Source organism: Caretta caretta, chromosome 7 (genome assembly GCF_965140235.1).
Source record: "Caretta caretta isolate rCarCar2 chromosome 7, rCarCar1.hap1, whole genome shotgun sequence".
In the NCBI taxonomy this organism is placed as follows: Eukaryota; Metazoa; Chordata; order Testudines; family Cheloniidae; genus Caretta; species Caretta caretta.
In genome coordinates, this window is record NC_134212.1 from 58,408,513 (window position 1) to 58,480,601 (window position 72,089).

At 44.8% G+C, this 72,089-nt stretch overlaps 1 protein-coding gene across 1 annotated transcript; it reads right to left on the minus strand.

The window, feature by feature from the left end:
* Nucleotides 1–1,577: 1,577 nt before the first annotated feature.
* Nucleotides 1,578–29,085, minus strand: GDF10 (growth differentiation factor 10). Its single transcript, XM_048858937.2, has 3 exons — nucleotides 28,510–29,085; nucleotides 17,604–18,511; nucleotides 1,578–2,666 (listed from the first exon to the last, which is right to left on the minus strand). Exons 1-3 carry the CDS (start codon nucleotides 28,802–28,804, stop codon nucleotides 2,475–2,477), a joined length of 1,395 nt encoding a protein of 464 aa, XP_048714894.2. The 5' UTR covers nucleotides 28,805–29,085; the 3' UTR covers nucleotides 1,578–2,474.
* Between the last annotated feature and the right edge of the window lie 43,004 nt (nucleotides 29,086–72,089).

Here is a 72,089-nt window from a genome sequence, read left to right on the forward strand (position 1 = left end):
TGGGAGCTGACCTTGTTAGTGACTTCAGTGAAGTTATTCTTGATTTATAGCAAGATAAGTGGGAGGAGAATCAGGCCCTGTATTTTTAAGTAAGACTCTTATCAGCACCCTGGCCTAAGATGTAGATACTCACATCAAACAAAAGCCTTTGGATCTTACCCTTCTATCTAAGTTACTTACATTCTCCAACATCCGCAGTGTTCTCCACACAGGGACATTCAGCAGAGAGCGGTGAATTACAGTGTAATATTCACCCCACAGCGGGGAGGGACAGTACAAGTCTGGAATTAAATGGTGCATGAGCTTTTGACAGAGGAGTCAGTCTAGGGAGATTGTGCAGGGAGATCTCACCACTACGGGGCCACATCCTGCTCTCACTTACCCCCATGGACTTCAGTGGGTGGAGTTAACAACAACAACAACAAAACCTACAATCCTAGTCCTATAGTCTCACTATATAGCAAGTCAGTGGAAGTGGGAAACAAGATGGGGACAGTCTTCTGGAATGCAGTGATGCTAAAAAAGAGGCTTAGAGAGCCTTGGATGTAGGAGCTGGGGAATATCAAGTAGGAGTAGGGAGGTGGTATTACTTCTGCATAAGACATTAGTGAGACCGCTTCTGGATACCGTATCCTGTTCTGGTCTCCATTTGCCAAAGAATGATATTAAACTTGGGAGTTCGGAAAAGAGCCAGGTGAGAGATTTTTCCAGACCTCAAAACTACTTAGTGAGAGACTAAAGAAACTTTATTTAGTTTATCCAAGAGAATGGTAAGATGTGACCTGATCATGGTATATGAGTACGGTAGAACCTCAGAGTTACGAACACCACAGGAATAGCGGTTATTCCTAACTCTGAACATTGTGGTTGTTCTTTCAAAAATTTACAACTGAACATTGACTCAAACCCTAATACAGCTTTAAAGCTTTACTATGCATGCTGCTTTCCCTTTATTTATTTTTTTAGTAGTTTACATTTAACACAGTACTGTGCTGTATTTGGATTTTTTGTTTTGTCTCTCCTGCTGCCTGATTGCATACTTCCAGTTCCAAACAAGGTGTGTGGTTGACTGGTCAGTTCGTAACTCTGAGGTAACTACTGTACCTACATGGAAGAAACTTCTGATAGTAGACATCTTATATCTAGCAGAAAAAGGCATAAGAGCCAGTGATTTGAAGCTGGACAAATTCAGACTAGAAATGAGGCACAGTTTTAACGGGGGAGGGGGGGGGGAATAACCATTGGAACAACTTACCTAGGGAAAAGATAGATTCTTCATCACTTGAAGGCTTTAAATCAAGATTAGATCTCCTTCAAAGACCTGCTCTAGCTCCAAACAGAAGTTATGGGTTTGATGCAGAAGTTACTGGGGCATTTTTCTCTGGCCTGCATTATGAAGGAGGCCAGAAGAGATTATCATAACAGTCCCTTCTAGCTTAAGCTACTAAAAATTATTAATGACAAGCATAACTAGGCTTTTCCAAGTAAGATAACTTTGCTTTCCTTCTAATTAGCACAATGCAATAATCTATATTTAGAGACATGAAACATGCATGAGATTTAGAGAACCATTTTAACTAGTTTAGATACTACTGTACCTTTAATTTATTTAGCTTTTGTTAAAAGCATTTAACAATCGATCTAGAGGATATAAAGTATAACTTACAAAAATATAAATCTTGGTTATTTTTAGTATTTAAACATATTACTATATAGTTTGTGTTATTCAGAGAATATATATGTTTAACAATCTGAAATTAACCAGCAAACAAGTGACTGTGGAAAAGAGTTACATACAAATTTTGTAAAATATATATTAGGGAAAGGTAACCAAAAGTGGTTATATTAACATACTGTATATATAAAAGCTTATACAGTACACTACATTTTAATCCCAAAGAAAAATGTACATATTAAGCCTTTTATTACAGCATTCTTTTTCAGTATAAATATGTGGATTAAAAGGTATAAGTGAGTGTTTTAGGCACAAAAAAAACCTTACAATTTTTGTACAAAAAATATGATTCTAGAGTAAGCCTGCTTTTGCAGAGTCCATTTTTCACCTTCTTGGTTAGCTGAAGAGATAAAACAGTCAGGAAAATAGCACCTAAGAATGTATCTTAGTCTTCCGTTTATGGCAAATTGTTTAAGTAGAAGTGATTACGCTAAATGCCAGATTTCTTAGCTAGCCAGGTTAAGAAGAGGATTTTTGTTTGTTTGTTTGTTTTTGTTTTTTAAAGTGAGGGAATTCTGGCTGATGAATCCCTGTTAATTTGCAAGACACATGGTGACAATAAGGGAGATCTTTCGAGGGGAGCTTGTGTATTACTTTAGAGTCTCCTCATTCTTTCTGTGGATGGAGTTGTAGACTTGCATTCATTCATAAGCACAGGCCAATTGATTTCCCATTCACAACTTTCCCAGTGTAGCTGGGCAGGGGGCGCTGGTCTCCTTAAAGGAGCATTGGCGTAGACTTATCGGCAGGCACAGGTTTCCACAGACATATTGGGGTACACCTTTAAAACAACATTTTTGTTCTCGTCAAAGAACAAGACGCTGAGGGAGTTCATCTTGTCAGGAACGCAGCAGGGTTCGGGAATGCCTGGAATGATTCCCACGGCTTTTACAATGCTCTGGATTGTGGCATGATTCGATGGCCGCACAATCTGGAACAGAGAAGGAAATAAATTACCCCTTCATTTATGGGAAGTCACTTTCCCATGGGCTTGGAAAAGAACAGTAGGGTTTTTTTTTCTTTTTTGAACACATGAAAATATGAGCCCAGATCATGGCTTCTCTCAGGCCAGTGAGCCAGAGGGGTGCAAAGCACAGAGACACCCCCTGCCCCCTTACCTGGACGGGATTCTTAGCCAAGAGGCAGCTATCGGTCAGACTGCAGTGCTCACACTCCCTTTAGCTTGTGCATATAGGAGAGCACTGGCTAGCACTCCATGACCTAGGATGGGGGCATGGCGAGGCTACTGCAACTTGCAGCTGGAGTGAGGCGATTCCCTCTCCCTGCTATGTAGACAGGTCTCACTGCCTTCAGCCCCTGCCTGCTCACAATAGGTTCTCCCTTTTCCTCCACCTCAGCAGGTGTCTGGCACCCAGCGGCCTGTGATGTTTGGAGGAAACCATTGGCTCAAAAGCAAAAGGGGTATGAAGTGAGTTTGCAGTTCAACTGGTGCAATAGTGGTGCCTTAAACCACTTAAACCCAGCTTGTGTTACTTTTACTACTGGTTTTCTAATGGCAACAGACCAGTGATGTTCAGCAATGGGGAGACTTTAAAAAGGTATGACAGAATGGAAAGAGTTAAGTACAAGGTAATAAAATAAGCCAGGAATAAGTTCTTAGTATTTGGATCCAGGTACTGAAAGCACACTTCATCCAGTACTCTGCAATCCAAAAAACGCAGTTCAGCTCCGGCTTGTTGCTCAGCTACTTTATTAGGTACATAACAGCTCTTCGCCTATGCTGGCCAAGCCCAGCTGCAGGGAGGTTTACATACAAGGTGGTACCACAATTCCAATTCATGTCATACACTACCCAACTTACGTACAACTTTCTTAGCTACTAACATATGTACTTCTTCCATGTAAGGACCAATCGCTTTGCAGATTTAAGGCAAGCTCATCCTCTCAGGGTATTCCTTCCTACTTTGCTTACTATAAACATACCCACAACAGTTGCTTTCTATAAACATACCCACATTTGTTAGTTTCTGCCTCCCTTATTTACTAACAAGAGTGAATTGTTTCAGCAATTCCTTGTTCAGGCTTGTCTTAACTTGGGGATGCTCATATCTTAGTTAGCACTACATTTGATAGTCAAACCTTGATCTGGCCATATGGGGAAACATTTGCCATGAACAATTGTGTACCAAATCGGTGCACACAGTTTACGCAAACACATGCCTGCAGATCTGAAAATCCAGGGTTTCATATGAAGGAAGTCCCTTCACCCACTATTGAAATGCAGCAACCTCTAGGATGGAACATGGCAGCTGTTGAACAGCACACAGCAGCATTACACAGCTATTTAGGATAGAAACAATACCACATGCAGCTGAAACTGTAGGATGATTTAAGAAGGTAGAGTTAGTTTTTCCCTGCCATAACAAGAACATTGCTGCTTTCACTGAAATGAAAAACCTGGCATGCATTTGATTTTTTTTATATACAGGGAAGGGTTTTAGGAGAACAGGTTTGATCCTCTTACTTTAACAGTCATAACATAATATCTCTTGCTGCTTTTTAGCGACAGCTGCACATCAGTACAAACTCAGCCATGCTAAAATTTTCAAATGTTCTCAAACTAAACCAAGGAACTTGGCTCTACTATGAGGGTACGCTATGTGCTGGTCCTTCAGGTTCCAAGACAGTGTCCCTAGAACAAGTCTTGTCTAGCGCCTTATCCTTACTCAGTCCAGGCTTAGAATTTTGCCAGTCTTGCAGGAAGCCTGGCCCAAATTTTGAGCAACTGTGAGCTAGCTTTTGCTTTATCTTTGTGCCAGTGCGTGCTCTTAAAGGAAAGCTTGCAAGAGTCAGAGCTGAAGGCACAGCAGGGATGGTGCTGAGGCAGTGGTATAGTCATGGTCCAGATGTTACATGGTAGTGAGTTTAAGCTACACACTGCAGGCCAAATTCTGTCTTCATTTACTCCTTATCCAGTCCCACTTCAGGAGCAATTTGGTCCTAAAAGTACAGAAGGGTGGGGCTGACACAGGAAAAAAAAACAGCCAGGAGGTGTAAGATAAAGTAGCCACCCCACACCTTGTACCTTACACCTTCAGACCCTCATTAATTGCTTTCCTCTTCTACAATCCCACCAGGTAAGAAGTTATACCTACTATGCCAATTTCCTGACTCACGCCAGCCTAAGAACTGGGTGTTATCTTAGGGTTTTGACTTCCCCCTCTCCTGGAAAACAGAAAAACCAGGCAACACTTAACTAGTTTCAGGAAAGTTTCATTTTTGGCTTTGAGCCTTGGACAAAGTGAAACTCATGGGTTTGAAATCTCACAAAGGCTGAAAGTGAAAAAGCTCTCACTACCATAGATCTCACAGACAGGCACTTGTGGCATGATTATAAAGCTCCTGGTCCTCCACAGTTATCAGAAAGGACGAGGGTGTGTTGCAGCAGGGAGCTTAATAAATATGGGAACTTCCTGGCAGAGGGAGTTCTCTACTTGTTGCTGAAAGCATGATTCTTGTGTTTATGACTTCACCCTACATGGTGTCAGCAGTGGATCCATCTCCCTAAAGGAGTAGAGGAAAGAAAAGAGAATTGGAAAATCAGAGAGGAGACCTATGAAAGCAGGAGCAGGAAGAATGCAGAGCCTTATCTCAGCACAGCAATGGAACCCATAATGCAAATGGCTCCATCAGAGAAATTTGATTTTGTCAACTCAGGCAGCTGGCCTGGCTGGATCTGGAGATTTCAGCAATTCCAATAGATTTCTGTATTAATAGAAAAAACACAAGAGTAGCAGGTAAATGCCCTGATATTTGCCATGGGTGATGCTGATAAATTATGTGCCCTATCCGTCACTGATGAGGAAAAGAAAGACTACTCCAAAGTGAAAGAAGCTTTTGATGTCCATTTCATAGGCAGACAGAATATTATATATGAAAGGGCCAAATGTAATAGGTGGTGCCCAGAACAATGGGAAACAGCTAAGACTTATTACTGGAGTAATAGTAGTTCATAGCCTTGCAGAACATTGCAAATATGGAATGTTAGAGGAACTAATAAGACACAGGATAGTTGTTGGTATAAGCAAGACCAATTTATTACCACAGCTTCAGTTAGATCCTGATCTCACACTAGCAAAAGCTATAGCAAAAGTGAGAATGCAAGAAACCATAAAGAAATAGCAATGTGACTTACATGCTAGCAGCATAGGGGAGACTGCATTAGAAAACACTGACACAGCAAACAGAAAAGAATGTATGTGAATGGAGCAGTCAGACCAAATTTACAACATAAGAACAATGCACAACTGTGGTGGGGGAGGCCAAAGAACTGCTATAGTAGGGAAGCTTGGAAAAATTGTGGAAGTTGTGGAAAGACACCATGCCATGAATGGCAACAATGTTCAGCAAAAGAGGAAGAACATGGGAGAAGCGACAAAAGGGGGCATTTTGCAATAGTGTGCAGGTCACCAAGAATAGCGGAAACAATCCAAGAACGAGTGTTATCATCAGAGGACAATGAATCCTATCTTCTAGGGACTTCATCTCTGATAGAACAGACAACACCTTGGTACATAAGCATAAATAAACAGTCAAAATCTTAAAGTGAATATTGATATTGGGGCAACAGTCACTGCAATTCCAAATACAAATTGTAATTGATCCTGGGTTGGAGATCTTCAAAGACCAAATGAAATTGTATGTGGGGCTAGAACACTGGATGTTTTGTGGCTAGTTCCTTGGAAAACTGGAGATGGGACAGAAAGTTCTTCAACATATATACATGTAAAACAAAGACTGAAAACTCCCCTACTAGGGTTGCTAGCAATATAAGGATTACACATAGTGGAGAAACTGGAATGCCTTGATGGCAAAAACTATACAGGAGATGTTTCCACGTATCTTTACAGGGCCAGGAAAGCTGTCAAAAAGTACAAAATAAAACTGGTGCCATCAGTGACTCCTTTTGCTCTCTCAGACCCATGCTGCATCTCTATACCTTTATGAGGGAAAGTCAAAGAAGAATTAAAGAGAATGAAAGATATGGGGGTTATGTTCCAGACAGAAGAATCCACTGACTGGTGTGCAGGGATGGGTGTAGTACCAAAGCCCAATTTCAAAATCTGCATTAGTGTGGCTCTTACATAAGTGAATAAAAAGCCTGTGCAGAGAAAGACACATGCTTCCCACAGTTGATCAGACATTAACTCAGTTATCGGAATTGAAAGTCCTCTCAGAGTTATATGCTACAGCAGGCTTCTATCAAATAACCCTGGCTAAAGAATCTATACGGCTAACTACGTTCATCACTCCATTTGGAAGGTACTGTTTCAATCATCTTCCATTGTGCATATCTTCAGCACCAGAACATTTCTAAAGGAGAATCTCACAGATTCTGTCAGGTTAGCCTGGCAGCCTCTGCCATGCAGATGATGTGTTGGTATTTGGCAGAGATAAAAATGAATCCAGTGAGCGACTACATGCAGTTTTGAGATGCTTCCAACAAGCTGGCATCACTCTGAATGAGAAGTGTAAATTTGGAAAGGAGAAGATAAAATTTGTAGGACACATAATTAGAAAACAGGGAATTCATCTGGACTTAGACAAACTGAAGGCATTAAACTGAAATTAATAGGTAGCAGGTTTAAAACAAACACAAGAAAGTATTTTTTCACACAATGCACTGTCAACCTCTGGAACTCCTTGCCAGAGAGTGTTGTGACTGCCAGTACTATAACAGGGTTCAAAAGGGAGCTAGATAGATTAATGGAAGATAGGTCCATCAATGGCTATTAACCAGGATGGGCAGGAATGGTGTCCCTAGCCTCTGTTTGCCAGAAGCTGGGATTGGGTGACAGGGCATGGATTACTTGATGATAACCTGTCTGTTCATTCCCTTTGGGGCATCTGCCATTGGCCACTGTCAGAGGACAGGATACTGGGCTTGATGGACCTTTGGTCTGACCCAGTATGGCCGTTCTTATGTTCTTATGCATGGATCACTTATTACTCGCCTTACCTGAACCCAAATATGTTTCTGCTGCAAGAAGATTCCTGGGCATAATAAATCATTTGGGGAATTTGTTAGCAAATTTAGCTCCTCTGGATCTGGGGTAGCCCACAACAAAATGCATTTAATAAAATAAAAAAACCTACTGCTATCTCCACCTATTTTCACAAAATATTTGATAAACTATCCAACCCAGTAGCAGTGGCCGCATCTTCACGTGCTTCAGGAGCAGTGCTCTCAAAAAAGCAGCCAGAAAGAGACCACAGACCTATTGCATTCATATCAAGAAGGCTCACAGAAACCAAGCTCAAGTGGAAAAGGAAGCTCTAGCAATCACTTGTGCTTTTGAATAGCTCAGTTAATAACTGTTTGACTTGAATTTTAACATAGAAGCGGACCAAACACTCTTAGTCTCATCATTGGGTTCAAAACCACTGGATGATCATCCACCTAGGGTTCAAAGATTTTCACTATGGCTGATGCTATATTTTCTTTCAACATTAAACACATATCAAGGAAAGCGCGCCTAGCAGCAGGTGCTACCTAGAGCCCCAGCTGAGCAGCCACCAATGGAAGAAGAAAAGACTTTAAAGAAAGATGTCAAAGTCTCCATTGATCTGGTCCTGGCAGCAATTTCAACATCTGCTAGCTGACTTCAGCAAATTAGAGTTGAACAACTAAAGGAAGAGACTTGCAGGAAAATGACTCAGCTCTGCTAAAGAGGGTGCGATGGAAGGAGGCAACTCTAAAGAGACCTATCACCATATAGGCAGGAACAAAACAACCTTCACATGGCTGATCGCCTGCTTCTGAAAGGACAGCACATTCTTATCCCCATGGTACTTCAGAAAGAGGTGGTCTTCAAAATCCATAAGGGACACCAAGGTATAAACATATGTGGGGCATGAGCACAACAATTCATATGGTGGCCTGATCTGAGTAGGCAAATTCGGACCTTAGGGCTGCAAGATATGAAACAAGAAAAACAAAACAAAATAAAACAATTGATAGAACCATTCCTTTCTACAAAGCTACCTGACCAACCTTGGCAGCAGGTAGTCACAGATTCATTTTTCTGGAAAGGACATACATATATTATTACAGTTTATTACTTCTCCAGATATATTGACTTGGCTATAGTTTCACAGACTCCATCAGCACAGGTCATCCAGAAATGAAAGTCAATATTAGCTAGCATGGAGTTCCTGAAGGCCTTATAACAGATAATGGACCTTAATTTACCTCTGAAACATTCCTAGCACTTTCACAGGACTTTGAACAACATACTAGTAGTCCACAATAACCCAGAGCAACAGGGAAGAGGAGAGAGCGGTGCAGAGTTTCAAAAGACTTCTGCAAAATCAGTGGACCCATATAAAGCACTCTTGGCATTTTGGTCAACCACCACTTACATCCTGACTATCTCCAGCAGAAGTTCTGCTGGGAAGATGACTGAAGACGCTTTACCTGTGTCACTGATCAAGCTTAAACCTAAGTGGCCTGACCTTAAGGAATTTTGAAAATGGGATGCTGAAATAAAAATTCAGCAGCAACAAAACATCAGTGTTCAACACATAACAAAAGCACTACCTGAACAGAGACCAGGGAACAAAATGGAGATCAAAAGCATCCAGACATTTGAAACTTGGCAGAAACTCCTGGATCCTACCTAGAGGAGACTCCAAAAGGACTTCTTCAGAGGTTCATCTTCAGTATTTCCCAATGCCCTACACAGGGAACTCCACACTCTCACACTCTCTCTCTCCCTCAACAGAAGTGAGAAATGGTCTGGGAGATTCATCAGCTCACCTCCAAGGCTTAATCTTTAAAGTACTGTTCAGGACTATTTACATGGAATTGATAAGAGGACACAGTAGAGTAAATAAGCTTATTTTGAATGGTTGGGAGTACACATGTTGGTTTTATAATTTAAGTTTTAATCTTTCAGATGTGGCATGGTTGTAGAGTTCCTGGTTCTCCGGAAGGAACCAGGATGTGTTGTAGAAGGGAGCTTAATAAGCACAGGAACTTCTTGGCAGAGGGAGTTCTTGAGTTGCTGCTTAAAGCGTGGCTCTTTGTTCATACTCTCACACTACAGCACTGATTTTCCACAATGACTCAATGCTAGGTAGATGCTTATAGACACAGAGCCAGATCCACAGCTGGTGTAAGTCAGCATAGCGGCACTGAAGTCAATGCAGCAGTGATGATTTACATCACCAGAAGGGCTAGGTGGTTGACATTGACAAGGGTGCGGTCCTGGAGATGTTGTTAGCAATATGTCCTCCCTGACATAAACCATGCCTCTCTGGAGGGGACTGGATGGCCCAGGAGTTGGTAAGTGGCTACAGAGCTGCTCCCCTTAGTAAGTGGAGTAGAATCCAGAGTGACTGAAAGTCATGAGGCTCATTTGTGAAATTCTCACTGATGATGGTGAACACTTATGTAAGTAGTCCCACTGAGAGGTTGCTTGCCAGCATGAGGAAGGGTTCCAGTTGTGTGGGATAAGTCTCATGACTACAATACTGGTATAGAGGGCTACAGCTGGTGCAGGTGGGATAAAAAAGGAGGAGATGTTTGTTGCATTATACTTCAAAAATATATTCACTTGTGCTGAGGTCCAGAAGGAGGTGAGAGGAAAATCAGTTGATAGTCTCTGGGTAAAGATAAAAGGGGGAAAAATAGAGGTGATATCTTGATAGGGGTTTACTATAGCCCATCAAATCAGGAAGAGGAGGTGGATGAGGCCTTTTTAGAACAAATAACAGAAATACCCAAAACACAAGACCTGATAGTAATGGGGGACTTTAACTACCCAATGACAGGTTTCAGAGTAGCAGCCGTGTTAGTCTGTATTTGCAAAAAGAAAAGGAGTACTTGTGGCACCTTAGAGACTAACAAATTTATTTGAGCATAAGCTTTCGTGAGCTACTAGTGAGCTGTACTCCTTTTCTTTTAACTACCCAGACAGCTGTTGGAAAAGTATTATGGCAAAACACAAAATTTCCAGTAAGTTCTTGGAATTCACTGGGGACAACTTTTTGTTTCAGAAAGTGGAGGAAGTAACCAGGTGGACATCCATTTTAGACTTGATTCTGACCAACAGGGAGGAATTGGTAACAAATCTGAAGGCAGGGCCGCCAACAGGGGCAAAAGGGACAATTGCCCAGGGGCCTGGGAGATTTAAAAGGGCCTGGGGGCCCCCAGCTGCAGCTGCCAGCAGTACAATGGGGCTAAGGCAGGCTTCCAGCCTGCCCTTGCTCTGCACCGCTCCCGGAAGCAGCTGAAACGTCCCTGCAGCCCTGGGGAGGGGGTCTGCATGTGCTGCTCCTGCCCCGAGCGCCGACTCCACAGCTCCTATTGGCCAGGAACTGTGGCCAATGGGAGCTGTGGGGTTGGTGCCTGTGGGCAGCAGCGCACAGAGACCCCATGGCCCCCCTGCCTAGGAGCCGTTGCCAGAGGGGTGTGCCGGTCACTTTCGGGATCTGCCTGAGATAAGCACTGACCCCCTGGCCCCCTCCTGCACCCCAACCCCATGCCCCAGACTAGAGCCCGCGCTCCCTCCTGCACCCCAACCCCATGCCCCAGACTAGAGCCCGCACCCCCTCCTGCACCCAAACTCCCTCCCAGAGCCCGCACCCCCTCCCACATCCAAACTTCCTCCCAGGTCCTGCACCCCCCCACACACCCAAACTCCCTCCCAGGTCCCACACCCCCTCACACCCAAACTCCCTCCCAGAGCCTGCACTCCTCACCCCCTGCTGCACCCAAACTCCATCCCAGAGTCCGACCCTGCACTCAGTGTATTCAAATTGGAAGGGCCAGATGAAATTCATACTAGAGTACTTAAGGAACTAGCTGAAGCAATCTTAGAACCGTTAGCAATTACCTTAGAGAACTCATGGAGGATGGGCAAGGTCCCAGAGGACAGGAGAAGGGTAAACATAGTATCTATCTTTAAAAAGTGGAACAAAAAGGACCCTGGGAATTATTGACCAATCAGCCTAATTTTGATACCTGGAAAGATACTGGAACAAATTATTAAGCAATCAATTTGAAAGCACCTGCAGGATAATAGGGTTATCAGGGATAGCCTGCATGGATTTTTCAAGAACAAACCATGCCAAACCAACCTAAGTTCCTTCTTTGACAGGGTTACTGGCCTAGTGGATAGGATAGGTGGGAAGCAGTAGCTGTAATATATCTTTGTTTTAGTAAGGCTTTTGACAGAGTCCCACATGACATTCTCATAAGCAAACTAGGGAAATGTAATCTAGATGAATTTATTATAAAGTGGGTGCACAACTGGTTGAAAGACCGTACTCAATATCAATTGTTTATTGTCACACTGGGTGGGTATATCTAGTGGGGTCCTGCAGGATTCAGTCCTGGGTCTGGGTACTATTTAATATTTTCATTAATGACTTGGATAAGGGAGTGGAGAGGATGTTTATACAATCTGCAGATGATACCAAGCTGGGAGGGGCTGCAAACACTTTGGAGGACAGGATTAGAATTCAAAACGACCTTGACAAATTGGCGAATTAGTCTGAATTGGACAAGATGAAATTCAATAAAGACAAGTGCAAAGTACTTCAATTAGGAAGGAAAATCAAATGCACAACTGAAAAATGGGAAATAACTGGGTAGGTGGTCGTACTGCTTAAAAGGATGGGGCCGGGGAGGGGTGGTTATAGTGGATCATAACTTGAATATGAGTCAACAATGTGATGCCTTTGAGAAAAAGGCTAATATAATTCTGGGGTGTATTAAAAAGAGTGTCGTATGTAAGACATGGGAGCTAATTGTCTTGCTCTACTTGGCACGGTTGAGGCCTCAGCTGGAGTATTCTGTCCAGTTCTGGTGCCACACTTTAGAAAACATGTGGAGAAAATGGAAAGAGTCCAGAGGAGAGTGACAAAAATTATAAAAGCTTTAGGAAACCCGAGCTATGAGGAAAGGTTAAAAAAACTGGGCATGTTTACTCTTGAGAAAAGACTGAGGCGGGACCTGATAGTCTTTCGATATCTTAAGGGCTGTTATAAAGAGAATGATGATCAATCGTTCTCCAGGTCCACTGAAGTTAGGACGAGAAGTAATGGGCTTAATCTGCAGCAAGGGAGATTTAGACTTGATATTAGGAAAAACCTTCTAACTCTAAGGATAGTCAAACTCTGAAATTGGCTTCCAAGGGAGGTTGTGGAATCCCCGTCACTGGAAGTTTTTAAGAACAGGCTGGACAAACATCTGTCTGGGATGATCTAGGTTTACTTGGTTCTGCCTCCGCACAGGGGGCTGGACTTGATGGCCTCTCGAGGTCCCTTCCAGCCCAACATTTCTATGATTCTTTTGTTGGGGAGATCAAAGTGAACTGGTTAGTGAGACTCAATTCCCAGCAGACAGGCGTCCACACAATCAAAACTGGCCACCATCAGAAGTGGCAATTGTTTGGCAATCCCAGGATAGTGATTGACAGGCCATGGAAAAGGGACTTATCCCTTACCTCACAGGAAGCCTCTCCAGGGCAGGGGAGAGGCACTTGGGCAAGGTGTGTCAGTGTGCAGTGCTGATTCCTGTGTTTTGGGCATAGATTGAGGACTTCACTCTCTAGTTAGGTTTCAGAGTAACAGCCGTGTTAGTCTGTATTCGCAAAAAGAAAAGGAGTACTTGTGGCACCTTAGAGACTAACCAATTTATTTGAGCATGAGCTTTCGTGAGCTGTAGCTCACGAAAGCTCATGCTCAAATAAATTGGTTAGTCTCTAAGGTGCCACAAGTACTCCTTTTCTTTTTACTCTCTAGTCAGTTCATTATTAAGATCCCAGCAGAAAGGAAAACACTTCTCTTCTGATTTGTTGATGCTCAGCATCCCAGATGTACCACATGGCTCCAGTACTGTATCCCACAAATAGAGCACTTAGTTCTTTAGTTACAGCATATCAATCTCCCATTCCTGTGTTGGCTGGTCTAGGACAAGTTTTCAGAGCAGCCTGAACCTGACCTCTAACTTTTATGATATCCAAAATCACATCCCCACATTTTTGACCACCTCGTTTTGGGTGACCACGTTTTTACATGTCCCAACATTTGTATTTGCCCTTAGAAATAGTATTCCTCCCCCGCCCCCCAAACTCCTGGAAATTAGTTTGCCTGCTTGGAAGTGGATAGCTGAAGACTGTATCCAAAAAATTAGTTTCCCTTCTCTGTGCTCAAATTGTGGGTGCTCAAACTTAGAAGCAATGACAGAAAATTTGGCTTTATATCTCAGTATTGTATTTATTTTCTCTGAAATACAAGTTGTGAGCAGCCAGCAAGCAGACTTTCCAGAACAGTGGGATATAACAAGAGACGGGCCCAAACCAAAACCACAGATCTGAACCCACACAAATTTTGGATCTGCATCTATCAGAATTTCAACTCTGTGGCTCAGATACATCTACATGCCTAATACTTCTGAAGGCCAAGTAGTGACAGCATGAAAACTGGATTTGTTTTGACACCTGAATAACTAGAGGGACCTACGTCTATAGTTTGCTGTTCCTTACCTTAGAAACAACTTAGCCTATTTATGATATATTTCAGATTTAAGATTTTTTTGTATTCCGACTAAGAATTCTTCACTTACTTTTGGCCTGGAACAGCAGGTTTAATACAGAAAAACTGACAATCAATTTGTTCACAAGAACCCAGATTTTTTGATGCAAAGGGACTTATGGCTGAAGCACAGGATTGGGAGTCTGATGTACATTCTATGCCAGAGACTTCACAGGTGGCCTCTGTGCCTTGGTTTCCCCATCTGTAAAAAGGGATGACACCTATTTCAGTTTTTGGAGATTCTCTGATGTAAAGCATTATCCATTATTTGTGTGATTCATAGGCTAAGGCCGGAAGGGTCCACTGTGATCATTTAGCCTGACCCACTGCTTAACACCGGCCATAGGACTCCCTCAATTAATTCCTTTTCAAACTAGAGAAGATCTTTTCAGAAAAATATCTAATCTTGATTTTAAAATTGCCAGTGATGGAGAATTCACCACAACTCTTGGTAATTTTTTTCCCAATGGTTAATTACTCTCATGGTTAAAATATTGTGCCTTAGTTCTAGTATGAATTTGTCTAGCCTTTGGATCTTGTTTGTTTGCTGGATTGAGAGCCCTTTATCATCAAATTTTTGTTCCTCATAAAGGTACTTATAGGCTGTGATTAAGCCACCCCTTAACCGTCTCTTTGTAAACTAAATAGATTGAGCTCCTTCAGTCTCTCACTATAAGGCATGTTTTCCAAGCCTTTAATTATTCTCGTGGCTCTTCTCTGAACCCTCTCCAATCTATCAACATCCTTGTTGAACTGTTGACATCTGAACCGGACACAGTATTGCAGAAGTGGTCGCCAAATACAGAGGTAATACAACCTTGCTACTCAAAAGTCCTCAGTATGTGCATTATGCTTAACTGCTCATCTAAGCAGTTTGCATGTACACAAGCATTTTCTATGTAAGAACATAAGAATGGCCATACTGCGTCAGACCAATGGTCCATTTAGCCCAGTATCCTGTCTTCCCAAGAGTGGCCAATGCCAGGTGCTACAAGGGGAATGAAAAGAAAAGATAATCATGAAGTGATCTATCCCATGTTGACCATTCACAGCTTCTGGCAAACAGAGGCTAAGGACACCATCCCTGCTCATCTTGGTTAATAGCCACTGATGGACCTATCCTCCACAAACTTATCTAGTTCCTTTTTGAACCCTGTTATAGTCTTGGCCTTCACAACATCCTCTAGCAAGGAGTTCCAGAGGTTGACTGTGTGTTGTGTTAAGAAATACTTTCTTTTGTTTGTTTTAAACCTGCTGCCTATTAATTTCATTTGGTGACCTCTAGTTCTTGTGTTATGAGAAGGAGTAAATAACACTTCCTGATTTACTTTCTCCACACCAGTCATGATTTTATAGACCTCTATCATGTCCCCCTTAGTCGTCTCTTTTCCAAGCTGAAGAGTCCCAGTCTTTTTCATCTCTCCTCATATGGAAGCTGTTCCATACCACTAATCATTTTTTTGCCCTTTTCTGTACCTTTTCCAATTCAAATATATCTTTTTTGAGATGGGGTGACCAGATCTGCATGCAATATTCAATATGTTGGTGTACCATTGATTTATATAGAGGCAATACGATATTTCCTGTCTTATTATCTATCCCTTTCCTGATGATTCTCAAATTCTGTTCTCTTTTCTGATTGCCACTGAGTGGATGTTTTCAAAGAACTATCCACAATGACTCCAAGATCTCTTTCTTGAGTGGTAACAGCTAATTTAGACCCCATCATTTTATAAGTATAATTGGGATTATGTTTTCCAATGTGCATTACTTTACATTTATCCACATTGAATTTCATCTGCCATTTTGTTGCCCAGTCACCCAGTTCTGTGAGATCCCTTTGGAACTCTTTGCAGTCTGCTTTCGATTTAACTATCTTGAGTAGTTTTGTATCATCTGCAAATTTTGTGACCTCACTGTTTACCCCTTTTTCCAGATCACTTATGAATATATTGAATAGGACTGGTCCTAGTACAGAACCCTGGGGGACACCAATATTTACCACTCTCCATTCTGAAAACTGGCCATTTATTCCTATCCTTTGTTTCCTATCTTTTAACTAGTTACTGATCCAGGAGATGACCTTTCCTCTTATCCCATGACAGCTTACTTTGCTTAAGAGCCTTTGGTGAAGGACCTTGTGAAAGGCATTCTGAAAATCTAAGTACGCTATATCCACTGGATCACCCTTGTTGACCCCCTCAAAGAATTCTAGTGGATTGGGGAGGCATGATTTCCCTTTACAAAAACCATGTGGACTCTTCCCCAACAAATGTACATTTGTCAGGTTTCTGAAGTTGTATAAGTTGTGCCCTGCTTTGAAAGTGTGTTATTTAAAAATCCAAGTCTCTACAAAATTAATTCTCTCCATATCTCATAAGAATTCCATAGATTATCCTTTCCAGTATTTTCAAGTATTATGGTGCCCTGTTGAGAGAACAAATGATATCTACACATTTGGATGTTGAAGGACATCTCTAGTGAGTGTAGAAAACTCATTTGTCTGGTACTGCTGAATGAGGAGTTAGATAGATGATTGTTTTGACATATGTGGGTTCTAGCAGCGAAGAGGAAAAGCAGGAAATCATAATAACCACAATGTACATCTTGGGTCAAATTTAGAAGGCAAAGCTCCCACAGGACTTCAGCTTGGAACTTTATTAATAAGTTTCATCTACTTCTATAGAAGTAATTCAGAACACTGCAGTAACATTATTATAAGATGTATTCTTGAGCCCCATTAATGTAGAATCTTCCCTCCCATCCAAAAGCAAGTTGAAGATTTGGTGATAATAGTTTAATTCATTGCGTATGCCTGTGGTTTGAGGTCATAAAACTAGAAATACTGGGATGAAGTGTAAGTTGCAGATTCATATTAAGAAAAATGCCTTAATGGCTATATCTGTTAGGTTTCAGAATAGGCTCTGAATAATTTGGTGGAAACCCTATAGTGGACAGAGCACTGGACTGGAACTCAGGAGACTTGGGTTTATTTCCTGGCTTCAGCACTAGCCTGCTGGGTGACCTTGGGCAAGTCACATCACCTCTCTGTGCCTCAGTTTCTCCAACTGTAAAATGGGTATAGTGATACTGACCTACTTTAAAAAGGGCTTTGAGATCTGTGAATGAAAAGCACCATTTAAGAGCTAGTTATTTGCATTAAACTAGATTGGGCGGCGCATTTCAGCATTGTGAAGAAGGGAAAAATCCCACTGTAGAAGGAGCAGTTAGATGGACTAAGTAATCTTAAAATCAACTTATTGCAAATAAAGACAAGTGCATCAGCACTAGAGACTCATACTACCTTGGGCATTGGAAACTCGCAAGCCCCAGCACAGTAATATGCATCGAATGACTTGGGAGATATGATCCATTCATTCCAGCCAATGTCGGCAAAGTCCACTTTCATGTATCTTCTAGAGCAAATCCTGGGCTCGTTCCACTGTTTTCGTCTGGCTTTCTTCATGGTTTTCTCATCAAAATGTAGCATCTGAGATTTTGAGAGCAGCTCTGTGTTTTCTTGCCCTTTCCTCCTTCGGTCCTTGCGTGAGGTTTTGGGTTTTAGGGACTTGTAGGCACTTTCCCATATGTCATGTTTGTTGTATTTGTTGTTGTTATACTCCACCTCTGGCAGCTCGTTGTTCTGGATAGAGCTGGAAAGAAATATGTCCCTCCTCACCCGGGTGTCTGTGGAAGCATTGGGGGATAGGCTGGTTTCCCCATCGCTGGAAGGGAATGGATCATATCGCTGTAGAGTCACGGCCACACTGTTGGGTTCTGATATGGCCAGGTCATTAGCATAAACCAGTATGTATGGTAAGTGATTGGTTTGCTGTTTGGGGAAGCCCTGGTATTTCTCTCCAGAGTCAAGCTCCGCACAAAGGACGAGCTCACCATCCCGTTTGGATTCCTTTATGATGTGGGAGATGTCCTTCATCTGCCAAGCCCCCCGCCTGTGGAGGAACACTGTGACATTCCCTTTCACCAGCCCATAGGCGGAGTTCTGGAGAATGCTTCGGAAAACGAGGCTGAGCCGTGGGATCTGGGGCAAGTGGAGGAGGCGGCAGGATGAGTTCTTGGAGCGCTTGCAGAACGCTTCCCGGTGCCGGGGGCGCTTGTCTGAGTAAAAGTGGAATGTGGCAGTGAGGATCAACTCTGAGTCCTGCATGGACGTTAGATTGAAGCAGTACAGGGGCTTCTGGTCCAATAGCTCTGCAAGAGAGTGAAGAGAGACCAACAGATCAACATTCAGGGGACAATATATAATTAACCATGAATGCGAAGTGTCGCTAAATAGTTGGGCTTACAGACCCAATGCTCTTCTCATGTACCCCACTGTAGGCCAAGAGTGACTGGGCTCAATGGAGTTACACCAGCTTAAAACCAAGCTAAGTGAGAGGAGACTCAAAGCACCTAGAGACCCCAACAAGGTCAGTGCCCCAGTGTGCTAGCCTCTGTGTAAACACACAGGACTCCCTGCTCCAAAAGAGTTTATAGTCTAGGCAGAGAAAAGAAAGATGATCATCCCTGCTATATAGATGGAGAACAGAGACATAGGGAAATTAAGTGACTTGCCCAAGGTCACACAGGGAGTGTGTGGCAAAGATGGGAACTGAATCCAGACCTTTTGTATTCCGGCCTACTGCCTTAACCAAAAGACTAGCCTTCCTCCCAGTTCCTTCTGCGCTTCCTCATTCCTATTCCTTCCCTACCTTGCTCTCTTTGCTACATCCCTCCCACAGGTCCTCTCCCCCATCCTGAGAGAAGGAACAGCCTTGAATCCAACAAGCCCAGAGCTCAGGAAGCCAGCACCCAGGATTTGCTTTCAGCCTATATACACATATGCACGCCCAAAGGTCATTCTGCTGCTGTGTAACCATCTTCCCATTGGCTGGGACAAAGCAGCCACGCCCCCATGACAGTTACCCCTCCCCTTGTGCATTGTGCTGGAGCCAAGCAGGTTCCTCCCAGTCACCAGGGACTCTGATGCTGGCACTGACAGCAGCGAGACAGTATCTCCTGTGCTCATAATGCATCCTCTATGAGTGCCCAGCTAGCACGGAGAAGGAGGAACTGACCTGACTGTTGCGTGCAGAGTGGCATAGTGCAGAGGTTCTCAAAGTGGGTGGCATGCCCCCCCAGTGGGTATGGAATGTATTCTGGTGGAAACGCGAAAAGCGTTACGAAAAAAATTTACTGTGCACATTCAGAGCTGGGCGGCTGGAGAGCAGCGGCTGCTAGCCAGGCCCTCAGCTCTGAAGGCAACGCTGCCATCAGCAGCAGCAGAGAAGTAAGGGTTCCAATGCCATACCAGAGCTTGGTGCCCAGCTAACAGCCGACGCTCTCCACTCTGCCTTCAGAGCTGGGCGAACAGAGAGTGGTGGGTGCTGGCTGGGCATCCAAGGAGGGCACAAGATACTACAGACACAAAGAAGGGGGCACGATCAAATAAGTTTGAGAACCACTGGCATAGTGGACAGAGCAGTGGCCTGGGACTCAGGTAACCTGGGTTCTACTCCTAGCTCTGCCACTGTCCTGCTGGGTGACCATGGACAAGTCACTTCATCTCTCTGTGCCTCAGTTTAACCACCTGTTAAATGAGAACAAGGATCCTGCTCTGCTTTGCAAAGTGCTTTGAGATCTATGTGTGAAGAATGCTAGGTAGAGCTGGGTATTAATGCAGTGAGGACAGGGCAGACTAACAGGATGGGGCACAAGGGAGGGGAAGTGCAAAGCAGAGACAGGATGGGGTGGCTGCTTCAAGCTCTCCCATCCCACCCTTTGACCTTCCTCATGCTCTCCTGCTCCTTCCCACATCTGGCCTAGAGGCCCTCTGGTTCCCAATAGCTGCCCTCAGCCATCCCTGGCTTTGTCACCACTGCTTCTGCTAGGTGAAAGGTTCCAGTCTCCCTGGACGCCCTTCCCTCTGCTCTGGGTACCGGTGCAAAGAAGAAGGGACTATTTGTCTCGGATGAGGAAAGTCCCATGGAGCTCTGAGACTGAGGTAATAGAGATGCTTCTAACTGGAGATGGGCCAGAACCAGCCTGAGTGAGATTTGGGGATACTTAGGTTGGGAGCCAGTTCCAAGCTTTGGGGCTTGCCCATGGCTACTAGTTGGGTAGTTCATAGGCCATGTGTACCTTAGAGGATCTCCAGTTATGTGGCACTAAGGAGGAGCCACCAGAGAGTCAACCCAACAGGGAGGGAGGGTTTCTGGCTGCTAGGAAGTGGGGCTAGCTGGGATTTTTGCCCTATGTGAGTTCTAGCAACTCTGCCTCCCCTTACCAGGCAACTCGTCTGCCTGTCTGCTTCCCCCTTGCCCCAGTGCCAGTTCCCAACAGGAAACAAGCAGAGCCCTCCTTAGGAGGAATAGGTATAGCTCAGTGGGGCAGGGCTGTGGCGGCCACAACAGGTGGGGCAGCAGCACAAGGCTACCAGCTTCATTGCAGGAGAGGCCTGTCTGTACTCCAGCTTCTTTGCAGATGAGGGCCAAGGCAGCAAGAAGGAGTCAGAGGTGAGAGATGCAAGGGGGAAAAGAGGCCAGTGAGAACAGATCGGAGGTGTGTAACCCTAGAACACTCAGTCCTAGGGGTATAAGGATGTGGAGGTTCTAACCCTCCCCCCCATTCCCACCCTCCCACTTCTGCAGAGAAAGTAATCTACTGATCCAGAGTGTAGGACTGGGAATCAGGAGATATGGGTTCTACTCCAACACAGGGTTCAGGCAGGTTTGTACTCGACGTGGCTAAGCTGTGCTTCCCCAGCGACACTATTTATACACATACTAGCTCTCATTGGGCTAGCACGGGTATGTGTACGTGGGCTGGGGAATCACACTCCTAACTTGTAGCCTAAGTCACTTATATTCCTTGCCTTAGCTTCCCTATCTCTGTAATAGAGATGAGTGCTTACCTACTTCCCAGGACTTAATACTTAGCTCTTATATAGCTCTTCTCATTCACTGATCGGAAGGCACTTTACACAAGTGATGGGTAAAACTACTCCTGTTTGACAGAGGGGAGAATAGAGGCAGAGAGAAGGGAAGTGAGTTGGTCACAGTCACACAGTAGCTCAAGAGCTGAGACTAGTAGCCAGGTTCTACTCACAGTCCAGTTCGATATCTGCTAGACTCTGCTGCAACTGTTTACAAAATGCCTTCATAGCTGCAGGTACACACACAGAACTTCAGTGCAATATAGTTTCATACCCCATCACCCCCTTTCTCCACCCCCCAACTACTAGGGATATGGACATGAAACCAGGGCTCTGCTAATTCTTCCCCACCAGAAACTAATTCATAATCACACCAATCAAGCACACAGCTGGTGCTGAAGAGATGTTGGACGTCCTTCTGCAGTGGCCAAGTAGTAGCAAGAGACCCAGGTGAAATGGATTGGGGAGGTAAAGGCCCCTCAACAGCTTTAGCTAGTGTGGAATGAAGCTGCTAGACTGTTAACCAGGCCAGACTGATCACAGTGTTGGCTGCCAGTTCATTTCCTATTGAAGTTATCTGGGACCCAGTTATTTTCTGAGGCTACCTTTCCCCTTCTGCCCCATCCTAGCAGTTATGGTCAATGGGGAACATCAGTTGCTGATTCCCAGCGGAACTCACTATCGGGGGTAAGGTGCCATCGGCCACATGCACACACCGTAGTGCTTATGTCTGCTTTACATGCACAAGGTTCTGGATTTGAGTCCCAGTGGGACCAGCTGATCCAAAGAGCCACCAGTTGCAGTACAGAATGGAAGATACACCTTCATCCAGGCCTTCTTGTAAGTATGCAAATCAACTGGTAATTAATATGACTATTTCCAGGGACTAATCAGACAGGAGATTAAGGAAGATGCAATGTAGAATATGGGAGGGTGTGGAATATTGCTCACTGTTTTGGGAGGGCAGTTGACAACAGAAAACACATCTGAGGTTTCCAGAGTATTTTAGATAGGAACTAAGACTAATATTCCTATAAGTCAGGTAGTATGTTTCCCTATTTTACAAATACATTCTCTCATTTCTATTTCTCTATTTAAGACCAATGTTTTCAAACTTGGGTGTTTGATTTTCAGAGGTGCTGAGTACCCACAGCTCCTGTTGTCTTCACCTGGGACAGTGGGAACTCATCATATCTGTAAATGAGGTACTTCTACATTTAGGAACCTAAAATAGATGTAAATCTCTAACCTTTGAAGATTTTCACCTATAAAGCTTGTCTGAGGTCACCCACCAAACCTATGGCACAGTGGGACTTCTAATCCTATACTTTAGCCAGTAGACCATGCTTCCTCCCTGTATGCAGCATTTGGGGGTCTAGTTTAATGCACAGGGGAAAATATACTTTGTTTTGGCACATATGTCCAAGTTCTGGTCCTACTGTAGTCAGTGGCAAGACTCCTATTACACAGGATTTGATCCTTAGGATTCAAACCTGACTCTTAACCTCTAAGCATTGCAATATTCTGCATGCAAAATACCTGTGTAATTAGCACTTGTACCGTGTGCTGTTATTCCGTGGAGCAAGTAGCTATTCAAACCATCCCCTGAATTGTCCCATAAGGTACAGTTTATTCAAGTTTTAGAGGGCCGTTTGAAAACGGCACCAGAATCAGCAGACCGTGCCCTCAATCTGTTATATATCAAAACAAAATCTTGGTGTTTTTATTTCTGTGACACAGCCGTAAGGGCATTCCAGGCTCAAAAGAGTGGTAGCTTCCCTTCTAATTTATCCATAGCCCTAGGTGTAAAGCATTTACATATTTCAAGAGCTGCATGGATCTGAAAGGTATAAACACCACAGGGAAAGTCTGTCCTTGGAGTCCCATAGCATAGGGTTCCCACTGATGACAATGGAAACCAAGGACACAGCTAGCTGACAACAGAATATAGCACGCCAAGGAGGGCAAGAATTAGGATGATCTAGGGTAATATAAATAAAAGTAGCAGGATGAAAACAAGCACAGGAAAGCTTAGATTGGTTGTTAATCGTTAGATCCGTTAGGCTATGGAATAGCCTCAAGCAGTCCAGCTTCTACTCTGTTCTCCTGGAAAAATTTAAGACTGGGCATTACACTGGAGAATGTCTTGTAGGGTACAATGCCATATGTCTTGGGGTAGGGTTGATGGAGTAAACTCCCTAATCGGTTTATTTCCATCTGATGTCTCTGGTGCTATGTACAGCAAAATGAATACTTTTACCTGCTAAACTCAACTTTTTACTTGCTCCAAGAACACATGGCATCCCCTAAAAACACCATCATCAGTCTTACAATAGTCTCTGAAGTAGTGGGTCATTTGCCCCCTTATCATATTGACATCTACCTTGACATCAGTTGGCCGGGCTGAAAAACAGGCCTTCAATTGATATTGTTGATGTTAGCTAGCCAAAGCATCTCCGCTGTTCTTCACACTTTAATATAGGCATCTAATCAGCAGTAGCATCTGGATGCCTAAACCAACCTCAGAGCCCCATTGTGCTGAGTGTGGTGCACACACAGTAAAAAACAGTCTCTGCCCCAAAGAACTTACAGTTGAAAGAGACCAAGGAAGAAGTATTAGCCCTATTGTATAGAAGGGGGATGGAGGCATGGAGAAGCTAAGTGACTTGCTTAAGGTTACACAGGAAATCTGTGGCAGAGCCAGGAACTGAACCTGGACCTCCCAAGTTTCAGCCCAGTGCCTTAAAGAAGTCCAAAGGCTACAGTGCTTCAAGCAGAGATGGCTGGAAAAGGGAATTTCCATTTAGCTGGAAATTCCACAGTTGTGACACTTCGTTCCAAGGCAACACAAGACACTGACATTGTGGAATTTCCATTGAAATGGGATGATCCAATGACATGAGACAATCCACTTTTGTGTTGGCTTACCAGGTGACATACCTGCAGCCAGCCAGCTTACCTGCCCTGCCCATCTGCCAGGCTGGAAATGAGGCTGGCTGGTTTCTTTTGAACCTGTTGACAGAATTGACACATTCCCACAGAACATTTCAATTCTGTTTGTGACCCTAAGAATCTGTCAAAATGCCACCTGACAAAAGGGTTCATTGTTCTGTAACAGTAGCTCCTGAGAGGCCTGATGAACTCACTACACCCAACACATTGCTTTTATAGTATTTATCCAAAGATCCCCGAGAAAGTGTCATGCTGTTGAATCAGCATTTATCCAAAGATCCCCGAGAAAGTGTCACGCTGTTGAATCAGCATTTTCCGAAAGAGCAGTTTTCCCACTGGAAAATTTTCAGCCAGCTCCAGTCTCAAGGGTTAAGTCTAGTCATACAATCACAAGGTGAAGTCTAGTGACAGGTAGCCCTCCAAAGGGTCAGCATTCAGGTTTGATTTGGGTAGCCCCAGTTTATTCAAGCCTCTGGAGACTGGGAAAGTGGGGCTAGACATATCAACAAGCTTTCCCATACCAACTACCATGAGCAGAAGCAGAAACAGCCTCTTAGCACTTCCATGTCCTGCTGGACACCAGGCGTGGCCACTGCTCCAGTCAGGAAAGCATGGAAAAAAGTGTCTCTCTGTGATGACATAGCCATTGTTTTGGCAATATAGAGGTCCATGGTCCAGATGAAGGAGTCCGGCTGTTCAGCAGACACTCCACTAGGGGACTCCAAAGCAGTTGCATGACTTCAGACTAGAGCTAGGCTGCATTTTGAGGAGGATTTCAACATTTCAAAATTTGGTTTCATTCCAATTCAGAACAAAAAGTCCAAAATTTTGATGTTCTCCACAAAATGGAATGGGACCCTGGAAGAGCCATGTGGGCAAAGTGGCAGGAGACCAAGTTGCCTGTGCCTTTATTAAGCTCTCTTTGTGCATGTGCATTATGATGCAATCTTTAAGTACATGATTGCATTGCTATTCCCACATCTGCATGACCCCTGTCTTATTCAGTGCATAAGATGGAGGTATTCAGGGAGTGAGTCGGGGTTGTGTAGCAAAGGAGGCTGGTCTGTGTTGGAGCCCTGCTTTGTTTGTTCACGAAGTTGGGAAGCGTGTAGTAATGAGACATGAATGGAAAGGACAGTCTCGTGGTTTAGACACGCTTGAATACTGCCCAGGAGAACTGAATTCTGTCTGCTGCAAAAGCATAGGTGATTCTCAGCGAGTCACAGGTGGTCATAAATTGTGCGTCCGGCTTTCTGGATGCCTAGTGGGAAACATCTGGGGCCAGATTTGCAGAACTGCTGAGCACTCACGACTGCAGCTGAAGCCGTTTGGCGCTGTGCTTTGAACATATGGAGTTCTGAGTGCTTGGAAACAAAAATCAAGCCTGGGGAGTCTCAGATTGGGAGCCCGAAGTGAGCAGATACTTTTGCCAATTTGGGCCTTAATATGTTTGCCTCACATCCCCATTTGGAACATAGGGTTGGTGCCTCCCGGTTGTCCAACACCCCTGTGTGGTAATGCCATTGCTCTTTGTGCAGCACTCTTATTACAGCAAGGAGCACTACAGATGAGCCCACGAGGAAGTTAACTTGGTATTCGGTGCAAAGTTTAGATGGTGTGTAGCAAATAGGGCACAGAGCTACATTTGAATGAGGAAGATGAGAAATATTGAATCACTACTCAGTCAGTGAGCACCATCCATGCTATGCAGTGAATGAGGCAGGGATCCGGTGGAGGAAAACATTAGTAAGTGATCTTGTCATTAAAGACAGTCTCATAATGTATATGTACGAGGGGGACAAATTAAGATCACATGGGCAACCCTAATTCTGGCATTTCTTAACTTCAGAGTGCTTGATCCAACTGTCTTTTAAATATGTAATATGATATATCCTAATGCAAACAGCCTTATGTTACAGCGGACCATATGAATCTTAGGAAGGGTGTACCCAAGAATTTTTTTTTAACCTAGAGCTATCACTGGAAGAGGGAAATGAACAGATTTTATAGCTGCCACATTGTTTTGCCTATCACAGTAAAGGGCTGCCATAGATGTGATCTGAACAGAAATTTCATGTATGTTGCTAAAAGAAAGTGATGCTTCCCTGCCCCACAAATTTCCCCTCTTCCAAGAACTCTGGAATAGCATGAGGGAAAGGAAGGGAAAATCAGATCATTTCTCCCATATTGGTCTTGGGCACCCTTATAGTTAATCTCAAAAAATAGTAATCCATATTTTGTAAATTACCAGGGACAATAATGAGAAAAGAATGTTATTTCCTTAATAACTCAGCCACAAGGGGCCTGGTGGAGGGGCTTTCCTCTTTCAGGCTGCTGAAGAAAGGAGATCTAGTAAAGAAGACACTAGGTTGGGAGTCAGAACACTGGTTTCAGACTTGGCATTGCAGTTTACTCACTGTATGAGTCTGGGCAAGTTACTTCCAATGTTCTGTACCTCAGCTGGACTATCAATAAGATGGATATAAAAATACCCGCCTTTGTGAAGTTATGTTGATCTGTGAGACTGTGGGTAAGAAATGTTCCTACTTAAATGCTAAGTACTATTACATTTCAATAAATGGTATGTGTGTGTGTTTTAAAATAAACTCAGCCACCCAAGTCTATTAGAGTTACTTTAAAAACAAGATTAACCAGAGTATGAGTAAGATTACATCATAGGAAAGAAGGAATTGGCTTAACAGATCAGACCAGTGGTCCAGGACCCTGTCTCAGGCAGTAGCCAGTATTAACTGCTTCACTGGAAAGTGCAAGAAATGCTGTAGTAGGACGCTAGGGAATCATCTGCCATTGGGGAAGTTTCTTCCTAGGCCCTGTCAGTAAATGGTTGGCTAATGCTCTGATACAGGAGGGTTCATCTCCCTTCCAAATGTCTGGGGTTTTTAATAAAACTCTAGAAGTGCACATTTAACCTTACATGAATTCAGCTGAGCATCAGCTCTGTGCAGAAAATGTTGTTCATTTTAAATGACATTTTACAGATACTTACAATGCTGAAAAGTAAGTTAACATGCATTTTTATAGCGATGACTTGCTAATAACTGCTTACTATAAAATCTTACATACTGCATTGCACTTCACAGAATGCAAATGTCTTTAAAAACCTAAGAAATCCTGACACAGATTCAAGTTTTGAATGTGCTTATCTAAAACATCCTGAATGCACTAAAATGAAAAGCCTCTTTTGAAGCGAGAAAAATGATACATGTATTGGAATTCCAAAAGGGAGGGTTTTTTTTTATTTTGCTGATCTTTCCTAATTAGTCTAAACAATATCTTAACCCTGTGCTGGAAAAGGTTTCCTAAAGATGCCATTTGCTCAGGCACTAATGTCAGTGATGTAATTTTTTTTTTAACAAAGTGCCAAATAAGCATCAGTCTAAATATTGAACATGGCTTTTCTTCAGTTAAGTGACGGACAGTTTCCTAGATTTATTTATCAAACGCGTTTCAGAATAAAGCGTTTTGGATGCAGCCGGTCTCCTATTGCTACCCTACATCAAAGGAAGACAGATTCCCCCACCCGCTCTGTATCTTTTTAGAGCTAATACTAGGTACCACAGGAAGAGAGTGAGCCGTTAGAGAAAGTCCCATAGGTGGCGCTGTTTCTAACAGCAGCTTCTGGGAGTCTTTGAAAGACTTGGATGCAAAAAAAAAAAAAAAAATCGGTGAAGTTTGCACAGTTGTCATCCTAGTTGGGGACTATTTAATGATCTTAGGAGCGAGGAGACCCCTCTGAACTAGCGGGAGGGCCTCTGGGCAACCGCTTCCCCTGGCTGATAGCTTTCTGCCACGCCAAGGGCTGCTCTCAAAAAGGCGGACAGTAGTTTTTTGGTAAACAAATGCGTACTCTGCCGGCTTCTGGGCACGCAGGAAGACTGGACGTGGCTCCCGGAGCAAAGCGACGGGGCAGCGTAGGTGTTACTGCAGGGAAACGTCCAGCATTGCTTAGGGATAGCTCAATGGTTTGAGCATGGGCCTGCTGAACCCAGGGTTCTGAGTTCAATCCGTGAGGCGGCCATTTAGGGATCTGGGGCAAAAATTGGGGCTTGGTCCTGCTTTGAGCAGGGGGTTGGACTAGATGACCTCCTGAGGTCCCTTCCAACCCTGCCAGTCCAGGATTCAATGATCTAGGCAAGGAAGCCCCCGTCACCGACACTCCGCACAGCTAGGGACAGCTTCGCAGGGGTCCGCCTGCGCCGGAGGGCCGGAGCTCTGCCCACGATCCCGGTGCCCCCCAACCCCGCAGTGCCTCTGACCCCCCTCCCCCCCTCCCAGCACACGCGGATCTCCCCAAGGGGCTTACCCAGCCTGGCTTTGAAGCTGCGCACCGTGTTGCCGTCCCCAGGCCGGCTGCCTTCCCGGCTGTACTTCTCGTAGAGTTTAAGCATGTGGACAGCTACCGCGTCCTGAGCGAGGCTGCCCAGCGCCGGGGAGGGCGAAGAGCCCCCCGGGGGGTCCCTGCTGGGGGAGGCGATGGCCAGGGGAGCCGCTGGGGGCCTGGGCTTCCGGCTGGCACCTTCCTCCTCCGCGGGGAGCGTGTGGCAGCCCCCCTGCCCCAGCGCCCAGAGCAGCAGCCAGCACGCCAGGCGGCCGGCCATCGGGGGGATCCTGCTGCACCGAGACCCGCGGGGAGCTGCGGAGCCGCGCGCCGGCTCGGGGATGCTGCAGCCTGGCTAGCGGCGCCCGCTGGCTGGGGCTCCAGGTTCCCCCTGCTGCAGCCGCTCTCCTGGTGCCCCGGGATGCGGGCTGGGGTGGGGAGGTGGGAGCGACCCCTCCGCGCTGCTGATGCCGAGCCCGCTCGGCCAATCCCCTGGCCCGCGAGGTGAGCAGCGCTGGCACCGGGGCTGGGGGAGGTCGGGCTGGGCTGGGGGCACGGGGGGAGGGACACACACCCGGCCATGCGCGGCTCCGAAATTGACTCGCCGGGGGGCGAGGGTTTCCGGGGGCTGGGAAAGTTTGCAGGGAGCGCTACAGTTCGTTCCCTCTGCTTCCAATACAGCGTCTGCGTTAATTCGAGCTCAGCCACTGATGGGAGACACATGTCACAGCCAGGGCTGGGGCCCCAACCTGAACAGGGGAGCACTTTGGGTTCCAGAAAGCCAGGGGAAGGAGGGAGCAGAGATTAGAACAGAATCATCGGAAGACAGCTAGGAGGAAGTCGCCCTAGTAAGCAAGTAGTAGAGAGGGATAGGTAGATAGGAGCAGAAACACACACAAAGCAAGAGGGATACATTGATAGATGACGAAAGAAACAGAGGGATTGTTAGGTTGGATTAAAGCAAAACCGAGCGTGCAATCTCAAAAGGCATTACCCCTTTCTGTTTGCTGCAAGAATGTAGGAGAGGTGAATCAATCAGCTAGCAACTGTTATGTATTCTTGGGAGAGCTAACCTGAGCTGTCCTGCCATGAAACAAGGCTCATTGCTAATTCTGAAGCAGGTATTTAAGTTGCAAGGGTTGAAGGGGGAGGAAAGGCTTGGAGTTCGAGCACTGGAAGCATTTCTGAGTGTGATCTGAAGGGGGAAGAGGCTGGAGGGATTTCTGAAGGGTTTACTTGGGCTGGGAATTCAGTTAGGTGTATGTTGCATCATGGCCAATTCGTCATGTGATGCAGGTTTTTCTGAACTACAGGTCATAGCTGCCCAGTGGATATAAATGTAGTTACAGTGAACTGCAGTTTTCAAGTCGATCTGTGAGGGAGAGGGGGTGTATTTGAACTGAATTAGTTCATTCTGCCTCTCTTTTTAAAGCTGTTCCTCCCAAAGCCAAGACAAGTTACTTTTCTTGGAGAGTACACAATGCAATAATTGAAAAAAAATGTTGGAAAAAGCTCCTGTTGCTGTGTATAACACAACCTTTTTGTGATTTTCTAACCTTGGAGTGTCAGATCGGAGCAGATACCATTGAAAGCCTCTGAACCACAAGTTTGTCGTTTTTGGACCGGGGCAAAGAAAGGTTTGATTCATTTTTAAAATTAGCACCAGGCTACAGTTGCTCTACTCCTCTTCCATGTCTGAAGTGAACAATTTGCAAATACAAATTTGCCCAGAGTAAGTTGCTAAAGTATCAAACCTCCCATTAATTAATCGTTGCTTATAAATAATCCAGACCATCCTTTGATGCTTTTTCTGTTTCTCCATGGTAGCATGCTCATGACCTCCACTGGGGGCATGAGCAAACCTTTTGTTGTTTGTAGTTTTTGTCTGTAGTGTTTCTATACAATCAAGGTCCTGTGAAAAGGAGGAAGAGGCAGCAGGAGGTAGGAACAAGCTGGGCTATTTTGGACCAATGTCCTATTAAAATGTTCTCTCTCCCCTTAACTCACTCCAAACTCCTATTCAAGCCTACGCTTTGTATCAGTCTTTAACCTGCACTAAAACCTGTAGGACACTGATACTTTGACATTGTTGGGAAAGAATTAAAGAATCAACCAGGGATGGCTAATATTTCTTGCCTTATTTTATTGCAGAACAGCAGGAATTCAAAGGCTTTAAAGCTCTAGTACTTTGACTCTTTTATGCAGCTGAGATGATGAAATAAAAATGTGTTTGGTAAAGGAATTCAAATTAGCACTGGGTCACATAATTCCCCTGTTCTGAATATGGCCAATCAATGGCATCTCTAAGGCATCTACAGGCAAGAGCTATGCAATTTCTGCTCATGCAGAATAATATTCCTAGCGTGGAAATTTCTGCTAATTAAAGCCCTTGCCAAGTAAAGAGCCTTTTTTTTTAAATAGCTCAAGTCAAAGCTTTGTGAGCAAGGACTTGGGGAAATCTCACAATAGTTAGAACACACATTCAAGATTTTAAACGCAGATCTCTTCCTGTGACAACGAACATGCTGTAAATAATGTTCCACACCATTTAATAACATTCACATATGAAACAGAAAGCAATATTTCTTATGGAACCAGAGACACCTGTACAAAGGAACTGTTATGACCTGGACATGTGCTTTCTTACAGAACATAAATGCAGGAAATATAGGGTGAATCTCCTTTTTGTGGTTCTGAAATAAAGCAGCTTATTAAAGTCTTTTTTTTGTTTTTAAGAGTCGAAAATCTGTTTTGAAATTCTTTCTTTCAATAATAATGCCAGTAGCCAGGCTAATGAAGGTTAAAACTCCAGGGAAGCTGTTAAAACATGAATCATTACCAAGTTTGGGCTTTAGCCCAAATTTCTGGTTATGACCTAGCCTAGGTCATTCTTTTCTCATGTGCAAAAATATCTTGCTCTGTGTAATGCTGCGTGGTTAGCCAGGATTACCCAGGACCATTCCTTACATCCACAAAATGGTAACTGCAAATTGATTGACTGAAACACTGTGGGCTACGAGTGCTGGTTAGAATGAGTGCTGGTTCTCAGAGATGTGAACAGTGAAACTTCTACAAAGCTTTTTGCATGCAATCCAATGTCAAGAGGGGCAACAAACAGAGCGATGTATAGTGAACAAGAGGGATTTTTTGTTTCTTTGTTTTTTCTGGACAAGAGTTAAAGTATTTTGATACTTGCATATGAAGCAGACAAAGCAGCGGCAGAGTGTTCTAGTGTTCTAGCCCCTAGCAGAATGTGGCCCAGTTTGATTGTGCTCACTAGCTGCTACCATAATATTAGTGTTGTTTAATAACAATAGGGGACTGGGAGGCAGGATTGCTGGTTCTGTTCCCATCTGCTGCTGATTTGCTGTGTGGCCTTGGTAAAGTGTTAGGTTATGCATGAGGACAGACTAGATGGTCAGAGTGGTCCCTTCTGGCTTGTGAATGAAAAATGTTCTGTGCCTTTATCACACCCAGCTGTAACAGGGTGGACTGGCCCCTTAAGGCCAGAGGAGGAAAGCTGAGAGGCCAGGCTGTCCTGTTCCAGGAATTCAGGAGTAGACATGAGCTTAGAAAATGACAGAGGCAGGTGCTAGGAGAGAGGAAGTGGTCCTGGGGTGATATTAGCATCTGGGAAAATCCAAGCTACTGTTTCTTTAAGCAGGTGGGACCCTTTGTAGCGTAGGGTGGGACAAGGCTCCCCTTTTAGCCAATCAGGATAAGCTCTGGTAAAGTGGGCTGCATATAACAGGCCTCCTCCCATATAGGGAAGGACGGCTTCTGTTGATCAGCCCTAGCCCAGGAGAGAAAGGGCTGACGTGGTGAGATCAGGGCTCCAAGTCAGGGAGGAAGGCTAAAGGCTGAGCCCCAGCACAGACAGATGGCAGGAAGGGGCTTCAGTTGGGAAGGTTTTGTTCTGTTCTGTTTGGTTTTGAAAGACTTTGTTGCCAGCCTGGGTGGAAGTGACTGAGGGTAGTTTAAAGCGTCCAGCTGGGAGAAGGGCTGCAGCCTGCTACACCAACTATAAAATGGCTCTGATGGTCCCTGCCTACCTGCAGCTTAATTAACGTGTTTGCAGTGCTGTGATATCCACAAAGGAAGGCACTATGGAGCTGTGGATTGTTTGTTTAGTGTGATTTTAAAGGACCTGTCCCAAGTCCTAGGTGCTCACATGTTAAAACAGACAGCACTACAAATCAGTGGTACAATCAATGTGTGTGTCCTCTCTTAGAGCACTCCCAGGAAACCACCCATCCTAAAATAATAACCAGCTCTCCCTCTTCCAGAGAGAATCAGTGGGCCTTGTAGCATACACCCAGCACCTGACTGATTGAGGTACTGAGCACCTTCAACTCTCATCAGTTTCAATGGAGAGGAGGGCACTTGGCACCATTCATCTCAGTGTCTCGGAGGACTGGGCTCCAAATATGGCCTCCATCAGATCAATGTAATGTCAAGGGTATGGCCCAGGTCATGGGAGGGGAGGAGGTTCCTTTGAAGGAAATGTCCACCAAGATCTCACTGCAGAGCTTTCCCACACTGTCTCACGGTGGGGGCAGAGTTTGCTCCTCCTCACAGGAAAGGCCAAAGGGTCTGCCTCAAACGCGGATGGCCTGGATCTGTGTGTCTGCCCTGCGGTCCTCTCTTTATGCACAGGCAGTGATTCCCTCATGCTGCCACCACCCACAAGCCTCCATCTTCTTCTGGTGGAACTTATCCATGAGTTTGGGCACCAGGTTCCTTCAGTCCCTGGCTTCTCAGCTATGCTCTCTAGCAGGGATCCCAATTAGTGCCCGCTGTAGTAGTGGTTCTGTGATCTAGACCAGCGGCCTCAAAAGTGGGGTGCACGCACCCCAGGGGGTGCACAAGACGATCCATTGTGGGGTGCGGCAGGAGGAGCACCGCTGGAGGGAAAAAAAAGGGGGGGCAACCGGAGGAGAGCCACCCAGAGATTGGCCGGAATGCCGCCCCTTACAGTGTGCCGCCCCAGGCACGTGCTTCCTGCACTGGTGCCTGGATCCGGCCCTGCGAGGTATCCTGAGGGAAGAGTGGGAGTTCCACAATGTGGAGGGGTTGACAGTGGCGCCCTCACTCGTTTGTTTGCTTTCAGCGTATTGCGATGAATTGCAGTTTACGTGTGCCCGGTTAAGTGGATTTACGGATTATATTATCTAGTTTTAACTAAACTAACCCTCACAAAATGGACAAGTGGCTTAAAAAGATTCCTGCAAAGAAACCGCTGATTGAAGATAATACTAATAATGCGAGCACAAGCGAACAACAAGAAAATGGCAGAGCTGACAGTTCTCCTGCTCCTAGTACGAGCACTTCGTCAGCCACATTACGAGGTAAAAAACAATGACGATCTAATCAGATCTGACAAGAAGTCGGCCCAAAAAATTCGAAATGATCAAGAAGACTATTTGAAATATGGATTTACATCCACTATCTTTAACGATGAACCTCGCCCAAAGTGTATATTGTGCCTTGAGATATTAGCTAATGATAGTATGAAGCCATCTCGATTAGCAAGACATTTAAAAACTAAGCATCCAGAACATGAAGACAAACCTCTTCAATTTTTTCAGCGATGTTTAAAGTCATGCAATACTCAATCCAGTACTTTACAAAATTTCACTAAACTTAATGATAAATGTTTAGAAGCCTCTTTTGAGGTTTCTTACTTAAGAGCGAAAGACAAAAAGCCACATACCATTGGGGAAACACTTGTTTTTCCTGCTGTGGTAAAAATGGATGAAATAATACATGGAAAACAATATTGCGGCAAACTAAAATGCATTCCTTTGTCAGCAAATACGGTTGGAAGACACATAGAAAACATTGCTGAAGATTTGAAGAAACAAGTATTAGAACAAATTACTCAGTGTGGGAGGTTTGCTATACATTTGGATGAAAGTACAGATGTTTCTAACATGTCTCAGCTTATGGTCTTTGTGTATTTCATTATTGAAACAGAATCTAGCAAATAACTACTTTTTTCAGAGTAACAGCCATGTTAGTCTGTATTCTCAAAAAGAAAAGGAGTACTTGTAGCACCTTAGAGACTAACCAATTTATTTGAGCATGAGCTTTCGTGAGCTACAGCTCACTTCATCAGATGTATACCGTGGAAACTGCAGCAGACTTTATATATACACAGAGAATATGAAACAATACCTCCTCCCATCCCACTGTCCTGCTGGTCCCACTTTAGATAAGCTATTACCAGCAGGACAGTGGGATGGGAGGAGGTATTGTTTCATATTCTCTGTGTATATATAAAGTCTGCTGCAGTTTCCACGGTATACATCTGATGAAGTGAGCTGTAGCTCACGAAAGCTCATGCTCAAATAAATTGGTTAGTCTCTAAGGTGCTACAAGTCCTCCTTTTCTTTTTGCGAACTACTTTTTTGTGAGCCACTAAAGGAAAGATGTACCGGAGAAGATATATTCTCAACAGTAAATGACTTCTTTAATAAAAACAATGTTTTATGGAAAAACTGCGTAAGTGTAACCACTGATGGAGTGGCTGCTTTGACTGGAAAAAAGAAAGGATTCTGGATTAAGGTTACACAGATAGCACCACACGTGAAATTCATTCCCTGCATCATTCATAGGCAAGCTACTTCAGCAAAGAAGTTGGAGCCAGAAGTGCACAAAGTGCTACAGGATGTCATCGATGTGGTTAATTTTATAAAAACAAGACCTTTAAACAGTAGAATCTTTACAATACTTTGTTATGAGATGGGGAGTGACCATGAAAATCTTTTGTACCACACAGAGGTTCGCTGGTTATCTTGTGGCAAAGTGCTTAAAAGAGTTGTCGAACTTAAAGATGAGTTATGCATTTTTCTTTTATAAAAAGACAAGGGTTCCAAATTTGCTGACCTTTTCTGTGATGACAAGTGGCTGTCAGTAGTATGCTACCTAGCAGATATTTTCGAAAAAATAAACACACTTAATCTGTCCCTTCAAGGTAAAGGTGACGCTTTAACAATGAGTGAGAAAGTAACTGCTTTTCAAAAGGAACTCATGCTGTGGAGAGAGCATTTTGAAAACGGATGTTTGGAAATGTTTCCATCATTATGTGATTTTGTTGCCAAAAATTATGTAAGTGTGTCACCTATAAAAACTCTCATATCTGCACACTTAAAAAACTTGGAAACAGAATTTTCTAACCTGTTTAAAAATCTTCCAAATGAAGAGTTTCAGTGGGTTTTGAACCCATTTGTTAAAAATATAAAAATGCAACACCTTCCAATTAGTTTGCAAGAACAACTGATTGACATCAGGGAAGATGGAAATTTACTAGCCGAATTTCAACAAAAACCTTTGCGTAATTGGTGGATGGGATTGAAAAATGAGTATCATGATTTAGTAAGCGCAGCAAACGATGCACTTCTTCCATTTGGCTCTACGTATCTTCGTGAGGCATCTTTTTCAGCTACGACAACCATTAAAACCAAGGTGCGAAATGAACTGAACTTAGAACCAGACCTTCGAATCGCTGTATCACAAAGTGTTAAACCAAGATTTTCAAAAATAAGGAAGCATATTCAATCACATTGCTCTCACTAAAAATATTATTATTAACAATAATATTTTTTTAGTGAGACCAAAAAGGTTTTTTGTACCTTTAATAAATAAAATAATTTTTTTAGAAAATATTGTTTATTTCATCTTTCTCACCTTTTTAATTTCTATTTTTGTGTATGTTTTATAATGTACATAATATATTAGTACAGTAGTACATATATCTAATTTATACATAAATATACATATATTGGGGGTGCATGCTCAAATTTTTTACTGATAGGGGTGCGCAATCAAAAAAGTTTGGAGATCACTGATCTAGACAACTCTTTGCTGGGAGCTGGACTGAAATGCAAACTCAGTACACTTAGGACAACAAATAGCCATCAGATTGCAACAGTCACATCACCACCAACTAGAGCTTGTTAAAAAATATTATTGTGCTCTGTGGAAAATATTGATTCCCCCCCCCACCCCCAGTGGAAATTCAAATACTGAAAAATGTTGGCCAAACTCCAAAATCCTGTGCTATGGAAATGCTGTCATAGTCCTCATGGGAATTGTAGTTCACTGGGTGCCTCATGGTTCCATTCTCTGCGGGCCAGAAGTGGTAAATCATGGAAGTCCCTGGGCATGGTGCATGATGGGGGATGTAGTCCAGCTCAGGAGCTCAGCCCATAAAGGAAAATGGGGACATGAGGCAACTGAACTATTGTGGTTTTGGCTGAAATATTTTGATTTTCAGACATTTGGGTTTTTTGATGAAAAATCAACCTGGAAAACACGCGTTTTTTGTGAAACATTGTTTAGCTGAAGACCCAACTTTCTGTTGAAAAACAGTTTTGACGGAAAGATTGCAGCCAGCCCTACCACCCAATCTGGCTCGATACCAGCCAGCAGTCTATTGGAGAAAGGCCCTACATCCCATTGCCAGTCCCTTGAGTCATCTAGTTCTCTAGTCAGCAAAGACTTTGCTGAGGTCAGTGTTCAGTGTAAGTTCAGAGCACAGCCTGATGCAGTTAAGAGGCAAGATCAATACCTGCTGAGCAACAGTCGCCAATATAAACACTGGTGCTTTTCATGAGAGCAAGCAGGGCTGGGGGTGAATGCTTTGGCTTGGTCTGAGGCATTATGTACTTAATGGCCAGCTGCAATATGCATCTTCTGACTCCTGCTCAGAAGTGAAATGACAAGGGGAAAAAAACTACATAGCAGCAACTGGGAACCCCAGTCCCATTGCAGACAGGCCTGGGGTCTCTGCAGCCATTTGCTGCGTTCTGGTCTGTACCAAAGATGAAAGGGACAAGTTCCACTTGTATAGGGATGGTGCACTCATTGGTGACTGGAATAGAAAAAGCACATGGGAGCATCTAGAGACATGGCGAGTGCTAAGGCCCAGATCCTCAAAGGGATCTAGGTGCCTAACTCCCACTGGTTTCAATGGGAGCTAGGTGCCTAAATACCTTTGAGGATGCGCGTGACGCTCTTGTCTCTGAGTCAATAACGACTCAATGCTCTATCAGCGTGTTTCAGGGCCCCATGCTGTGGTTAAGGATGAGGGTTGTGATCATTCAAATAGATTCCATAGTACTTCTCCCCGACCCCGAAAGAGCAGCTCTATTATGGAAGCCTGATCAGTCTCCATTTGGGGCTATTCATAGATTTTTAAAGCCAGAAGGAACTATTATGATCATCTATTTGACTTCCTGCCAGAGAACTTCACCCACTAACTTCTGAATAAAGGCTATAACTTCTGCCTGATCACTAGCAGATTTCTTAGAAAGCACATCCAGTCTTGGCTTAAAGACTGCAGGGGATGGAGAACCCACCCCATTTCTTTGTAAATTGTTCCAGGAGGTTAATTATTCTCACTGTTCATCATTTGCACCTTAATTCTGGTCTGAATTTGTCTATTTTCAGTCCAGTTCCATTACTGTCTACATCCCTAATTTCCCCCTGCAGTTTCAGTTCTAGTCCTTTACTTCCTGTCCTACACTGCTGCACAGGGTTTCCTTGCAGTATTAAGCTGCTGTTTGTGTTCTATCCAGAGGTGACTGCATCATAGCAGGGAGTGAAGGGAATGTATGTATAAAGGGCCTGATTAAAGTCCCTGTTGAAGTCAATGGCAATCTTTCCATTGAATTCAATGAGTTTGGGATCAAATTAAAGATGTGTAAACTACTATGGGATTAAAGGTGCTATATTAATGGAAGGGATTACAATCTATTCATACAAAAAAAACATTTTTACCTTAGGCGGGCTTGGGTCCATATGGGTATTTTGCTTGTTGCCAAACATTTCTATGGGGATTTGTGAGTTTTCTTTCTTACTATGACTTTTGTGGGCCAAACTAATTCCCCATCTTACACCACTGATATTGGTGGAGTTACACGTGGGAAAAATCTGGCCCTGCGACTTTACACATTTCTGCTAGATTGATCACAGCCTTTCCCGAAAATAGATCATGCCAGAATGACAACCACAGAAATAATCATTTGAAACTCCGCAATAGTCCTCATTCCCTGCAAACGGAAAAATGAGGGTTTGAAATAGAATGTTTTGTTCTCCAACCTCACACTAACACTCCATTAACATTATATAACTCTCAGGCTATTAGGAAGGCACCTATTACAAAACAGAGTGGATGGGATTATTTGACTAGAGAAAACCAAAGCATCACACTAGATGAAGGACCAAACTGATCTTCCCCTGGTACCCATTGTCTGCCACTGAAGCCTTGGTTCGTAAATTTCAGCAATCACTTATGTTAAACTCAACTTCACCTTTAGCCCCACACAAACCTGCTGTTATCACAGGTCTGTTGTAGATTGGGAAAGGCAGTTCCTCCATAAGAATGACACTCAAACATTCACACCCAAAAAAAACCCTGGTACCCTAACCCCCCTCCCCCCAATCAACTCTGGAACCAATCAACCTTAAAAAACAAAAACAACCCCCAACCCCCGCCACAACACAATAAAATAAAATTTAGAAACAAACAAAAATCTCCTATGCTATGCAGAAGGGTTTGCCCCAAAAGGGAGATTCCCTGAAGTTCACTAGAGTTCACATAAAAATCAATAGTTATTATGTAGAGTCCGATATGCTGATGGGTAGGGTGACCAGACAGCAAGTGTGAAAAATCAGGACAGGGGGTGGGGGGTAATAGGAGCCTATATAAGAAAAAGACCCAAAAATCGGGACTGTCCCTATAAAATCGGGACATCTGGTCACCCTACTGGTGGGTGGTAGTATAACCCTAAAAGTATAGAGGGCAGAAATGCAGAATCATGAAAATGAGGTTATAGGTGCTAAAGAATTGAATCCCGTGTGATTTAAAATGAGCATCTACTCCAAAAAATCCCTTTACTACGGTTCCTCTTAGAGCATAGAAACAAAACAATGGATAAAAGGGAACCAGTGTTATTGGAAGCATCTGCAACTGGCCATTGTCAGAGATCAGATCCTGGATTAAATGTGCCACTTGTGTGGCAATTACTCTGTTCTCTCAAAATGGCATTGAGTGGTGCAACGTTTATTGTCGGACAAAGATTTCCAGATCCAACGTTTTCACTTTGCGATGGTTTTATTTAGCGCCCGACTCTGAAAACTCACTCTGGGATCTGAGAATCAAGCTGGGCTGTTTCCTCCTTGTGCATCAGCACCGGTGATAGAAGTTCTGCAGGCTGCGCTGGCCCTTGGGGAAAACCTGTGCCGCCCCATTGGTGTCTGTGGGTTTTCAAAGAAGTTTCTGATCACTCTTACAATTGGAACCTGGTAAACCATTTTATTGACTCCTTAGCAGGAATAGAGTCCAGCTTGCTCTCGTGGCTCTTCAGGGCAAACAGGAGACAAAAGCAGGGCACGCTTATTTTTGTCACTAAAGTCAGAAGATAGTAAAGGCAGGGAACAAGGGCCTGATCCAAAGCTCACTGCCTTCAGTGGAAAGACTCCTGTTGACTTCAGTAAACATTGGACCAGGTCAGAAGAAAACACCATTTTATATAGCCACTTTTCATAGTGGAACTCTAGTTTGATGCCTTTCTCCTGCGTTAATAATTTTCTCTTTCCTTCACTTTGATTTTGTTTTGGGGCCTACCCTGGGACTAGGTTTAGCTGCAGCACTGGGGAAGAGCATCCTCAAACTTGCCATGTGATAAATACTTAGAAATGAACCCTGTCTGCACTTGTAGGCAAAGTGGAAGTCAGTGATAAGAATCAACTTGGGCAGTGTGTCCTCTGGTTCTTATTAAAATGATCCCAGTACCCTGTTTTAGTCAATAAAATGGGCATCTGTTAGCATATGCCAGCAGACTCTTTTCAAGGCTGTACTTTATTCAATAATTGTTCGTGTGGTTTAAAAGCAGTGTCACAAAGAAGGTGAGAATTCACCCTTTGCTGCTTCATGTTGTTCCAGTTCCATGCTGTATTAGCATGTGAAGACTGTGTTGAGTGTGTGCAATAAGTGTGGAATAGTACAATATGGCCCAGCAAACTTCCCTTGAGCTATAGGTAAGCAAGGCTTCCGCTACTGTAAACTCTGATGACCCACGTCTTTTGCAATACTGTTGCTTTTCTGGGTCAACACTGGCCTGGAAAGTCGCATGGAACAAGTGGAATGCTGGGCATCCAGCATCACGGTGCCAATTCCTATCTGGCTTCTTCCCCTCCCTCTTCTGTCTGTGATCTGAACTCTCGCTGGGCAGCCGGCAACTTGAATGATTTATTTGCCTCTTTGGGGGTAGACTGAGGGATTCTGAAGATCTGTGCCAGATTCTGGCTTGTATTGGGCGAGGGGCCTCAAAATTATTAACACTGTGGACCACTTCTTTCCCTAGTGATCCTCTCAGGGATGCCTGCCTCCCACCTTCCCATCACCAACCAGCCCATGATTACATGGGACAGTGTAGAGCAGAGAAGGTGAAAATAAATTCTTTAATGAATAGAATGCAGCTGTTTGCTCCCTCCCCCTTTAGTATTTGTGCTCTTTATTTCTCCTCCATGACTACAGGACTCAACACTGGGTAAGACCAAACATCCCCTTGTTGCCTGCAGCCCATGTTGTCCCTTGGGATCACTTTGCATTTTGGTTTGGGTGGTCTTTGCATTTGCTGCCCTTTCCATTTTGGTGGCATCTGCAAATCTGATTATGGTTCTGTTTATACCCCAGGAAGGCCTGAAGCAGCCACTTAGCGTATGCCAGAGAGTTGCTTGTTTATTTGAGTTGAGTTAGCCCTGAGCACACAGAAGTGGCCATTGTTCTGAATGAGATGCACAGCCCCACAGTGCTGCTTGATCCTCCTAAACCCGCAGCCAGTGGTTCTTAAAAGGAAAGCCATGTAGGCACGGACAATTGAGCAGCCAGTTTGGGTTTGCTAAAATCGATCATGGTGACTGACTGGTCCTCGTAAGAAGGTATTCGCTAGAACCACCTCTAGACTCTTCTAGTTTGGCAGAAATAAGACAAAGCTGTCAGTGAGAGAAGTGTAACAGGCAACTTTCTGAGGATGCCCTGAGTAGCGCTGACTGGGAATTTTCAAATGGAGTGACTTTCTAACACAAAATGCTATCTTTCCAAAATCAACATTTTCTGTGAGAAAAATTTGAATTATGCCCCCAATTTTTTTTCCATTAGGAAAAATCAGAATAAAATATTTCATTTTAAGGCAATTTGACCAGAATAAAATATTTCACTTTTTTAAGAAACCCAGAATATTGTTTTGAATCAATTTAACAAAACATTAAACTGCATTTCTCTCAGTGCATCACCTTATGGGTATTCAGGCCCGCATTCTCTCCTATGGGTCGGGCTCCCTGGAGGATTACCTCTCCCATAGTACAATGTGTATAGCTCTCTGACTGAGCTGTGTGGTGCATCATGGGAGTCATACAATCATAGAAATGTAGGTCAAGGGACCTCTAAAGGTCATCAAGTCCAGCACCCTGCGCTGAGGCAGGACAAAGTAAACCTAGACCATCCCTGGCACATGGTTGTTTAACCTGTTCTTAAAACCCTCCAGTGACAGGGATTCCACAACCTCCCTTGGAAGTCTGTTCCAGAGCTTAACTACCCTTAGAGTTAGAAAGTTTTTTCTAATAACTAACCTAAATCTCCCTTGCTGCAGATTAAGCCCATTACATGTCCTATCTTCAGTGGACATGGAGAACAACTGATCACCATCCCCTTCGTAAATAACCTTTAACATATTTGAAGACTATCCTCAGGTCTCCCCTCAGTCATCCGTTCTCAAGACTAAATATGCCCAGGTTTTTTTTAACCTTTCCTCATAGGTCAGGTTTTCTAAACCCTTCATCACTTTAGTTGCTCTCCTCTGAGCTCTCTCCAGTTTGTCCATGTCTTTCCTAAAGTGTGGTGCCCAGAAGTGAACACAGTATTCCCGCTAAGGCCTCACCAGTACCAAGTCAAGTGGCACTGTTACCTCCGGTGTCTTACATACAACACTCCTGTTAATATGCCCCTTTGCAACTGCATCACATTGTTGACTCTCATTTAATTTGTGAGCCAATGTGAATCAACAATGTGATACAGTCACATGACTTTGGGTGCATTATGGGAAATGAAGTCTAATCAGGGAGCATGGCCCATATACTCTGGGGGCCTGAACTATAACTCCCATAAGCAAGGGTGAAAGTCGGCCGGTACGGCGTAGTGGTAAGAAGTGGCTGGTACCAGCCCCTGTGCAGCCAACATTAAAGCGCTGCTGCTTTAACATCACTGCCCCTTTTGCCCACCCCCTCCCCCCATCGGCAGCCTGCTGCCAACCTGGCGGGGGTGGGGGGGAGAAGGAAAGGGCAGCTGCCCCAGGAGCTGGTGATTTAAAAGGGCCCGGGGCTCCCAGCGGCCACTGTGGCTACCGTGGCAGCGGCTGGAACCCCGGGCCCTTTTAAATCGCTGTTGGAGCCTCGCGCAGCATGGGTCAGGCAGTGTGGATGGGCTGGCTGGGGGAGGCTGACCCCCCCCCCCAGTCCCGTCTCTTCTGCCCAAGCCCCCCCCCCCCTACTTCCGGGGGCCCGGAGCCAGGCCCCCATACCAGTAAGTTACTTTCACCCCTGCCCATAAGGCAATGCCCGACTGTAGCAAAATGCAGTTTAATATTGAACTGGCTCAAAATGAAGTGTTTAGAGAAAATCCAATAAACCAAAACAAAATATTTTTATTTTGGGCAAGTAGAAATGGTTTGTTTCCATTAAGAATGTCAAAATATTTTGCTATTTCATAATAAAAAAAATTAAGCATTTTTGGTCTGCACAAATATTTGTAATATAAACTTTTGTCCCAATTTGGGACAAATTTGAAACAATGGTAATTCTGAATTTCACTCTAACCAAAATTAAGCTCTAACCATGAGATGAATATGTTCTCGAGTGCTGGCTCAGAGATTTTCGAAATCTGGGGGGGAGAAATCCCCTCACAGTTGGAATGTGATCCTGATTCCTTATATCTGGAGTCATCTGTTCAGAACTCTAAACTACTGTTTTTTTAAAAGATGCCTTTACATACACAATGCAACAGAGATTACATGTCTATAGCTTCTTTCACACAAGTTCTTCCCCTCTTAGAAGAGCAGTGGTTCCTAAAAGTGAGCCTTACCCGCTCCCACAATACCAGCAGCTCCTTGGGTTATAGGTGGATCTCCTAAGGACAGTAATAATTCCATAGGGGACGCCCTGCCACTTATGGGATAGCAACAGCTTGTTGTCCTTTGTGGACACCACCATGCATTGTAGAAACGCGGAATGGCCTAGCTAAGGTATTTACATGACCCCAATTCCAAACTATCTTTTATTGTATTTATCCTCACACCATTCTGCGAAGCAAGGCAGTGCTATTATCTTCATTTTAGAGTGGGAGTTGAGGTACAGAGAAGCTAAGTGACTTTCCCAAGATGAGGCAGGAAATCTATGTCAGAGCAGAGAATTGAACCCTATTCCAAGCTAGTGTCCTCACCAATGGGCCCTCCAGCTTCTCTTCCAGGGCCTGTTTACAATGGTTCTTTGGTGGAAGGATAGGAGATATTGGCGTGGACCCAATGAAACGGTGATAGAGAGAGCCATGCGCGGTTCTATGATCTTGCCATTATATCATACCTTTCATGCTGAAGCTCTTTGCAAACTATGCAGAGGGATTGCTTCACCTAGCTGTTTAGCAGCACACAGCAACTCTGCACGTCAGGTAAGGAAGTAAAGAGGAACACTCTGTCCAAATAAAACCACAGAGGGCTTAAGAAGGCAGAACATAATTAGCTGAGTTGGAATTTGGGTAGTGCACTAATTCTAATACCCCTAGTATAAAAAGTCACCTGGGAAACTCACTGACCACAAGTGGACAGGACTAGAGCAGATGGGAGAAACCATTTCTATTGGAACGTGTGGTCCAGTTAAAATTGAAATACTTCACAGATCAATTTTGCTTTGGAAGAAAACTAAGGAAAAATGTTCCAACCAGGCTGAAACATCTTGGTTTGACATTTTCAGAATGAAATGTTTTTAGTTTTATTTTGTTTTGACTTTTTAAAAACTGCATCTTTTACATTATCATACAAAATAAGAATGGTTTTGACTGGCCTGAACGGACATTTTTTTTTTCAGAATTTTCTTTTGCCAAGATCTTTGACGTTTTTGTTCTGATTCAGAGCAAAGACAGATCTCAAAATTGTTCGCAAAACGGAACTTCTGCACTCAGCACAGCTCTAGAGAGGACTGCAGTTTTACATCGTATTCAGCACATGGCTTCTCCAGGAGTTCAGTGCTGTTCACCCCAGGCTGGGAGCAGTCTCAGAGGGAAGAGTGCCGACTCCTCAGTTACCAATCTTGCCAGATGGAGGCCTCTGAAGGACACCTACCAGCCAACTTGCGTCCAGCCCATCTTGAGCTGACTAGTTAGATCAGAGAAATCTGTGGCCCATGGCCAGAGGGCCATCTGCAGAGGTTCTCCACACACACCAGGTTTTTGTAGCCTGCACCTCAATAACCCCCAGTATCCTACTAGAGAAGCAAGCCTGTCCTAGTAAAATGATCCAAGTGAGCTGGCAAAGGCCATCTACCTTCTAGTGCTCCGGCTCCTGTGAAGCCTGTAGCCCCAGCGGTTCTGCGGAGGGAGGTGGCAGCAGGGGGCATGAAACAAGGTGTTCTGCAATTGGAAAGGGCTGCAGAGCTCTGCAGCAAACAGTAAAACATTCAATCAAACAAGGCTCCGAAGCTTTCCCTTTTTGTATCCTTCGGTGGGGCAGGCTCCTTCTCCGGGAGCCGAGAGCAGCCGTGGTGCCGCCGCGTCCTGGAGTCAGCGAGCTAGTAAAGCAGCCCGGTGAGGCCGTGCGAGAGCAAAAGCAACTTCCAGCCGCCCCGTCGTTAGCGAGCAGTGTTGGATTTTTATGGGCATCGTTATGTTTTTATGGTTTAATGGGTTTGACTATTAAAGCAGAACAAAGCACGTTAAAATCTTGCCAGGGCTCATTTCCGCACTCGGTAGCAGTGCTTTGCTATGTGCAGTGTGAGTCCCTAGAAAATACTAAAGAACAAAGGCCAGCTCCGTACGGTGCTTCTCATGTTTTCCCTGTCAACTTTTCTCTTTTGGGGATCTTTCTGTTTTAAAAACAATCTCGGGCCGGGTGTGCGAGTTACTTGGCTTCAAAGCTCTTGGAACGAGCTGGTTTGGAATTCACACCCCCTCGTTAACCCCTTCAGGGAGTGAGATGGTCCCTCTGGATAAGTGCTGCAGAGAAGGAGGAAGATCAGTGGGGACATGTTTGAAAGACATGGCATGTAATAGACCAAGTGTTGCTGGTTTCAGGCAGTCGGACTGAGAGCCTCAGGCCAGGGACTCAAGTGAGGAGCAGTGGTTCTGATCAGCAGCACCAGGAAGGTCAGGTGCTAATAATAGGTAATAAATGGTCTAGATAGCTGCCCTGGGGTCTTTAGTCATAAGAACATGCTACTGGATCCAGGCAACAGCCTAAGGGAACTCGAGAGTGATAGGAATTCAGGATTCATTCAGGCTCGGGGCCTTGAGGTCCTCAGGTCACTAGTGAAGTGGGGTTGGACAGCAGCCCCAGGGCAATGGAGAAGTGGGTGTCAGTCTGATCAGTGTCACTGGGTGATAGATTTGTGGCACTGGGACTCTGAGGGAATGGATAATGTGGCGTTGGGCCTGGATAGTGGTAGATCTAGGACAGCACTGGCTCCTGGACTCCAGTGTGCCTGGGAGAGTGCCCTGAAGGCCTGTTTACAATGGCTTTTTGGTGGGAGTATATAAGCTATTGAAACTATCATAAATTGGTCCAATAAACGATATTTCCTGACACACCTTGTCTCTCTAATATCCTGGGACCAACACGGCTACAACAACACTGCATACTATTAGGGCATGGTCATCTTACCCATCCTCCTTGTCCTAGGCCTGGTCTGCACTAGGAAATTAGGAGGGTGTAACTGCGTTTCTAATCAACTTGACAGCACTAGGTTGATGGGAGAATTCTCCTGTCAATGCAGCTACCATCTCATGGGGAAGTGGAGAACCTACATGAATGGGAGAACCTCGTCCTGTCGGTGTAGGTAGCATCTTAATGGAAGCACTACAGCGGTGCCGTTGTATCGGTTTATGTGTAGACAAGCCCTGGGTCTTCTCATCTAATCCATTTATCTAGCTAGCTATGCTCCAGGGCCCAGATCCCTAAAGGGAGTTAAGCTTCCATTGTAGAAGTTAGGAGCCTATATGCTTTTGAGGATCTGGCCCTAGATACTAAATACAGATATGGGCTCTCAATCTGAGCTGCAGCTTTACCAAGATGTTTTAGGGGATCAGCCATGTTGCCTGGGACTGAGTCTCTTTACTAATTGTGATTTTATTAGATAGTTTGGGAAGAGCATGAGGTTAGCCCATCACCAGGGCGTGGGGACTGAGTGAGAGGAGGGTAGATGTTGAGGAGAGACTTGATCTATCAGTGCAAGCAGGCTAAAGGAGCGGGGGGGGGGGGGAAGGGTAGAAAAGGGCAAAGGAAGGATGGGGAGGGTGTGGGGGTGGAGGTCTGAAGGACCTTTAAGGGGATGGTGATTTAGTGAAAGGCAGTGCAGCAGTCACGTGATGAGAGTTTATTGGAAGTCTGTGTGGTAATTCAGTGAAGTAAGTAAGTCAAAGGACCCGTGAGGGGATGGGAGTGGGAGCCTGCTCTGATGTCCCAAATAAAGCAAGAGGGGGAAAATGGGCATGATTTCTCAGTAGTATGAAGCTATGGCAGTCCTGGGTGTGGCCACTGGCAGCTGCATTTCTAATCGGCTCTCAGCAGCATGCTCTTCTCCAGAAGCTTCTCATTTTCTCTTCCAGGGAAAAGGCATGGGTTTTCCTAGAGGAATCAGCCTGCTCTGAGTTCCATGCATCCCCCTGAAGAGTCCACTCTAGATTTTTCACAAACTGTGGTGCCTTCTGGGAGCCTTGCAGAGGAGATGTTGGGACTTCCGTTTGTGTCAGGTATGGGACTGGTCTGCCAGCGGGATCTAATGCTCCTGCTTATGTATGAAACAAACTCTTTGCATCTTTCCCCTTGGCTCCCCCAGCCCATGCAGAGTGTGTTCTCCAGGGGCTTTTCAGTTCAGCTTTCAAGGACTCATGCCATGGGACTTGGGTTACTTTCCTGAGGAGGCTGTTTTATCCTATCTCACCCTGCTTCCTCCTGGGATGATCTTGTCTGATCGCTCTAGCAGTGCTTGGCTGGCTCCACACTTGGGCGGGAGGTTTCTCATGTACTGCAGGAAGGGATGCTGCCGATTTGGAAAGAGGTGCTCTTCTCTGGAGGCTGTATTGAACCCGATGAAACTGTGGCCCACGCAACATGTGGCCTTTAAAGGGGTACTTTATTACACTTTCTATAAGACCTAGTGGTCCTGGCCAGATTCCAATATGGGTTATTTTATTCCGCTTATCTAAATTCCCTCTATCCTTAGCACTGAACGAGAGTGTCTTCACTTCCTGTCCTAAATTGTTGGTTAGTGGTGTTACATTTCACTGTAGAGGTGGCAGCTCTGCAGCAGTTGGTCAAGTGATTCTTACGTGTGATCGATTAGTAAAGTAATTAGAGAACCATGTGATTGGAAGGTGCTTTATAAATGCAATTTCTCATCAGTTGACCGCACTGGTAGGAATATTGTCCTGAGGGGGGGAGGGATAGCTCAGTGGTTTGAGCATTGGCCTGCTAAACCCAGGGTTGTGAGTTCAATCCTTGAGGGGGCCATTTAGGGAACTGGGGCAAAAATTGGGGATTGGTCCTGCTTTGAGGAGGGGGTTGGACTAGATGACCTCCTGAGGTCCCTTCCAACCCTGATATTCTATGATTCTATGATCCCCAGCCTAAATTCTCCTTTGCTCAGTTTTATCACATTATACCTAGGTTCACTCCAGAAAGTTCTTCTCTCTCTCTCCCTTTGTCTCAAGTTGTGTTTACAGCTTTGAAATACCTGTACATTGATAGCCTAGTTCAGGGGAGATGATAAGTTAAGTTGCACAGGTGCACGCTGATCTGATCAGCATGGTGACTGGAGAATGTAGGCAGCCACAGGAACTAACTGAGTTCATTTTGGCTATACTGATTGAGGAACTGTTATGCTCATTTGATCATCATGATTTTTCTTATCTGAGAAATCCCCTGAAATGTGCCTGCAGTATGGAAACATATGCCTCTGCAAGCTTTGGGTGCTACTCTGTATATGCAGCCAAGGGTGGGTACGGTCTGTCTTAGACTGAATTACAGAGATTCCTTGATGCTCTGTTCCTTTTAAAATCATACCCATAATTCTCTCTCTCTCTCTCTCTCCCTCCTCCTAGAATTCTCTTCCTGCTATTTAATCATCAGCAGGGCCTTCCTTTTGTCTTTCTGTGTCTTAGTTTATTTCCTTAATCAAATGCAAAAGAGGTTGAAGTCCTAAAAATGTTAGAACCCTCATGTTTAAAATAAAGTGAAAGAAAAAGCATGAAGGGTAAAACTTTCAAAGGCTCCTAAGTCCCATTTTCAAAAGTGACTTGGCCACTTAGAGGGCTCATTGAAAGCCAATAGGACATAGGCTCCCAAAGGCCAGATTTGTAAAGGTTTTGAAATGAATGGGAGTTAGACACTTTTGAAAATTCCACTAGGCACTAATCTGCATCTTTATGAGCCTAAAGACCTCTACAAACCTGGGCCTTAGTGCTTGGTCACTTTTGAAAATAGGGCGTAGGCTCCTAAATCACTTAGGGTAACATTTCAGAGATGCCTAAGTGCTGAGACCTCTGCCCAGTAAAGGCCTCTGCCTTATCTGCAGGACATGAGTAGCATGGGCAGCATAGACCTGATGACCAGAGTTTTGTCACAGTTCTAGGATTGGGCCAGGACTTTGAGATTCACAAAGGATTCTGTATCTCAACTCCTGGTAGGAAAGGAAGATGGACTGCAATCTTTGGGGAAACCTACTTATTATAACCCATCCCTGGAAGGTTTGGGTGTTCTCCACAGGGAAGATTCCCAAAGAGTAGATGGCGCTCTCCAAAACAGAAGCAATGTTTTCCCAGGGAAAAGAGATGGAGGGGGTTCAGATTTGAAGGAGTAGTTAACTTCTCGTCACAAATACAGATCTGCCTAGGCTAATGTTACAACAATGTCAACAATCAATGACAGCCTACAAGCAACCCCCTAGGGCTGTTACGCGGTCTGCAGGATATTTGTGGGTGTCATGGTAGTGAGAGATGTGATGGCCTACACCATCTCAACTGAGTGGCCAAATTAATGGCCATTCTATAGAGTAGTTCAGGAAGGATTCAGTCCCATTACATAAAATAAGAACATAAGAACGGCCATACTGGGTCAGACCAAAGGTCCATCTAGCCCCTTATTCTGCCTTCCGATAGTGGCCAATGCCAGGTGCCCCAGGGGGAATGAACAGAACAGGTATTCACCCAGTGATCCATCCCCTATTGCCCATTCTCAGCTTCTGGCAAACAGAGGCTAGAGACACCATCCCTACTCATCCTGGCTAATAGCCGTTGCTGGACCTATCCTCCATGAATTTATCTAGTTCTTTTTTGAACCCAGTTACAGTCTTGGCCTTCACAACATCTTCTGGAAAAGAGTTCTACAGGCTGACTGCGTGTTGTGTGAAGAGATACTTCCTTTTGTTTGTTTTAAACCTGTTGCCTATTAATTTCATTTGGTGACCCCTAGTTCTTGTGTTATGAGAAGGAGTAAATAACACTTCCTGATTTACTTTCTCCACACCAGTCATGATTTTATAGACCTCAATCATATCTCTCCTTACTCGTCTCTTTTACAAGCTGAAAAGTCCCAGTCTTTTAAATCTCTCCTCATACGGAAGCCGTTCCATACTGTTCCATACCCTTTGCCATGCTTTTTCATGCTCTCTTATGAAACACATGGGGTTTGTTCTTTTAGATTCTCTCCTGGGAATACATGTGCATCTCCCCTTGAGGTGCATGTAGTTGGGACCTGAAGATATTATTTAAATGGGCAATGTTTCATTTTATATCAGTGATAATGTATTTATTATTGGTCTGAACCAATGCCCACTGATGACAATGAGTCTTTTAATTGACTTCAGTGGACATTGAATCAGGGCCAATATTTCCTTTTGATATTAATTATAATCTGTTTATTGACCAGGAAGCCATCAGTGATATGGAGACAACTTAAATTATTAACAAGTCTGCCATTTTTGAGGAGTACTTGGGTTCAACCAATGAATTTTTTCATAGATTCCAAGGCCGGAATATATCACTCTGATCATCTAGTATGACCTAATTTCTGAAGCGCTTCATTGCTTCTTGTAACCTAAGTGGGAATTATAAAGGTGATCAGCTGCCCGTTCAGATGTTTTCAGGAGAGAACAATCAGATATTGAGTTCTGTTGGCAGGAACATCTAGATTTCAGGCAGGGTGGTCCAGTGCTTTCATGGCTAGAACACTGGACTAAGACTCAAGAGACCTGGGTTCTAGTCCTAGCTTTGCCAATGGGCTGATGGGTGACCTTGGACAACTCATTGCTCCTCCCTGTGCCTCAGTTTCCCCATATCTGACATGGGGATATTTATACTGACCTTCTTTGTACAGTACTTTGAGATCTGGTTGAAAGCATGACCAAAGAGCTAGATATTAATTATTTTTATCATTAATATTGACCTGTGGGGAAAATATCTTGATCCATATTTATCTCAAGGATTAACACAGCTTGATGTTTACCCAAAACATTAAGTTAACACACACTCTATATTGAATACCTAAGGCTACAAATCGGTCACAGATTCCGTGATTTTACGTGCCCTCCACGACTTCAAGCCTGGGCGGCGGGGCTCATTCTTCCATGATATATTCTTTACGGCCCGTGTCCTGCCCATGACTTCTACTAAAAATACCCATGACAAAATCTTAGCCTTATGAATACCATACCTTTATCTGGCCAGCTCCTCATCTCGACCATGAATTTTACAAGTGTAACAGTTTTTCCTTTAAACTTTCCAGAGAGGAGTTAGAAGCAGAAGTCGTGGGAACAAAATTTATATTGACCCCGGTAAACCAATCTGCTAGCAGAGATTTTCATATGTGATGTGACTGTCTCTTGAATTAATTCACGGAAAACTGTTACTGACTTGGCCAATCATTATACAGATATTTGGATAGACAATCTAATATGCTACCCTTGTTTAGTATCATTGATCTCTGATGAGGTCAACAATAAAAACGCATTGCCTCATCAGCATATCTGTTTTCAAGCAATGGTAGAACAGCAGGATTTACTTGTGCGTAACAAGCAACGGGCTAAGTGTGGGGGGATGCTTTCAGTGGGTTGTGAGACGAATTCCTGAAGAACTGGGGCAGACCAGTGATCTGAGTTGGAATCCTCTGTCTTAGATTCGTGGCTGGTGAGTCTTGCTCGTGTGCACAGGGTTAGACTGAGGGCAAGATCTGGGGTTGAGATGGAATTTCCCCCAAGTCAGATTTGCAGGGACATTGGAGGTTCTTCTGCAGCATGGGGCTTGGATCGCTGGCTAGCATCACCTGGGTATTTCTCATCTAATCAGTTCCCTGCCATCAGTGGAGCCTTGAGCATTAAGGACACCTCAGTCTCTCATGTTCCTTGCCTGCGGTACACAACAGTTTAGTTTTCTGAGGACTGACATGCTTTATTTTAACTGAAGTCATTGGGCTCAACATAGGAGTGGGGTGAAATTTGTGGCCTGTGATACGCAGGAGGACAGACTTGATGATTTAATGTTCCCTTCTGGCCTTAAACTCTATGAAACTATCATTTGGATGTAGTGGGTGGTAACTGCATAGATGTTGGGCTGCATACTGAGTCCAGGCAGTCATTTATATCGCATGAAGTGTTTTGTAGACTGTTAGCATGAGCACATTAATATAGCTCTCTAGCTGTTGGTGCTTCATAAAGGTATGGTTTCCCTGCAACAACATTTTAAATGCAGCCAGGCTTTGGACATCCCAAGAAGCCCAGCAGTAAGGACCTTGTCTGAATTTTTTTTTTCCCGAAGTTGAGAGTGTTTCCATATGTTGAGGCAGAGAGTTTGCAATGTAAGCTAAAAAGTGAGACTGCGGACTATGACCAAGTGGTGGAAAGAGCCCCATGGTGGAAGGGGTCCCATTGAATCTTTTATTTACTTTGTATCTCTGATTTGTATTTTTCTTTTGCTACACAAAATGCAACATAGTTTCTCAAAGATTTCAATTGCCTATTATGTTAATGACCACCCAACTTCCACTTTCACAATGTAAATGGCAGCACTGAAAATGGAAGAGACCACATTTGCTGAATCTCACACACTACCTACAAAATCAATGCAAATTCCATCACCTCTTTTATGTGCATCATAAGGTCTAATACACAAGATCAACCAGCTTTCCCCCAAGAGCTTACAGTCTAGATTAGGCAAATACAACCTCAGAGAGACTGCCTCTTACCATAACTTTGTACAGCCCAGCACAACGGGGCCCTCACATTGGTTGGGGCTCCAAAGTGATGCTGTCTATGAACAATAATAATAAGTGATTTCTTAAAAATATTAAGTGTAACAGATACCCTCCATGAGTAGAACTAATTTATATATAAAGGAATTCATGTAAATTATTTACACTGACTATTCCCATCTTGCAGGCAAGGAATGCCACACATATAACTTTCTATATGTGAAAGTGATTTGCCATTTTTGTTGGGTAAAAGCTCCCTTTCAAAACAGAAAGTAGCCCCAGATACACATATACAAAAATACTTTCATACCTGGATCATACATTTAACATAGCTATGTTTATAGGGGAAAAAAAAGATTCTGTATGTGTTTCTTTTCATATTCACTTTAAAATGAAATGGAAAAAGCTGCATTTGCTAGGCATTTTTATTGGCGAAGCATATCATTTACTTTGGCTCCATAAATCAAAGCACAGTCATGCTGCAAAATATGGGTAGCCCCTTCAGAAATATTCCATCAGGAGGTATAGAGGTGCAGTATATTATACTTGCCGTTTCAAATAAATAGCTTTCTCAATTCCTGTTCATCTGTATATAATATCTTTTATGGCAATGTGGTGCTTTCCATCAGCTTGGTTAATTTTGTTCCTGGGATTTAAGATGTAATTGATCGCTAGAGTCCTTGCTCTTGGGACAAGGTATCTTTTTATCGGGCATGTCATTTTAACTTTTCACCCACTCTTTTTATATTCTTTTCCTATATTAAACATACCAGACCGTACTATAAGGAGTCCAAACAGCCATGTGCCCAGTTTTGTATTTTACAGTTCCTTTCTTTTCCATTTTCTTCTCTCATCATTGTATATATTCTCTGATCTTGGCTACATACATCCGTAGATTCAGCAACTGCAAAAAGGTGCAAGATGTCTTGTGGGCCTGTTCAGTGGAAAGACCACCATTGATTTCAGAGGGCTTTCGATCAGGTCCTAAGGCCCCAATTCTGCAAGGTGACTAAGCATGTGCTTACGTGAGCACTCATGCGCTTTTAGACACATTCTTTGATACCTAGTTGAACTGGGATCTAGATGCATAAAACTTGTTCATTGCAATAGCGGTTTGTGCCCCTGCTTTGCTAAGCCATTTGCAGCCCAGTGCATGGTAAGGCCATGTGACTGATGAAGAGCAGGTGGAGCGAAGGAGGTACACACCCATGCCTGTTATGCACCTACGTAATCCATTACAAGCCCCCCATTGCTGTTGCCACTGGGTTAGGTGTGGGCTGAGCCAGAACGGATCTCCTGAGTGTCAAACTTCTGGCTTTCAAAGGGTTTGTCCCGATGGACAGGTGTCCCCATAAGAACACCCCACCACCTATCATGCCAGTCTGCAAATGGGCTGGCTTGGGTACTGTTGAACATCCACTTACGGCTCCCATCCTGAACCTAGTACCGCCTCTGAGTAGCTGGCCTGGCTGCTGGGAGGTGGAGAGGAGGCTTTGTTTCCAGCCATGTGGCTGTGGAGCTGCTGTCAACCCCTGTCATCCTGAGGCTCAGCAGCCCTGCTCCCTTTGTGATGGGAGGACAATCCACATATCAGGAAATCATCCAGCCCTGCCATTGACCTGTCCTCTCTGCCCCCTCCTGCCAATGCTCAGGGAGTTGCCTCATGCTGTGCAGGGCTCACCCAGCTCTGATTCCCCTCAATTCCTCCCTGCTCAGAAGAGCTGCCCAAGTCCTCATGCCGAAGGGCCCTTTGCACCCCCAGAAGAAGGTGGACAATTGGCCCATAAAGACCTTCAAATCCCTCCTTAAAACTCTCTTTTGCCGTGATGTCTGCACAAAACTTGACAGCGGTTAGTCCACTGGTATGCAGGGACCACTGCCTACCATGCCGACCCATTACTGTCCCATTGTTTCCTTGTGCTTCCTTGTCAGTCTCTCTATATCCACCTGCTGTCTATTGTCTTATGCTGAGATTGTCAGCTCGCTGGGGCAGGGACTGTCTTTTTGTTCTGTTTTTAGCTCTCTGTGTTTGTATAGCGCCTAGCACCCTGGGGTCCTGGTCTAAGACTAGGTCTCCTGGGCATTACAACAATACAGATAATTACATACTACTAATAATTGACTCCCTTGTAGAGAGACCAAAGACTAACTGGACCAAGGAGACTGAATTCTCCCCTGTAGCTCAGCGATGAGGCATGGTGAGAATGAGGGATCCTTGCTTGGCTCATGATCTGCTATAGAAAAGACTCCAGCACTCGGCATGCAGCTGAGAGCCAGCAGGATATTTTCAAAGTTTTTATTCATTTATTTAGATGAAAATTTTCATTGACATTTCAAATTTTAATGAAAAACTGAGGGGGAAATTGACAATGTTTTGGCTATTTTTTTCCTCCCCAGTTTTTTGAGCAGACGATTGAAATGTTTAATAGTTGGATGATTTGTCAACATCTCAATTAAATTAAAAAGGGAGCAGGATATATGGGCACCTGTCAAAAACTGCCTGCATTTTGTTTCCAGTGCTCACCCAGCCTCCTTCAACTGGACTAAACTGACATGAAATTTTTTTTAAAGAGAAAATAATATAAGGCAGATAATGATAATACTTTGCACTAAGATAGTTTTAATGCTAGGATCAAATAAATTACTTGACACTGGATGAAGGGTAGAGAAAAAAGTTACATTAACTGGGTTGTGGGAGATTTATGTCTCCCAAATGCATTCAGGAACCAAGAATAATTCTTTAATGTTTTAGGGGAAAAACATTATTTAACTAGCAAATTGAAAAAATTAGCAAGAGTCTCATGCAGTGTGAGTCTATATGCAATTTTCACACATCAGCATCAACGTGGAGTGGTCAGCGCATACAAATTCACTGCATTCTTCACATGGCTTGCAGCTCTTTTGGTCAGCTGAAAACTTGGGCAAATGTGGCAGTGTCCACTGCCAAGTTTGCTAGGTGCTCCTGTGGTTTTTCGACGGTAGCCAAGGGACGAGAGTGCTCTTTGGTGAGATGACGGGTGTCAAGGATTCCTCTCAGTATATGTACATCTAAGAGTCATTGTTCTAGATTGACAATGAACAAGCAACTGCTTTGTCTAGATCAAGTACATAAAACTACTAAAAATACAGGATAACTCTTCAGCACTGTAGAGGGGTTCAGCCGGGGCTCGTCCCGCTCCGGGGTGGCGGGGAACCACACAGCCTTGCTACTTCCTTTCAGTTGTGTTGGGGAACTAGCCTGGCCACAGCGGTCTCGTGCCGCAGCAGCAGTAGAAGCAAAACAAAACAGTTACTTACACCCAGTTGGAAGGCAGTAGCGAGTCCCGGGCCCCAGTCCTCCAACAGGAGCTGAGCAACTGCTATATAACGAGCAGGCCCCGGCCCTGGGGCAGGGCGGGACAGCAATGAGTCAGTGGCTCAGGCCCTCAGGCAGGGGCTGAGGAAACAGATAAACGGCAGGCCCAGGCTCCTGGCTCTGAAGGGCCTGTGAGAGGGGGAGACTGCCACCCACGAGTTGGGTGGCAGGGGTGGATGCAGGCCCACCCACTCCACTGCATCCCAGCCTGGGGCCCTAGCAGCGGCAGAAGGCCCGCTGCTGAGTCAGTGGGGATCCTGGCCGCAACACACTGACATGGGCTCTGGCAGTGTTGCAGCCAGACTAGGGTCGGCTGCCCCTGGGCTACTTCCTAACTCCCCCTCGAGAGGTACCTGGGTCCGGACGGTGGCCTCCAAGGGGTCAAGCACCATGGGCTCCTCAGGGTAACTGGCCAGCAGTAGGCTTGGCAGCTCCTTGGGGTAACTTGCAAGGGGCAGGCTTGACCGCTTCTCCGGGCTCTGGTCAGCATCAGGCATTGACTGGTCTGGCCAGTCCTCGGATTGACCACTGTTTGCCGGGGTCTCCTAAGCAGGAGCTAGGCCACAGGCATCTGCCCTTTCCTGCGGCTGTTTCTCCAGTGAGCTCTGTGGTTGGGCTTTTATACTTCCTGTCCTGCACCTTGACCTCTGGGGGTTGGGCGCAGGATTCACTGGCTCCGCCCACTTTGTTGTCCAGAGAGGCTCGTCCCCCTCCGGGGCAGCAGGGAATCACACTGCCTTGCTACAAACACTTCTGGGGTACATACCCCAGATACTTTTTGGACACCAGAAAACGGTTTGTCCTGCAAAAAAAAAATTTTTGTGCTGAATTGTGTACATGTGCCTAAGTGACAATGTCCTAAAACAGCCAATAGTTCATGAATTATCACAACATACATGCTAGCAGGGTACAATGTTACTGCATGAATGTGGCTGAGGGTTAAAAACCTGAATTAATTAACCCTCTCAAGCCCCATATGAAGTAGGTAAGTATCATTATTACAGCTAAATGAATGATGAGGGGAAAAAATTCTGCAAAGACTCATTTGAATTTGAAAGCAAAATTCAATCCAGCCCTGTTCAAAACACTTTTGTATTTGCATTCTGCTGGCATCCTAGCCGTTGAGTTTCATTTTCAAGAGTGGACATGAAAAACAAATGTTTACTTTGCATAGTCATGGGAAGTGAGGGTTGGAATGTATATTTAACACCGTTTCTGGCTGGGCTGGTTAGGTACATGAACCATAAGGTATTGTTTCTGTAACCTGATTATGTATATAACTAACCAACACAGCAAGAATTGCCAATGACAAACCTTTAGTAACAAGTCAGTGTCATAGTTCCAGAGTAAACTGCGCCCATATCCCCCTTGCCTGGTCCAAGCCAGGAGCACCTAGTTAGGTCTCCGGTCTCCAGCTGTCTCTGGCCAGGGATTTCTGTCCTATTCCCATCTGACCATTGCTGCACAGCTCCCTGTCTTATACTGGTATCCACAGCAAGCCAGTCTGCTTACTGCCTGGCACCTGTGCTTTCCTCTCTGTCTCTGAGGCCTAAAAACAATGCATTGCGAACAGTTACAAGTTACCACCTAGCTCTTCCTAAGCAAGTGCATGTATTCTTAAGGTAAAAGCACTACAGAAAAACACAATAAAAGAAGTAAATAGATTTAAACACACGCTAAGGAGTCACCCATCACTCTGACAGGGTCCTAATAAGCCAAACTCTTTCTAACCCTTCTACAAAGGTTGGGGGGCCCCCTTGGACAGAAAGTCCTGGATCAGACAGAAGGCCTTAAGTCACATTAAAACTCGTCCTTTTTATGCCAAAAGCCCTTTCTTTGTCAGTTGATCTCTGGAAAACTCAGCTTGAACAGTATGTACAAGCCTTCCTAGTGGGAGGTACCCCCCGCCCCCGGGGTATAACCTGAATGATTCACCTTAATTCTGTGCCCACCCCACACCTGCCCCCACTGCTTTTCGTTTCAGCCATTCATTAACATCATACAATGTGTTCCCCCAAAGATCCTGCATGTGGTTGCAATATCTGTCACAAACAGAACTATTGTAATTAATCAGTGGGCATCTCATAAATCTAGGGCAGAGGATGAATGGTTAACACGGCTAGTGCAGGTGGTCAATAAAGTAAAATGGCCCATTATGGAACCGTATGAGACTCAAGAGGGTTTGGGCAGTAGTGTGTGAGAAGACAAAGCTGCTACAAAGCCTTCCCAAGTAAACAGGAGTAATTTCCGCAGTAGATCAGCTGGAATGTTTATTTAGATGGCACTGGCGTGGTCCAGCCAGGAACACTCTCCCCACTGAATCCTGTACTTACTGAGCATTGACACTGTGCTGCCAGTTATAACGTATTGGTCAGTGTGCACAAGTCACTGCCCTGCCCTGGGCTGGATGGATGAGCAGAGCCATTCCCTGAAAGAGGCACGTTCCCATCCCCTGGGATGGTGAGTGCAAGTGGGCATCCAGGCCTAGCCTGACACTCCTTGTCTTGCACACTCAAAACACCACTTGATTTGGGTGCAAATTTTGGGTGTGTGTATTCTGTACAAAAGTTATGGGCATGATCCAACATTGGGAGCTTTCGCTTTTATTTCAGTGGGTGTTGGATATTAAGAGCTCTTTGATTGCATGGCTCAGCACTCCAAAGTTAGGAATGGCCATCGGGAAGGTTGGCCCTTTGTGTGTGTCCACTGCCAGGTAATGACACCAGCACATCCTTCAGCATCATGCCTTACCACTTGATCAGGAGTGTAACTCCATGTGGGGGTGAGTCCCGGACTTTTACACTCTGTGAGGTAGGTCCTTTCTCTTTACTGCTCCAGGGGTTTTGCTGGTGTATAGTGACCCTGACCATCGTGTCCCCAGAGATCCAGCATGGGGGTTTTGCTTTCTCTGATGCCCTAAGACCTCATATTCCCATCGAACATCACTGGGCGTGCATCTAAATACATCCCTCGCTGACTCAGTATTGCTGGACTCCTTTCCCCTACTGCTCTTGTGAGCATCCAGCACCACATGGCATCATTTCCGTAGGAGCCAGCCAGAATCACACTGACATTAACCGCAGCAAACCTACCCTCTTGCTGGACCAGTAGCATCAAGTAGTAATACTTGATTGTCTAATAAAACACGTCACAAATAATTCCTTACTATTCTCTGCCCAATTCTAGTTCATAAGCATTTTCTGCAGGTTTAATATGCCATCTCCGAGCTGGCGCATTGCCTGTCACCCTCTCCACTGAGTCCTTCTTCTTCTAAGCTTGTACTGGATCTTTACTAATTCACTCATCTGAAAATCCCTCCAGGCATTATATGAATTATGGGCCTGCTCCCTCAGTCATGAGCCAGTAAGGATAGAAAACATATTGCTCTATTGTTAGAAGGGATCCTACAGACATGAGTCTTTTTCACTACACTGCCCAGATTCGTTCCCTGAGCACTGTCCAGTCTGTGCACTGAATGAGGCAGGGGATCTGTGGAAAAAATAGAATGTGATGATGTAATTAAAGATTGTCTCATAATGCATAGGCACAAGGGGGCTGAATTAAGGGTGCACAGACATCCTTAATACTAGTATTTCCTGATCTTTGGGTGCTTGACTTTGCAACAATGTTACCCGCATAGAAACCTATAGTAAAAGTAATATACATGTACCATGCACAAGTATCAGCCACGGCCACACACTCAGAAGTGTGGACACGTATACAAAGGCTCATGCATAGACATTGATGAACGCATGCAGAAAGACACATCGACAAACCTCCACACCCAGGCCCCAGTGCGCTTCCACAGGCAGAAAGTACACAGCCGTACGTACTCCTATGCATGTAATACACGTCCGCTAGCACACAGACTGGAGCAAAAAGCCACCCAACCATGCGCACGTACTCACCTACACACCCACACCCACATCCAGAGCCCCACACACAGAGAAAAAGGACACACAGAGACAGACATCAGTGATTGAGCGCGTCACTCGCTCCTCCTGAAAAAGCACTTGGAGGAAAAGTGTGTCCAGGAGGACAAAACAGTGAAGTCAATCCGTCAAGCAGCTGGAACCAAATGCCAGAGACCATTCACCCCAGCCAGAAGCATTGCCAGCAGCCGAGTCAGTCACACAGCAAGAGCAGTCATCCACACATCCATACGCTGCAAGAAAAATATCCACCACCTGCCAACTGGCTACTAGCAACCATGACCTGTGTGTGTGTGGGAGGGGTAGGGAGTGGTCAGTGTGTTGGCACCAGCATTCGGAGAAGAGTGGAAAGCAAGGAAACAGCAAGAGGAAATCAGACACAACAGAGGTGAAATGGAATCAGTGCTCCCAGTGCAACAGAATGCAAACCGAAGTCTGGAATGGTTAATGCAACCAGAAATGTTACATAGTGAAAGATCCTGGTCATGTGTGACGCTGCAGCCATTCCCCAGTAGCAGGAGGTGGGATTACGTGTGTACCTCACTGCTCCACTTAGCATGCATCGGATGCCTTGAAAACATTAGACAATGAAACAGGTGGCTAATTGGCTTCCGTCCTTTCAATCCTGACAACAAGAGGGAGTTTGGTCTAGTGGGTCGAGCGGAGGCATGGATGCCAGGCGCTGCTGCTGACTTCGGTGACTCAGTCTCTCTGTGTCTAAGTCTGCCCATGTGTAAAAGGGGAATAATAATGCCTCCCTGCTTCGCGGGCAGGGGGCAGGGAGGCTGAAAGAATGGATTGAAAGTGCTTTGAGATCCTTGCATGAAAAGTGCCACGTAGAGACAGGGCTGAGCAGCCACATTCAAACCTAAACTTCTCCAATGTCTAGGTTTAGATTCGGGCTTTTGGTTTGGCCCATTGTAGCCACAGAGTTTAGAGGAATTCAGATTCCATGTTTAGGTTTGATTCAGACTCATCTTTCGGTTTGATTATGATGAGTAGAGGAGGTGATGTGACAAACAATTTTCAGCATCAGCACATTGCTGTGTTTGGTGTTCACCTAATGCTTATACACCAAACTCTTAATTTTAAAAGTAGCAAATCTGGTCTTTTGATTTTACTGCATCAAATGGTTTCAGACTCGCTCTGGAGTATCAGCCGCTTGTGTGTGTGTGTGTGTGTGTGTGTGTGTGAGAGAGAGAGAGAGAGTGAGTGAGTGTGTGTATGTGTGTGTGTAAAATTGGCTTTTTGGCTAAATAGAAATTTCTGTGAGGAAAATATCTGTTTTTGGCAAAACTTTTGGGGTTTTCGTTGAACATTTGAAAATTTTCAAAGTTGGTTTGGGGTTACTGAAAACAAAATCATTTTTGTTGTCCAGGTTACTGGTTTTTCAACAAAATTCCACAAGTTTTTAAAATTTGATTTGATTGGTTTTGGAAATGGAAAACCTTTTGAAATGGACAATAAAATATATAAAATACATGTTTCAACCATCTGTGTCCACTGATTTCACCCGTCCCTAATGTCAACTGTTCTCTAATATGTGTTTCTTCGTTGATAGAGTTGAGTTTCCTCAGTATCTCACAGGAGTCACCCCCAGGTTTGGGGTTTTAAATGACAGCAGAGGCAGGGAAGTACTGAGATATGAAAAGGAGGCTTTCAGGTCTGAATTGAGAGGGGCAGTTGACGAGGCAGGGGGACACAGGGAGTTTATTCCTGATGGCAGGTGCTGCAGAGGAGCATGTTCTTGACCCATCTGTGGCGAGGCTGTGCGATGAGGGAGAGCCGAGACTGGAGGAGCAGAGAGGGCAGCGGGCTAGTGCAGCCATACTGTGGAAGGTTTAAGCACAAGGAGGGGGATTTTGACCTGGCTCCAGGAATGAATGGGGAGCAAGTGGAGCTGTCTGAGGATGGGGGGGGTGACATGGCTCCAGTAGGAACCTGCTCTCCAGATTCCTGATGGAGCCTAGAGAGCAGGGGCTCAGCACAGCCAAAGGGAAGGGAATTACAAGTTGAGGCATCTCTTCTTGTCTTTCTCTTTGTGCTTCAAATAAACCAAGCAAACACCTTTTGGTTCAATGGGAGGTATGTCTGCTGCAAAGGGGGTTGGGAGAATGTGGGGTGTGGTTGGCAGCAGGGTGACCATCGGGGCCTCTCCATTCCATTTGCTTGATCCCTCTGTGGAGGTGCAGAGAGCCATGGGCATCTCTGCTGCTCTCCCACTACAACTGGCTGGGCCCTCTGCTGCTGGCGGCAGTGGCCATGTGCCAGAGAAATCATACCCAGTGCCAAAGAGTTAAACTCTGCAAGGAGCGAGCCCAACCTCCCTTTTCCAGCTCCTCTTTCTTTGTTTTCCAAAAGCCAGCCAGCTGGGCAGACACTCACCCACACACACAGAAAAGGACACACACGTTCCTGCACACAGACACTCTCACAAATGCCGGCAGATGGACTCAAGCTGTATTTATGCTGGTAGCCCACTCCGGTAAGCAAACACATGCAAACGGGCTGCAGCTTGTCTCTGTGCAGCAGCAACTTGGATGGACACAGACTTCTCAGAACTGGAAACAGGCTTTGACAGTCAGATCTCCCCCTCACTGGGGGTGTATTTATTGAGGCTGGTGCTTTCTAAGGGCCTCTGGGGTTTAGGCACTCAAATACCATTGAATTTAAGTGTGAGTTTGGAGCCCAGTTCCTTAGGCTACTTTGCAAATCCCAGACCTTGCTCTTCAGATGACGGTATTAGCTCTATTCATTATTATACTCCGTGTATTCCAGGGATATCTGCAGCATGAACTCCCGTACACTGAAACCACCGTTGGCTTTCCTCGCCACTGTACTCAGTGCGTGCCAACAGCTGAAAGCCGCTGACTTAGAGATAGGAGAACAGATCTCACTGTCCTCCACTGTAACACAGAGTGGCATAGATGGTAATAATCTGCCAAGAGGAATGGACCCTCTGTTACAACGCTTTTAGCTTCTCAGATGGTGGTAGCAGCTGGAAATCTGACTGCACCAAACAGCCATAGAGTTTAAGGCCAGAAGGATCCACCAGATCATCTGGCCCGATCTGTATAACGCAGGTGACTAAATCCCACCTTGTTATCTCTGTATTGAGCCCAATAACCTGGATTAGACTGAAGAGTTGCAGCTCTCAGGGGTCTGAACTATTGCCCCAGAATTGGGCAGATGGATTAGGAAAATGTGCTTGCTGCTGATGAGAGAAATAACAGAGCATAATAAGAGAGGGGCTCTTGTCATAAATATAAATAATGGTCTCTCTTTGGTAATGGCTGCTGTGTAGTCAGGACAGCGACTGTCACTGGCTGCATTCTTTTCAAAGGAAAATTCCAGTGTTTCTCTATCAGCCATTGTACAGATGGATCCGGTAGACGCTATTACAATTGTGGGTTGAGATTTTTAAAGGATTCAGACTACAACTGGCCAGAAAAGGTGGCCCCACCATCACGGAAAATGTCAAGTTTTCAATGTGAAATCGAAACCTGAAATATTTGACTTTGACATGCCATTGTGGTGCATCATGGGAATTGTAGTTCAGGTATCTCATGCTCCAGTTCTCTTCTACAGACTCATAGACTTTAAGGCCCGAAGGGACCATCGTGATCATATAGACTGACTTCCTGCACATCGCAGCCACAGAACTTCACCCACCCACTCCTGCAACAGACCCCTAATCTCTGGCTGAGTTACTGATGTCCTCAAATCATGGTTTAAAGACTTCAAGTTACAGAGAATCCACCATTCACACTAGTTTAAACCTGCAAGCAACCCATGCTCCATGCTTCAGAGGAAGGCAAAACCCCTCCCAGGATCTCTGACAATCTGACCTGGGAGGAAAATCCCTTTCTGACCCCAAATATGGTGATCAAGTAGACGCTGAGCATGTGGGCAAGACCCACCAGCCAGCTACCTGGGAAAGAATTCCCAGGCTGGGCTCCCTGGTCATACCACATCTCCCATGATGCACCATGGTCTCTCCTCTGGGTCAGGGGAGGCCTTGCATCATGGCCATGGTGCACCATGGGAAACGGAGGCCAACTGGGGAGAGAAGTTCTAAATTCTATGCTCAGTCAAATTGCTTTGTCACTTTCCATCCCTCCTCCTGCTTTGTATATTGCCTGTTTACATTTTATGTATACACAGGAAGCTCTTTGCAGCTATAACCTTCTCTTCATACCTGAGATCATAAGAATGTCCATCTAGTTCAGCATCCTGTCTTCCAGCAGTGGCCAGTGCCAGGTGCTTCAGAGAGAATGAACAGACCAGGGCAATTATCAAGTGATCCATCCCTGTCATCCACTCTCAGCTTCTGGCAATCAGAGCTTTGGGACACTCAGAGCATGGGGTGGTGTCCCTGACCATCTTGGCTAATAGCCATTGATGGATCTATCCTCCAAGAATTTATCTCATTCTTTTTTGAATCCAGTTATACTTTTGGCCTTCACAATGTCCCCTGGCGACAAGTTCCACAGGCTGGCTGTGCTTTGTATGCAGAAGTGCTTCCTTATGTTTGTGTTAAACTTGCTACCTATTAATTTCATTGCGTGACCCCTGGTTCTTATGTTAAATGAAAGAATAAATAACACTTTCTTATTCACTTTCTCCACACCGTTCATGATTTGATAAACTTCTAGTATATACCCCCTTATTTGTCTCTTTTCTCAACTGAACAGTCCCCGTGTTTTTAATCTCTTTTCATATGGAAGCTGTTCCATACCCCTAATCATTTTTGTTGCTCTTCTCTGTACTTTTCCCAGTTCTAATGTATCTTTTTTGTGGTGGGGTGACCAGAACTGCATGGGTGTACCATGGATTTATATAGTGGGACTATAATATTTTCTGTTTTATCATCTATCCCTTTCATAATGGTTTCTAACATTTTGTGTTAGACTTGTTTGACTGCCGATGTTTTCAGAGAACTATCCACTATCTTTTTATGGAGTGGTAACAGCTAATTTAAATTCCATCATTTTATATGTATAGTTGGGATTATGTTTTCCAATGTGGATTACTTCACACTTATCAACATTGAATTTCATCTGCCATTTTGTTGCCCTGTCACCCAGTTTTGTGAGAGGCCTTTGTAGTTACTCAAGATAGTTAGAGTTCTTCATAGTCTGTTTTGTACTTAACTATCTTGAGTAATTTTTATCACTGTTTACCTCTTTTTCAGGTCATTTATGAACATGTTGAACAGCATGGTCCCAGGACAGATCCTCAGCGGACCCCTCTATTCACTTCCCTCCACTGTGAAAACTGACCATTTATTCCTACTCTTTGGTTCCTATCTTTTTTAACCAGTTACTGATCCATGAGAGGACCTTCACTATTATCCTAGGACTGCTTATTTAGCTTAAGAGCCCTTGGTGAGGGACCTCGTCAAAGGCTTTCTGAAAGTCCAAGTATCCTGTATCCACTGGATCACACTTGACCATATGTTTGTTGACTCCATCAAAGAATGCTAATAGATTGGTGAGGGATGATTTCCCTTTACAAAAGCCATGTTGACTTTTCCCCAACATATTGTGCTCATCTATGTGTCTGATAATTCTGTTCAGTACCAGGCAAATTGATTGAAACTATTAGGCTTACTTGCCTGTAAATGCCAGGATCGCCTCTGGAGCCTTTTTAACAAATAGTCGTTACATTAGCTATCCTACGGTCATGTGGTACAGAGGCTGATTTAAGCAATAGGTTACACACCACAGTTAGTAGTTCTGCAATTTCATATCTGAGTTCCTTCAGAACTGTTAATGTACATTAGCAAGGTCCACACGGACGGTTAGTCCATGGCAGTGTAAATTCACACCCCAGCTTGCCACAAACTAACAAGGCCTGTCTACACTAACAAAGGTGGTAGACACAAATCTGTCAGTAAAGCATCTAAGTTACTGGTGGCTCTTTGCAAATAAATACAAACAATAGAACTAGTGAACTCTTTTTATTGATTTTTTTAAAACAAAAAATGTGTTTTCTATCAAACTGAAAAATTTAATAGAAATAATTCATTTCAGTTGAAATATTTTAGTTTTTCAGTGAAAAACCAGAAACCAAAACCAACATTTTTATAGTAATATTTTTGGTTTTCAGTACAAGATTTGGTAAAAAATTTTGATTTTTCACACTGAATTTTTTTTAAATGAAAAAACAATTTTTTAAAACAAAAATGGATTTTGAAATCTGTAAGTTTCAGTTTTGGGGTTTGGCTTTTCACCAAATAACAAAACAAATTATGGAATTTAAAATAAAAAGAATTTTTTAAAAAAATCCCACAAAAATAATCCGCATTTTTGACCATCTCTAACAAATAATAATATTTCAGGTATCCAAACACCCACATATGAAAATCTTGGTGAAATGACAAACTGTAGTAAGCTGATCATTTTTAGACTCTTGATCCATTTACATCCTTGCCAAATTCAGGGGTGCTGTGTAACCAGGGTCCAGTTACATGTTGGAAAGTAGCTGTGAGTAAGAAAGAAAATCAAAGGAATTCTAAGTGAATGAAGGAGTCTAAGGGCTTGTCTACATTACCTGCTGGATCGAGGGGCAGCAATTGATCCAGAGGGGGTTGATTTATTGCGTCTAGTCTAGACGTGATAAATCGACCGCTGAGCGCTCTCCCGTTAACTCTGGTACTCCACCAGAGCGAGAGGCGCAGGCGGAGTCTATGGGGGAGCATCAGCCATCGACCTACCGCAGTGAAGACACCGCGATAAGTAGATCTAAGTACATCGACTTCAGCTACGTTAATGATGTAGCTGAAGTTGCATAACTTAGATCGACTGCCCCCTCGCGCCCCGCCCCAGTGTAGACCAGGCCTAAGCTGCTGTAATATATGTGTCACAGGGGCTGTAGGAAGGTATAAGTTATACAAAGCACCAATCTTGCAATGATATTTGCATAGTTTGGCACCTGCCCCTGTGTGGAAGCTGATTCATAGAGTTTTAGGCCAGTAGGGGCCATTCAGTCATGTAGTCTGACCTCCTGTGTAACGTGGGCCATGGAATCTCACCCACAAGTACCCCTGTATTGGGCCGATGTACTGACCTGTGCATGACCCCATGAAGTCCGTGTCCATGGAGAGCTCATTGCAGGCTCAGGGTCTTAGACGCCCTCTGAACCTAACCGCTTAGTTTTAAATCTGGGAATGTGATGTGTGTGAAATTGAAGGACAAATAGCACTGGAAAGAGCCAGCCCTCATGAGGCTGTGTCACCCCAGATTGATGGAAGCTTCAGTGCATTGCCCTACCCTGCTCTACCCTGCCTGTGGGGGACACCAACCAGGCCACCAAGGAGCTGGAGATCTACACAGTCCAGCTGATGGGAGCTGAAGACTCTCCCCTTAGAGAATGATGCTTTCCCAAGGGCTACGGGGCTGCTCTGCCACGTGGTAAAGGCAGTTTCCAAGCAAAGCTGCTTTTATTTCCCCGTTGGCTGCAAAGCTGCTTCTTGCTGAGAACGCCAGACATAGTTGCATCTGAGTGGAACTGGTGAGCAGCGAAGGATTTGCCAGTTTCATTTTGGGCTTAAATACAGTCCTCCTTCTCCTGACTTTCAGTCATGGCCATTTCCCAACTGGATACTCTCCCAGCCATCAATTCAATGCTTGTTTATTAGAGGACATTTTACAGGCATAAGCTCAGTGCCCCTTTCTCTCCCAAGGGCCTGATTCTGGCTCCCAACCTGTGTGTGGGAAGAAGGTGCAGGGCTTGTGCAGAATGCCAGTTGGGTCTAGCGTCCTTGCTTTCTCCCAGAGCAGGGCCCAGAGCAAAGGCATGAGTGGGTTAGGTGGCAGGATTGAAGAGGGAAGCAAAATTGTACAGCATCTAGTAGAACGTGGTCCCGGTCCATGGTCGGGGCTCCTTCTACCACAATGGAAAGAACGGATAATAGTGGTGCACTGGGCATGACTGAGTCATCCAGTGGAAGTCTGTCTGAGTCATCCAGAATCCTGGCTGGGGCCCCCAGCTTTGGTGCAGCCCCTCTACACCTGCTCCAAAGTGCCCATGCTGCTTAAGACAGGACCTAGCATCACCGACTTTCCTCTCAATAGCACACCAGTTCCAGCTCTGGGCTCTCCCACTGCCAAGCTCTGCCTCTTGACCATTGCACCATCCGCGGGGATGTATGTGAGAGCCAGTAGGTTCGCCACGGGAACGAGCAGCCGTGGGGAATGCCGGGGCGATTTGGAAAGGAATCTGCCACGGATGGAGAAGAGTTGCAAGAATGATTCCGCCTCCCCAGGCACCTACTGGGAGGTGAGTGCTGTCTGTTCAGCCCCCAAGCACCCACGCTGTGCCTGGTGGGGGAACCAGGCAGGATGAAATAAGGAATCCTTCCCCCACACTCTGAACCGAACCCCAATGTCAGCAGTTTGTTTCCCTCCCCGATTGGTTCTCTCTCTTGTGCAGACGAGGCACTAGCAGCCACGGTGGCATCTAACTGCTGTGCCTGTTAGAGCTGACCATGGCCTTCCGTCCTTCCCTGCTGACGTCTGCAAGCTGTGGAAGGGCGGTTAATTGAAGTCATTTTTACTCACATGTTTAAAGCTAGGCGTGGGATTATGTAACTTGCTGTATCAGGGCGTTGGAAGGGGCTCTAGGAGCTACCTCTAGAGAACAAGAACATGGGCAAACACCTAAAGCCATTAGAGTGAAGAGTGAATAGCATTTGCTTTGGTTCAGGCCATCCCAGCCTCCTCCCCTGCATCATGGTAGTATATCCCAAGATGTTCAGATGCCATTTGGTTATTTACAATAGTCCATATGCTATGGCCCAGGGGACTACGCGGTTGCATAGCTCCCATGGATTCCAGAAAGACTATGCTATGAAGTCTCCCAGATAGCTCTGCAAGGATTTGCCTCTCCCATGCGTTCATTCCCAGCTTACCCATGATCAGTGACCACCCGCCTCTATCTGAGTTTTGTAGGGGCATGATTGAATAGATCCTCACGTCACAGCCTTCCTGGCCCAGACCACCCACTCATCCAGGGCAGTGTAAAACAAACAGAAAAGCCTCCCACTTCTTCATTCTCCCCTTCTTTGCTGGTATTCTTTTACAAGCCCAATCTTATTTAATACCTGACAATTACTGTTAAGACCCCTTTTAGCTTCTGCAGCTGTCCAAACCCCATGGCTACTGGGAAGGCACGAAGAATATTAGGTAACCATGCAGTAGGCTATATTTTGTGTCAACTAAGAAAAATCTCTCTGCAATGTAACTGATGTAGCTTTGGTTCCAGTTACTGATCAAATTCGCCTTGGAAATATCAAATGATCTCGGCCCCAGAAGCATCTCACAACGGCGCCATAGCAGGCAGCTTCCTAAGGAGAAAAGAGGTTTGTTTGCATTGCGTCTTTCCTTTTAAAGAGGATACAGAGAAGACAGAGGAACCTATGGCCCAACCCTTTCAAAAAATGTAGCACTTAGCATTGACTTTACTGTGGTATTTGTCACATACCAATACTCAGAATGTGAGATGCAGTCAAGAGTCTGGTAATAGTGCTGCAAACACTATGGTCGTTGTCTGGTTTTTAATCCTGCAACATACAACTGCCCAATCAAACATAATACACTAAAGGTCCTATCCACATATCCATCACTTGTTCAGCTATGTTCTCACAACGCGGTCCGGAGGAGGCATGGTCCAAGTGGCTAGCACATTGGATGGGGACTCAGGTGACCATGGAACCAAACTGGATTGAATAACTAGATGTACGGCAAGGCTTCTCCCGAGTGCAGTAAATGGGTCTGTGCTTGGTTATAGACCAATTTGTGGGTGAATCTCAACATGGCCAAAGTTCAGATCAGCATTCCCAAGTTTCTAATGAGCACTCTGGACTCCTAGGCTGGGTTTCTGATGGAGAACGTACGCAGCCACAATCTGGATTTGATATCTCCTGGGCAATTTTCAGCTACTCAGATCTGGAACCCCAAAATTGTATCATGTGACTTCATGCCTGTAGTCACGTGACTGTCAGCTGTTGTCGTGTCAAGTCACCTACCCGAGTGGTCAGTCACGAATTAAAACCAGCCAAGCCAAGATCATTTGGTGGGAGGGCTCCATACTGAATCTGAGAAAGAGGCACATGAGAAACAAATGGATCTGTCGTATCCTAAGGTTCTGTGCCTACCTGAGAGGGTCTGCCATTTATCTGATTCAGACGAGGACAGCTTTCCCACACACAGCAGAGAGACTGAATGGTTACATTTGGATTGCTGTATGTAAAGCAGATTCTGGTGTCCTTAAGTAACACTGCACATTTACGTATCACCTGTTGCATGAGGAGCTCAAAGCATTGCACAGACATTACACCTGTGCTGCCTGCTATCCCATGCCATGAAATCACAGGGAATGACATGTTATAAAGAGTACATATTACTAGGTGGGTAAAACAAGGCACAGATGGTGCATCTCGTGCAGCCCAGCACAGGAATACAGTAGGGGGTGATTTGTGCCCCCTCCACCGATCTAGGAGCTGCTGTAACTGGTGCCCACCTACTCAAGGCTTCTGCACAGATCACCCTGGCCACACTCCCTCTTGCCCCTTGGCTTGGCAAAGCACAGAATGCCCCCTCCATCCAGGGCTCCTGCAGAGAAGACCCTTTGTGCCAGGATATTCCCTGCAGGGTCACATGGCTTCTTTGTGGTCACTGCATGGGCAGGGCCTAGAGTTGCCAATTTTGTTTGGATGTATTCCTGGAGGTTTCATCACATGAAATAATCTTTAATTAAAGATGAACCTTTAATTCCTGGAGACTCCAGGGCAATCCTGGCGGGTTGGCAACCCTAGCATGGCTGCCACAAAGTGACTGCAGGGCAGCCATGAATTGAGTCCAGAGAGGTTAAGTGACTTGTTGGAGGTCACCCACTGAGTCAGTGATAGAGCTGGGAAGAAAACCTTGGAGTCCTAACCTCCTGTCCTTTCCTTTAGCCACTAGTCTCCCAATGCGTTTCAGATGAGAAGCAGACTGCTCTTGGTTAGAGTTCACAATAGCCTTCAATTAGAAAAACCTGTTTTCTGGGAGCATAAAGAGAGCGTTGAGTCTGAAAGCTGGTTTGAAATGTCAGATTTCCGGGAGTTGGAGAGCTTGGTTCTGAGTCAGCCATCTTTCGGGAAGCTTCCCTCCTGTTCTGACCCTGGCAGCTCTCACTTCAGTGCCACGGTGGTGCCAGAAGGGTGCAGGCGTGCGTGTGTGTTTGTGGTGGAGAGCAGCAAACTGACAGCACACCAGCAGGATTCAGCTTTTGAAAAATTATTTTCCTTTAATGAAAAGCCTCTTAGGAAGTGATGTCTCTTGTGGCCCATGTAAATACTCCTCAAACAGGCAGCCATGAAAAAAAACCCTTTCCAGGACAAACATGGTGCTGAAACATGTCAAGAGCGTGGCTTGCAGTAGAAGCACGAAGGGCTCGGAGGTTAGCCACGATCAAAAGGTTACTGATGGAACTGCAAAAGCATAGAGAAACTTCGTACCCGCAGCCAAATCTACTATCTCTGTCATGTATTGCAATAGGGCCTGACGGTCCAGCTGAGTTCAGCACCCCACTATGCTAGGGGCTGTACAGACTCATAGAAACAGCCCCTGCCCTGAAGAGCTTGTGATCTAAATAGACAATGTCGGGCCCTGGGTCACACAGCAAGTCAGTGTCAGAAACCAGGGGTGGAATCTTGGCCCTACTGAAGTCAATGAGAGTTTTGCCATGAGTCAAGGAGAGTTTTTCCTCCGTGTCACCTGAGCC

Excerpts from the sequence above, each read along its gene's own strand:
- GDF10 (XM_048858937.2), bottom strand. The coding sequence starts at position 28,804 with ATGGCCGGCCGCCTGGCGTGCTGGCTGCTGCTCTGGGCGCTGGGGCAG. Across the intron at positions 18,512-28,509 it reads CAGCTTCAAAGCCAGGCTGG|AGCTATTGGACCAGAAGCCC; the intron begins GTAAGCCCCTTG and ends ACTCTCTTGCAG. Across the intron at positions 2,667-17,603 it reads GCGAGTTTCCAATGCCCAAG|ATTGTGCGGCCATCGAATCA; the intron begins GTAGTATGAGTC and ends TCTCTGTTCCAG.